Raw genomic sequence first — 72089 nt, forward strand, 5'->3', positions numbered from 1 at the left:
AGACAGCCTCCAGAACATCACACTAATTCACTCTACTGCTGACATCAGCTAATTGGACTTGATGGTCAGTAAGTGGCAAGTATGTTGAAAATCTTGATAAGAAAAATTTCCTACAAAAGATGGAAGATAAACACTGCAATGATTCAGGGCCCGGCCTTGTCAGTGACATTTTTAGGAGTCCAGTGGTCTGGTGCATGCTGAAACAGCTTAATAGTCGTACCAACTTCAAAACAAAGGACAAATTATTGCATCTCACAGCTCCCATCACAAAGAAGGAAGCCTAATACCAAGTAGTCCCGATTGGGTTTGGAGGGCTCATATTTCACATCTGGCAACGCTGCTCCTGTCGGTATATTAGGTGACCCCAAATACCTCCAGCTTTGAGTGGGATCTGCAGTAGGTCCAGGCTGCAGAACAAGTGGCCTTGCCATTTGGACCACATGCTCCAGAAGACCCTGTAATATTGGAGGAAGCTGTGGTGGGAACTGCCCTTGACTGAAGAGAGCCCTTGCCCTGACTGAAGATGCCTGGCTCCCTTGCATGAACTCAAGACAATTCTGAAGAACCATCCTAGTTTCAAAGCTTCCCCGTAGAGTTGGCTGAGGCCTTAGATGACACTGAATGGAAGCCCTACTTTGTCCTCTGCTTAGTCCTGCTTCCTTTTTTCCCTCCACAGATGTTGATCCTGAGAGCACTCCCTAGTAACTCCCTACATGCTAACCTCCATTTCAGAGTCAGCTTCTCGGGGAAACTTGAAGCAGGAGTAGATGCTAGCTGCTGCCTAGAAGAACCAGATCTGCCACTGTCCTTGCCAGAAGATCTGATATCTGTGTGTATGGCTACCACCTCACACTGCTTACTTCTACATCCAAATCTCAGGTTGGGGTGACTGCTTGGAGAAACTGTAGTTAAAGAGAGTCTTGTAAATTTAGTATTTAGCCTTCCATCCTAGGAAAGGGTTTGAATGGGTTTAAGGTGGGTGAGACAATTTACAATATCTGCCATAGTCTATCCCTATATTATTATTATTTTTAAAAGATTTATTGATTGATTGATTGCTATGTTGGGTCTTCGTTTCTGTGCGAGGGCTTTCTCTAGTTGCGGCAAGTGGGGGCCACTCTTCATCGCGGTGCGCGGGCCTCTCACTGTCGCGGCCTCTCTTGTTGCGGAGCACAGGCTCCAGATGCGCCGGCTCAGTAGTTGTGGTGCACGGGCCCAGTTGCTCCGCGGCATGTGGGATCTTCCCAGACCAGGGCTCGAACCCGTGTCCCCTGCATTGGCAGGCAGATTCTCAACCACTGCGCCACCAGGGAAGCCCCGTTGCTGTAGTCTTTGAGGGATATTTCTTTCTTTTTAATTGTGGTAAATTATACATAAAATAAAATTTACCATTTTAACTATTTGTAAGTATATAATTCAGTGGCATTAAATATATTCATAATGTTGTGTAACCATCACCACTGTTTATTTCCAGAACTTTTTTATCATCTCAAACAGAAACTCTGTACCTCTTAAGCAATAACTCCCCATTCCACCCTCCAACAATTGCCCTTAGTGACCGCTGTCTTTTGAATTTGCATATTCTAGATTCTTCACATATGAGTGGAATCATACAATATTTGTTCCTCTCTGTCTGACTTATTTCACTTAGCATAATGTTTTCATGGTTCATCTATGTCGTAACAAGTATCAGAATTTCATTCCTTTTTATGGCTGAATAGTATTCCATTGTATGTGTATATCCATTTTATTTATCCATTCATATGTTGATGGACATGGGCTGTTTTCACCTTTTGGCTATTGTGAATGTTGTTATGAACACGGTGTACCAGTAACTGATTCCCTGCTTTCAGCTCTTTTGGGTATATACCTAAGAGCGGAACTGCTGGATCATATGGTAGTTCTATGTTCAACTTTTCGAGGAGCTATCAAACTGTTTTCCACAGTGGCTGCACCATTTTACATTCCTACCAGCAATGCATGAGTGTTCCAATTTCTCCATATACTTGCCAATACTTGATATTTTCCATTTTAAAAATTATAACCATCCTAATAGATGTAAAGTGGTATATCATTATACTTTTGATTTGCATTTCCCTAATAACTAAGGATGTTGAGCATCTTTTTCACATCTTCCATTAACTTTTATGACATAACTAAAATGAACCTTAGAGGATATCCTGGGTTCAAATGTACCCCTCTCTATGCCCATTGGGTACCAGCTATCTTTTTCCCCCTTTGGATTATGGAACAATCACTCCAACCAACATGACACCCGAATTTTGTCTGTTAATTCAGAGGTTCAGGAACTCCAAATGGCCAGGTAGCAGTCATAACTTCCAGTTTGATTGGAATATTGTTATATCCTCCTAGAAAAGAAAACATTCTATCTTTGGTTAATAAAACCTTTAATCCAACAAAAATAAAGTCAAGGAGACTGGAAATAAAAACATTTTGCAAATGAGTCATTAGCTATAACAGAGGGAGACCACCCCATTTTCCATTCCATTTTTATTGGAGCCATGTGTCCTGGCTACTGAAGGAACAGTACCTTTACTAGTTGAAAGAGTATACCACTTCTTGTAGGGCAGCTCCCCAAGTGCACAAAGTGTCTCCCAGACAGTACTGTGACTGAGTCTTTAATAAGCCATACCACAATTATTATTATTATTATTTTTAAAAGTAAATTTATTTATTTATTTATTTTTGGCTGTATTGGGTCTTCGTTGCTGTGCACGGGCTTTCTCTAGTTGCGGTGAGCGGGGACTACTCTTTGTTGCGGTGTGCGGGCTTCTTATTGCGGTGGCTTATCTTGTTGCAGAGCATGGGCTCTAGGCGTGTGGGCTTCAGTAGTTGTGGCATGTGGGCTCAGTAGTTGTGGCGGACGGGTTTCATTGCTCTGCGGCATGTGGGATCTTCCCGGACCAGGGCTCGTACCAGTGTCCCCTGCATTGGCAGGTGGATTCTTAACCACTGCGCCACCTGGGAAGCCCCACAATTATTTTTATCTGGCCAACTATTTGGGGGTGGAGTAGATAGTGAGAACAGTGAATCCTATTGGCATGTGACCATTGTCTTACTTTTTTTTTGGTTTTCAATAAATTTACCTCCTTGGTCAGAAGCAATGATGTATGTGGGATACCATGCTGGTGAATAAAGCATTCACTTAACAGATGCAAATGATCACACAAAAAAGCAACTGCAGGCAGGGTGGCCAAATCCATATCCAAAATAAACATCTGTGACTACAATAACTATGCACTTCATGATGTAAGGGATTCAGTGTAACTGGCCTTGCCAGGTGGCTGGCTAGTTCCTTATGTTAAGGTGGTCCTATTAGGGGCTCAGCGTTGGTTTCTGTTGGTTGGAGATTGGAAACTTAGTAATAGCAGGAGATAGTTTAGGCTTGGCGGAGGAAAAACCATGTTGTACCCGTACATAACCCCATACATACAATCTCTTATTTCATAAGCCAACTAAGCATGGCTGAGTGAAGAGAGCTGACAAATATCTACAAAATAGGTCATCTTAATGACCTGATTATTGAATGCTTCCTTTGTAGAAGAATCCATTGTGAATATTGACATTGAACACAATTATCTCCATTCTCTTGGTATATATTCCAAATGGCCTATCTATCTGACTCTTTCCCAAGTCCCCTTGTTACCAATCTTCCAAACTTGTTTTTCCCATACATCTGACCAAACTATTAGCTGTGCCCATCATTTGAAGAGATTTCTACCTCCACTTATTTCTCCTAAGAGTCAAAGTGCACAATAGGATGTACTGCCCAAAGTTCTACCCACTTGTAAGCATTTTCCATCCTCTGTATTTTTGAGTCAGTCTTGGGTGAGACTGAAGTAGAACACTTACAGCTTGAGTGAGCATACTTATAGAACCTTCTCTAAACAAGGTTGAATATTTTATCCTCAGTCACCTGGTTATGGGGAGTTGCCAATGAGGTCCTAGATGTATGTTGGTGAAAGGATAAATGGGAGACAGGAGTAATACCTTGGGAGTGTGAAGCATCTGTTTGTCTCAAAAGGAAAATATCTATTTGCTGAAAAGACTTTGCTCCAAAATCCTTGGAGCTTTTTTTTTATATTATAATTATCCTATAGCCACAGTCTCCATATACCGTCCTGATCCACAAGGTCATAAGAGATAATAGGATTTATTGCCATTTAGCCTGGAAGAGCTGCTGAATCTTCTGTTTCTCTGGACTTTCACTACAAGCTGTAGGGGCTATTTTGTTAATGGGCTAGAATGGAGCACCTGAATCCCGAGAGACCTACCAAGCACTGTGGTAGGGAACAAAATGTTTAGCGAATTATTTCTTACTTTGGAATGAAGATACTGACTTTCTTGGACCACTGAAACCCCAGAAACCTCATAAAGAATAGATCTCTGAATGTACTTGGGTTTTAGCTCCCACCCTATGGCACGTCCACATCTTTCCAAGACATCTAGAGTACCTGTCACTTCCAATTCATTAGTCCTATTGGCACATTATCATCAATGTAGAAGTCCAGAGAGATGTCCTGTGGGCTGGTGATGATCAAGGTCTCAGCAGACTAAATTATGTCATGGGACCAGGGAGTTGACATAGCCTTGAAGGAAGTTGGTGAAAGTATAATGCTAAACCTTCCACGTGAAAGCAAACTTTCTGTAGACATAAAGGGTGAGGGGAGCTTTTTCAGGATAAGTAGGTACATTCCAGATGTTGATTTGCTCCCGTGATGAGTTCACACATGAAACATACCTGTTATGGAGTCATCAACTGAGAAAGCTTAGTAGTCTACTGTTATTCTCAAAAACAAATATATTTTCCAGAGATTAAGTCAAACAAATAAGTTAAAGGAGGTTATCATGGGAATAACTATACCTTGTATTTCATTTCTTTAATGATGGTACTATTCTCTATGATCCTCTAAGTGGTAACAGTATTCATTTTGGTTTACATTTTGGAAAGTGAGGGAGAGGTTCCAGAACTTCCACTTATCCTTTCCTTTTCTAGGAGAGCCCTGCTCAGAATTCCAATGTAGGGGATTCATCCAGTTGCCTGGAGTAACTGTTACCACTATTTGGGGGGAAACAGCAAGTGGACAATCTATTGTGATCTTAAAAGCTCAGTGTTCAATTAGCTACCTTCAAAGATTCCTACTGTTCAAACAATTCTGATTCTTACTTTGATTCTGATGCCTGTTTTGGGAACTACATCCACCTCACCGCTGGCAGTTAAATGTTGCTACTTGGTCTCTGCCATCCCAGGATTTAATCATCCTCATTTAAACAAGAAAGCCATTTTCAATAGGGTTTTCTCCCACCTTCATTTCTGACCTGTAGAGAACAACTACCACTGCACTTTAAAAAACTGTTGACAATTGTCCCTTGCCAATGCACTGCTTAATGTCAAGGTTCAGTGAGTATTCTCTGGGCCCTCTTGGTGGGTATAGTTAGGGAGTGGGCAAGCATATTGCACATGAAAATTCATCTCAACCTACCTATTTCCTTAAATCTTTAGGTTCGTCCCTGAACACTGTATCAAGACATTTCTGGCATCTCAACCTCATTTCATGTACACCACCTCTGAGTCCAGGTTTCAGAAAAGCAAGTGAACAAACAAGACCGCCATCTCATTAAGCCAGAATCACTGGTAAGTGCAGTCATGTTGATTAATTCAACCTGACCTATAATTATTTTCCTCCCTCTCTGATCTAGAAACCTTAGATGCCGTTCCCCCATATATTATGTACGTTCTTGACGATCTAAATTAGGAAACTGTTACAATCATGTTTGTCTTTTTTTCTTAAGCTTCATAAACTCAGGAATGCTGGAATATGACTGTAGTTACTTGCCTGGAGGCAATGAATGGTGGAAAGGGAGGAGGTTAAGGAGAATTGGCATCTACTGCAAGTTATTTACCTGTGGTGAGATTATTACAGACTCTTAAAGAAAGATAGTCACAACTTCAACATATAGGAGGGCCCAGCCTGATGCTAGGGGGTAGCTCAGTGGGACCTGGCAATTCAGGTACTCAGTGTAGTTAAATCCTCCCAAATATCCCCTTTCCAGTTATGGGTGGAGGTGGCAGGGTACCAAGCAATCCAAAATTTCACATCAGGGAACTAATATGAATGTAAATTCACTTATGTCATAATTCAGAGACTCATAAGATCAGACTCTACCTCTCATTTCTGGTTATGTTGCACAAAAAAATGTGGCTGTCAAGAGATCAAATGTCTTCAGGGCCATTACAGTAACTTCTTGGTCTCTGACCATGCCTGCAGCCAAGAACTTAAAACCTTGATGTTACCTTTTTCTTTCTTTAAGCACTCCAGTACAATTAGAATTAGTCAATCCACCACATAGACTTTATATTTCTTTTTTTCTTTTTTTTTGGCCACGCAGTGTGGCATGTGGAATCTTAGTTCCCCTAAGGATCGAACCTGTGCCCCCTGCAGTGGAAGCATGGAGTCTTAACCACTGGATCACCAGGGAAGTCCGGGACTTTATATTTCTTATGTCCCTCCATTCTGTTCTCTTTTAGCAGCATTCTAGCGCATCCGGTGACCACATGTAAATGTTTAGGCAACTTTCACTGCTGAGCCCCATCCTCTATCATAATCAGATCCTCAGTGCCTTCAAATCCAACCCAGTCAGACAACCAATCTCAGATTTCTACTCCCCTCACCTGAAAAGCCCCCTCTGTTACCAATTACTTTATCCATCAGAATTCACTCTAATCAGTTTAAGAAGACACTAGGTAGTTTAAAGAATCTTCAGGAGGGCCAGAGAACCAGGCTTGGATGATTGCTACATAGAGAGGAACACAGCAGCTTTGCGTAAGTCCTACATAGACATGTTTTGAAGAAAACACTCCTGGTATTACCTTCTGTCATTTGGAACCTGTAACCATAGGAACTGTACTCCAGAAACTCTACCATAGCTGCCCTGGAAGAATTGGATGTTTCTGCTTTCCAGATCTGATCTCCCCCTTCATGTCCACTGCTCACATTGTTCACTTCCACCCTTGAGTTCTGAGTGGTCATGTCTGCTTGGCAGAAGCTAGATCTCATGAGGACCCCTGAGCTGCAAGGGAGTCTGGGAAACGTGGAGTTCAGCTTCTGGACTCTATAGTACAAGAAGTCAAGCTACAAGGATGTTATATAAACGTTTAGGTGCTCAACTTATTGTTCATACTTGTTAAAGGAGCTGTCAAACCTCTGACCCTTTTCTCCATTTGATTAAACTCAGCAGATAGTATAGGCAGGTCAGGTGAGAGTCAAGGTGGCTGAATTAGCTATGGGTCATTTCTTCTTAAATATTAGAAATCTTAAAGAAAGAGTGGAGCTATCAACAAGGCACTAGAATTAAGATATAAAATAGAAAGCAGATATATCAAACATTACAGCAAGGAAGGAAAAGAAGTCAATATTTACAAAACAAAGAACTAATGGCATTTTTTCCCAGTCTTCTAAGGTATGACAATGGTACAACCAGGAATAAAAAAGAATGGGAACTAGAAAAAAATGAATTGCAGTTTCTTTTAATTTTCATTCATATATAAATCCTCTGTTCTTAGATTTTAAAATAAAAACAGCAACAGGAACTTAGCTTTGGGAAAAAACTGGAAATAATTCACGTGGTTATATTGATACTTCTTTGAAAATAAGATTTAATTTTTTAAGGTTCAAATAAATATAATTCAAAGTAATGTAATGATAATCATGAATGAATGACAAGTGGAAGGGGGACATCTTAAATTGATGATAAGATGGTAATTATTTTGGGGGCAAGTTCCTATTTGCTACATCTAGAAAGTTAGAATCATAAAATCAGGATATGAAAATTAAAAGGAACCTCAAAACCAGTCTAATTTTTCACTGCAAGGCAGAATCCTTTCTATTGTCCCCTGACGCATGATTCATCTTCTATCATCTACCTGAATATTTCTGGGAACAAAGAACAAATTGCTGAATTGGTTATCAAATGAGAAATCCATCTGATTTGGTATAATTTTTTCTTAGTGAAGTCTTACTGTTTGTTATCCAGTGATTATTGTTTTCTAAGTTCTCATAATTTATGTGATCTGCTCTTTTATTTATTAATGTAGTTAACAAACTTATTAAACTTCTCAATAGGGGTGAAAAGATTTTTAAAAATTAATTTCAATGTGTCATATATCTTCTACTTATAATCAAAATTAAATGTGTTAAGAGGATTAATCCCTTGGGTAGTTTCCAACCTTGCCACCTAAACCCCCATTTAGTTCTCTAACTGTCTTAAACAATGGGCACTGCTAAGAGAAAAGTTTTCAAATCCCCAAAGAAAATAAAAATTCATTCATGTATTTTATTTTAATGCATTATATACTGAAGAAGAAAAGACAGGGGGAAGTACAATAGTTGTTGATAAGGTTGATTTATACTGATTTACCTGTTACTGAAAGGATTATGAAACTGCACTGATATCGAAACCCCAGATAAATTCAGTTACATAAATATCATCAATTGTGAGATTTACCTCTTCCCACTGTGCAATCGTTCTGGTTAAGATTCTTTTGGATTGCAAAGGACAGAGAATCGTTAAACTGGCTGATTCGAAAGAAAGAATTTATTGGCTCTTATACATAACTGAAAAGGTGATTGATTCAGACATGGCTGAATCTGGGTGATCCAATGATACAATTAGCAATCACTCTGATTCTATCTCATGCACCTTTGGCTGACTCTTCCTCATTGATGATGGTGATAGTCAAGTGCCACCATTTAATCACTCCACTAGAAAGTAAGAATGCCTCATTTCTAATAATTCCAGCTAAACTTCTCTGGCTAACTTTCACGAGCTCAAGGCGGTTCACATGCCTGTTTCTGAAACTCTTCACTCTGGCCTGAGAAGTTGAATAGGCTGATTTGCCAGTGTGAGTGAGCGTACTGCTGCGGATAGGAAGGACTGAGGATAAACGCGAACTGTACAAAGCCTCCAGCTGGCCAGGCGGTGCAGCCCCGGCTATCTGCTGGGCAAGCCTGGTGTTTTGGTGCTGCACATGGGCTTCATCTGCCTGGGGGGAGGGGTGTATTACTTGAATCTGCACAAAGGCATCCTATGGACTAGCTGTGGCCCTGGAGCCATGGATGTGCATCACTTGGAAAGTGAATGGGAGAGGGTAGTCCTCTGGTTGAAAATCAGGTGCTGTTTCTATACTAAGGAAAAATGGACACTGGGCAAACAGCTATCAGAGGCACACTACAGAAAAAATGCCATCACACGACTGCCATTAGTGTAAGTCTGAATGTCTTGTAGGTCCCACTCAACTCAATTTAAACCTACTCAACTCAGTTTAATCCAATCCAACAATTATTGATCTCTCTTTTTTTAATTTTTATTTTATATTGGAGCATAGGTGATTAACAGTGTTGTGTTAGTTTCAGGTGTACTGTTGATCTCTTATAGGCCAAAAGCGTGTTTGTGTCTGTGTGTATGTGTGTGTGTGTTGGGTAGATGGGTAAGGAGGCACTACCAAAAACAACAACAACAACAAAAAAGCAATGGACAGAAGAAGACTGTTCCTTTAGGAGCATCAAAAATTCTACTTTTGGGCTTCCCTGGTGGTGCAGTGGTTAAGAATCCACCTGTCAATGCAGGGGACACGGGTTCGAGCCCTGGTCCGGGAAGATCCCGCGTGCTGCGGAGCAACTAAGACCACGAGCCACAACAACTGAGCCTGCGCTCTAGACCCCAGGAGCCACAATTACTGAGCCCACGTGCCACAACTACTGAAGTCTGTGCTCTGCAACAAGAGAAGCCACCACAATGAGAAGCCTGAGCACCACGACGAAGAGTAGTCCCCGCTCGCCGCAACTAGAGAAAAGCACGCACGCAGCAACGAAGACCCAATGCAGCCATAAATAAATAAACAAATTTATAAATAAAAAAATAAAACTCCCTTCTTAAAAAAATTTCTAACTTTGTCAACTATGAAATTTTTTTCTTTTTAAAGTCTACTTTAACTAATAATTTAAAAATTCTCGTGCAAAATCAAAGATGGTAGAGTGTAAATATTCCTTTAGTTTCTTTTTAGAAAATTCATGCATGTTTAAGTGAATTACACATTATATGTTCAAATATGATTACACTCTGGTAAACTTACAAAATTGAGGGATTTAAAAATAAATATTTACTCCATTATATTTGTTATCGTTATATCAGTCCTTACTTCCTAACGTTACCAAGTCCAAGCGTGAACTGCTTGCCACACGACAGGCCGATAAATCAAGAAACCAGGTGTCGGGGCAAGGAATAGTGACTTTATCTGGAAAGCCAGCGGACCGAGAAAATGGCCCAAAGAACCATCTTAACCAGTTAGAAGTCAGGCTTCTTTTACACTAAAAGGGGAGGGGGCGTGACTGGTTGTTACCCACGTCTTGGTGCCAACTCCTTTGTTCCTGCAGCCGTCCCTGTAGGTGTGCTCACAATGCTCCTATTAACCCAGCACAATTGTTTTCCGTTCTGCAACTTTGTATCTTTACATGAAGGGTACCTTTATATGAAGGGAAAAGTGTTATATCTTTAAAGGTCAGAGCCTTGAGGGTGGGCTATCGTGTATATTTCAGGCTATAGGCAACACTGTTTCACCAAGACGCATAGCTTGCATGACTAAGCACAGGCAACAGAGCACAATGCTGGAGCTAAAGGAATAGGTCCAATATGGAGTCAGGCTTGTTCTTCTCTCTTACACTAGCGGTCTGAAATAGCAGCCAAATATGTAGCCGGTAGGTCATCTTATGTCTTCACGTGATCTTTAAACACCGTTTAGCTTTATTTTAAGATTATTGCTAGTAACTCAGTTTGCTTTAAACATTGAATTAGCCTTTTATTTCTGTGAAGAAAAAAACTCAACACCCAGAGCGTGCGTTAACTTTCAACCTTGGGGAAAGCACAAAATAAACAGCAAGTTGATAATATTATCTAGTCAAAGTAAAACAAGGGGGAGGGGCGCGTGGGGAGAGAGGGGCGGGCAGTAATCAAATGCCAAATGCGATTTGTTTTTTTTTTTATTTCAGCACTTAGGGAGCATCGGTGAGAACTCCCTCCTTCAAAGTCAAAAAAATATCTAGCACCCGAAAAAATTTACGTCTGGTTCTTTTTAGATAAAAGAGAACAGGATTTAAGTGAGTACATACTTAAGGTTAAGTGAGTAAATCCTTGCGGGGTGGGGGGGAAGGTAACCACCCCTGTGGAACTTTGGAACTTTTGTCTTTTACTTGAAACGCAGCAGCGGCGTGAATTTTTCTGTTCCTTGGTCGGTAATCGGGCGAACCTGCGTGCCAGGCTGCGGACACCTTGTTGGGTCCGGGACGGAGGGCGACGATGCTGTCGAGGACGTGATGACGACGTGCAGAAATGAAAGCGATGACAAAAGCTCGCGAGGCCTGAGCGCTTCGGTGGCCGGGCCGCTCCCGCGGCCGCAGAGGCCCCGGGGCCGCCGGGCCAGCGCGCGGCGGGTACGGCGGGCGCGTCAATGGGCCCATTCAGGCCGGCGCGGCGCGGGGGTTGAGAAGTTAAGGGGCGGGAGGTGGCGCGCCGAGGCCGCGGCCGCGCCATTTGCATTTCAATGAAACCCGCCTGTTGACTCAGTGCCCGGCGCTTCCGCAGCTCCCACCAGAATCTGCCTTTGTTGGTTTTAGCTCCGGTCAAGTCCACTTCTTGCAGCGGGGGAGCCGCGCTCATTGAGTTTGTGTAGTCAGGCAGAACACTCGACAGGAAGGAAGGAGGAAGGGGTGCTCCGCGCGGCCATTGTCTGGGCAACCGGGCTTAAGCAGCCGAGTGACTATTTAATCTAGAAGGTGCACTTGAATCCCTTGCAAATCCTCTCAGTGTGGAGCAGGGGGCACCCAGGCAGGGACAGATGGTGCAGGACCCCTTTGTTTAAAAATATGGAAATACGCTTTTTCATTTACTTAAGGTAGCCCCGCTCTTTTAACTGTTGCTATTCCCCCGTGTTGCATTGTGCAGGAGAGACCCGAAGCGGCTAATGGGTCTGGTCAGCCCTGCCCGAGCGGCCCCAATTTTTTTTTTTTTAATGTAATAGCTGGAAGTGAGTTTGCGATGTTTGGCATAGTTACAGTAAGAACCCCTCTTACCTTTCTGGTGTCTTCTGAGTTGGGCACAGAGCAGCCCAGGGACGTTTGTTTAAAAGTCTTGCAAGATCTCTTTTCAGAGGCCCCCTCCCTTTCTTTTTTCACATTAAGCATCAAATTCAGAGGGCTCAGGGTGCTTCACGTGCAGCGAGGGGCGGAGGGAGAATGTCTTGTTCTGTGTCTCCTGCTGCTTTGCCGTGACCTCTTGGGCCATGAAGCACGGTGAAGGGTGACCCACTTGGGTTTCCAGAGCCGGAAGGACGCTGTGGCTCGGGCCGCACATGTGGTTCTGCTTCCACAGCTGTAATTTAGAGTATGTTCAACATCAGGCTTTGGAAATGTGCACACATGCTTGCAGTATATTAGAAAAGAGGAAGATTCTGCCTACAGAGCCCTTGAGCTTGCTGACATGTCACAAGATGGATTTTCTGATTATCCTGACGACATAGAGGACTACATTTTTATCGGGTCTCGGGGCACATTTGGGAACATTAGAACACACCCCAGGTTAGTCGGAAATGAGGTCAACCAACTGTCCACACATGTGACCTATTTTTCCTGTCCTGGCTTTTGTTTAAAACATGGCAGTCATGGCCCTGCCGGACTCTTCTAGCCACGGTAATACAAATCAATTAAAGGAAGAAATTTGAATAGATAACTGGTAAAAAAAAAAAATCAGATGGTTTTCCATTTCAGCACAGATTATACAGGAAGCAGATTATTGTCTTGTGGTTTTGAAGGTAGGATGAAGCTGACACATTAGAAAATAGATTGTTGAAGTATTTTAACCTTGAGGTGTTTAAATGTTGGGCATCTTAATACATTTATATAAAGAAACAGATGTCTCTTTGGTGTGTAATTCAAATCAAACGTTTGACTCTGTGAAATGCTCATAATCCAACTGTCTCTTACCTGCCATGACTGCAGACTCTCTGCCCTCAAGTTGTTCTGACATGCTTTCTCTAAGAACACAGACAGCGTACATACAACACCTGGATCTGTGAATTAATTACTACCTAGGCCAGCACCAAGAGCCTTTCTAAGTGGCCAAGTGCAAGGATCTTCTGTTTCTTATCCAAGTATCAAAGCCCCAAGTCCATGAATTGACCCTTTACTATGAATTCCTGCTTCATTTCTATTTCGCTCAGCCATTTTAGAGGAGGAAAGAGCCAGAATCAGGTGTCAGCCAGCAGGTGTAGCTTATAGTTTATATTTTTTGAAGAAAAATCTGCCTAAGCTGGTTTCAAGTTATCAAAAGATATAGAAATTAAGAAGTTCTAAAAACGTGTGGGAATTAAAACTGGTGGGGTGGAGGGTGGGAGGGTCAGTGATTTTACATGCTTAAGCGTTGCTCAGTAAACAAATTTGTTTAGAAGTTCAAAAGTCAAAAGAGAGCTTTGCTTGGAGTTTGAAAATTTTATAGGTTTTCCTTCCAAATGGTGAAAAATGGAATATGATATTATTATTATTCCACAGGCAGGTGTGAGCTTGAGCATATTTTCTTGGCTTCCTTTTTTTTTTTTTTTATTTATAAATTTATTTATTTATTTATTTATTTTTGGCTGTGTTGGGTCTTCGTTTCTGTGCGAGGGCTTTCTCTAGTTGTGGCAAGCAGGGGCCACTCTTCATCGCGGTGCACGGGCCTCTCACTATCGCGGCCTCTCCCGTTGCGGAGCACAGGCTCCAGACGCGCAGGCTCAGTAGTTGTGGCTCACGGGCCCAGTTGCTCCGCGGCATGTGGGATCTTCCCAGACCAGGGCTCGAACCCATGTCCCGTGCATTGGCAGGCAGATTCTCAACCACTGCACCACCAGGGAAGCCCTCTTGGCTTCCTTTTGATTTTATATAATGAGCCTTTCGTTGGACTTCATGACAGTGATGGTCTCCCTCTCTGATCCTGATTAAAACCATGAAACCCCACATACTCACTGATATTTGTCATTTTATTTTGGTTGGTAAGTGAATTTTGGTGATAAAAGTGTGAAGCCACAAGTTCCCCAAAGCACTGGAATGCAGTGAAAAGGAAGCTACCCCATCTAGCAAAGGTTTGGATTTAAGTTGAACCTGAGGCTTCATGCTCACTCACAGTTCACAAATGATGCCCACTCACCTAGCCCAGGGGGATGAAACTGGGGGCACCCACATTCAATTGGGTGAAGGATTCTCAGAATGTTCCTAAGGCCAATGTGTTGTATGGGACCAACCTGGGCCTCTGTTGAAGATCAGAGAATGAGACTGTGTATTCCCATAGGGAAAGGCAGCTTCAGCAACTGACCCTATTTATGGGAGAGGATTTGGCCAGCGGGGACATGAATTCAGAGGCTTTCGTTACGAATCAATTCCTATGAGACTACCACAGCTGGGTTGAAGGTGTTCAAATGGAAGTGTTACTTTTAGTTTCTGCATCGCTTGGGTTTGTCCAAGTACTTACGGTGACCTTCCATGCCAGACAGAGGATTGTTTAGAAGTGTGCACCAAAATTTCCATTCGGGTGTGGACTTAGTTTAGGAAAGTTCTCCAAGTCATAAGCTGTCTTCCCCCAAAGCAGGACACATTCCCAGATGCCAGCCATATAAGATACGTGTTGTGTCTTACCTGATCTCTGCAGTGGTTGGCGGTATTGACTGCTTCCTCTTTGAGAAGCACCTTCCTTGGCTTCGATGACAGAACTCTCTCCTGGCTTTTCTCCTACCTCTCTGGCCTCTCCTTCTTAGTCTTCCTTGCAGGCTCTTCGCCCCTTTGCTCATCCCTTATTGTGCTCTCGTGAGGGTTCTGTCTTTGGTTCTCACCTCTTCTGTACATTCTCCTTCGTGAGATTTCTAGGAGACCTTTCTTAAATACACTATGTGTCCTCCTGCCTCAGGGCCTTGAACATGTGGTTTTCTCTGCTTAGAATGTTCTTTCTCCAGATACCTGGCTTATTTCTTTATTTAGTTCTCTACTCAAATGTCACCTTTCAAATGAAGCTTCCCTTGTTATCCATAGAAAATAGCAGGTATCCAGTCAGGGTCAGGACTAGGATAAGGCAAGCAAGGTGCCCAGGGCACACAATTTAAGGAGGCGAGTTCAGGGTCAGCACCTGAGAATGTGTGCCTCCTTACATTTGGTACCCCGGGCATCTTGCTTACCTCACCGGTCCTGACCCTCTACCTGTACTGAGTCACTCTCTAGTCTCTTAGTTTATCTTTCTTCACAGATATTATTATAACTAACATATATATATAATTGATAATTGTATGTCTCTCCACCCTTGTCCCACTCACACCATTAGAATGTGGGCCATGTTGGAGGAGGGCCCTTATCTGTTTTGGTTTTTGCTCTATCTCCTGAGCCTAGAACAGAGCTCAGAATGTAGTAGGTATTCATCATACATTTATGTTTAAATGAATATAGTGTATAAATGCCTACCACTCATATTATTGATGACTCAAATGCACAGGGACTTCCCTGGTGGCGCAGTGGTTGAGAATCCGCCTGCCAATGCAGGGGACACGGGTTCGAGCCCCGGTCTGGGAAGATCCCACATGCCACGGAGCAACTAAGCCCATGCGCCACAGCTACTGAGCCTCTGTTCTAGAGCCTGCGAGCCACAACTGCTGAAGCCTGCGTGCCTAGAGCCCGTGCTCTGCAACAAGAGAAGCCACCGCAATGAGAAACCCACGCACTGCAACGAAGAGTGGCCCCTGCTCGCTGCAACTAGAGAAAGCCCACGCACAGCAACAAAGACCCAATGTGGCCAAAAATATATAAATAAAAAAACAAAACAAAACAAAAAAACACTCAAATGCACAAAAACAAGGTTTGTAAATGGACCTCTCCCCTCGGATGTTCCACAAGCTTTTCAAACTCAGTGTGTCCAAAACTGCATGTATCACCTTTCACTCCCAAACCTACCTCCCGCCTAAATTTTCTTAGTAGCTGCATCTAGCTCAGATTAAAATGCTAGAGATGCGGTGACTCGGGCCTATCAAGTTTGCTCCCTAAATAACTCTTGTCTTCCTCCGCCTCCCTCCCTGTTGCCCTGCTTTAATTCGGGCTCTCCTCCCTTCCTCCTGGAAAAACTGCCGGTCCCCATCCAAGTGATAGCTTCTTGTTCTCTGCTTAAAACGTCTGGCACACTGCTGTGAAGTGAGCTCTCTAAACCACCTATCTGATCATGCCACTTCCTTATCTTCAGATCCTTCCCTGTAGCCCTGTAGGTTTGAAGATACCATTCACATTGCCATCGGTCTGCTGACTCTTGCCTGGGAGTCTCCTGCTGTGCCCTCCCTCTCTTCCTGCTCCTGTGATCTACCCTCCCTCCCCCCACCCCCCCACCGCAAGGCACACACTTGGTGCCCAGTCACAGAGGATTTGGAAGTTTGGAGTACTCTGTCCTCCTAACTGCTGCTCTGCCGTTGCCTGGCTAACCTCTACCTATCCATTCATCCTCAGTGGAATGGGCAATTTGAGCTTCCCTCTGCCTCTCAAGTTGTTTTGTAATTTTCTGTTTACCTATACCCCGCTCCCCATCCCACTGAGAACACCTTAAGGACGGGAACTGGGTCTTTCGTTTTTGCACACCCAGTGTAGAGTGGACCCTCCATGTCGTTTGTTGAATGAATGTATAAATTCATTTCAAGATTATTTTGTTATGTAGGGTAAGGTACAGCTCTAAATGACTTTTTCCTTACTTGGTATCTGTTGATTCCGACATTATTTTAAAAAATCCTTCCTTGCTCCCTTGCGTGAGGAGCTTACTTTGTCATATGTTACATTCTTACAAATAGTTGTATGTAATTCCAGTTTTCCCTTTTGTCCTCTTGATTTACATATCCATTCCTACATCAGTAACACTCCAGTTTAGACTTCCTCAGCCACTATTTTACCAGAATATTCCTGGGTTTCGTCTGTGTTTATTTTTCTAAATACATTTTGGTATCGGATGTTTTATTGATTATTTTACTACAAAAATCCAGTTAGAGTTTTAATTGGAGTAGTTAACTGAAAATTAATTTTGAAAGAACAGGACTCTTCTTCATTTTATCCTCATTGTGAGGTTGGTTAGTTGCTAGTTTAAGAGTAATCAGATAACAGAAAAACCACATCAAAAACTGGTGTCAAGGAGTTCCTGGTGGCCTAGTGGTTAGGATTCCAGGCTTTCACTGCCCTGGCCTGGGTTCACTCCCTGGTCGGGGAACTAGATACTGAGTGCCACAGAGCACGGCAAAACAAAAACCAAAACAAACCCCCCAAAAAACAACCACCAAAACCTGGTGTCAACTGACAGCCACGTTTTTAAGCGAATCGCTCTACTTCCTCATGACAGAATTCATAGCCTCGTGCTTCTCATGTCATTATATGCTCTTGCCTTCCCAGGAGTATATGATCTGTCCAGCAAGCTAACATTAATTGTCTTTTAAAACTCCCTAATAGAGATAGGCAATGTCTTTCATGTACCGTTTCAGTGTTAGATAGAATATTATGGGTGGAATATTCTTGCCTTTGTCCCATCCTAGTATTTGAAAACAAATTCATCCTATTTTCTTAGTGGAGACGTGAAACAGCTGGCCACCATCCCGTTTCTACAAACTCTCCTTATGCTTTCAACTGGTAACAGGGAAATGCCTCTTTAGCTCAGTTTGTCTGAACATTTATTTTGTGGGACCTTCTAAACATCCATAAATTTTACACAAACCGTTTGAACATTTTACATGATTAATCTTCTATTGTTTATCTAATGCAGGACGCCGCACACTACCCGAAACTCCGATTATAAAGAGAGGGCCATAACCTTGGGGGAGTCTGGGCTTAGTGTTCACTGTGTCATCAGCCTTTCTCATCCCCTTGTTTGTATTAAGGGATTAAAATCATAGTCATTTTGTTTTTTGCCTTGCTTATTTTAAGTCTCTAGTTTTGTGTGTGTGTGTTTTTTTTTTTGCTGGGAATAGAGTCTAAACTTTCTAATTTAAGCGAAGGGGTTTATGAGCCCCTGGGGCAAAGATTTCATTCCATAGCCTCGAAGTTGGAAGCAGGGAGATGATTTGGTTCATTGATTTCTCTTCTAAGTCTGTTTCTTTCTAGTTCTCTAGCCCCTGATCCCTATCTGCCAGGGGAGTAGTTAATAATTTTTACTCATATCCTCTGGCTTTCAATTAATAAGTACTCAGGTGATCTGATTTAAGGCATGCTTTAAGTTTGTTTAGCCACTTCCATGAGCCCACAGCTGCAATGTATTTCAGGTAAAGTCATTGATAGTGTATAAGGATGACAAAACTTAGTTTACATTATCATGGAATTATTTAATTTTTGAACCTGGTTAATTTTACAAAAATAGATTTTTTTTAAAAAGTTACCTAGAACCATAGCCATGGAAACCCATTCTCACTTCGACTTCCATGCGGTGTATTTTTTAAACTGCTTGAGACAGCTGAGTTTTAAACCACTGTCAATCAAAAACAAACAACAAACAAACAAACAAACCAAAAACAACCCAACTTACCCAGTTGGACCGCGGGTTACCTGCTTTTCCTCCATTTCTCTGGCAGGAGAAAACAGCGTCCTATGCAGAAACATGAACAGTGCAGGTCAGTTTTTAAACAGAAAACAACTTTATAAACAGTGAGTGCATTCAGGGTGCACGCCCTGGGCTACATAGGTCCGGTCCAGCACATGTGCAGAGTCTGTAGGAGACTAAACAGAACACAATGTGTTTGTTCTACAGTGATGACTTTGGAGAGCTCTATACTTATTTCAGGGATGCTGCCATTACTGAAGATTATTTTTTTGTTTTTTGCTTTTGGAACTCCCCTCTAGGAAATGCTTTTAAACTTTCTAACCCAAAATATTTCCCAAATCTGTCCATTTATTGTCATCCCTACAGCCCATGTCCTAATTTAGATGCTTACCATCTCAATCTTGATTATGGAAACATCTTCTCAATTAGTTTTATGCCCGGTTATTATACTCCTACAATTAATTCTTTGCACAGTTGCTAAAATTATCTTTTTTCTTTTTTCTGACCATATCCCTTAACATGACATTCAAGGCTTTCCACAGTCTGATCTTGTTCTACTTTTCTAGCCTTTTCTTCTCTCTATCCTCTTCATACATCCTATTTCCAGCCAGGTATTAAAATTTAGACTGACCTTGCGTTTCCATTTGCCTGGGACAGTCTGGGTTTGCATCTGCTGTCCTGGGGTCCTGTCTAGTTTAACATTTTTAGCACTTTCAAAGGTGTCCTAGTTTGTTAATAAATTATATGGTCACTCCTTGGTATTTTTTTTTTAAGATTTTTTTATGTGGACCATTTTTAAAGTCTTTTACTGAATTTGTTACAATATTGTTGCTGCTTTTATGTCTTTTGGCTGTGAGGCATGTGGGATCTTAGCTCCCCGACCAGGGATCGAACCCGCTCCCCCTGCATTGGAAAGCAAAGTCTTAACCACTGGACCACCAGGGAAGCCCCACTCCTTGGTATTTTTAAACAGCTTTATTGAGACATAATTACGTACCATTAAGTTTATCCACTTAAAGTGTACAATTCAGTGGTTTTTAGTATATGTACAGAGTTGTGAAACCATTACCTTAATGCAAATTTAGAACATTTTTATCACCCCAAAAAGAAACTTTGTACCCATTAGCAGTGATTTCGCATCTTACCCCCACTCTCCCCATCCTATCTCCCAGCCTCAGGCAACCACTAATCAACTTTTTGTCTCTACAGATTTGCCTATTTTTAATATTCAACGTACCTGGTATTATACAATATGTGTTTTGTGTGTGTGTGTGTGTGTGTGTGTGGCTTCCTTCACTTAGCATAATTTTTTAAAAAAATAAATTTATTTATTTTTCTTTCTTTATTTTTGGCTGCGTTGGGTCTTCAGTGCTGCGTGCGGGCTTTCTCTAGTTGCGACGAGCAAGGGCTACTCTTCGTTGTGGTACACGGGCTTCTCACTGCGGTGGCTTCTCTTGCTGCGGAGCATGGGCTCTAGGCACGCGGGCTTCAGTAGTTGCGGCTCGCGGGCTCTAGAGCGCAGGCTCAGTAGTTGTGGCACATGGGCTTAGTTGCTCCGCGACATGTGGGATCTTCCCAGACCAGGGATCGAACCCGTGTCCCCTGCATTGGCAGGCGGATTCTTAACCACTGCACCACCAGGGAAGTCCCTAGCATAATGTTTCTGATGTAGTATGATGTATCATGTGTCAGTAGTTCATTCCTTTCTATGACCAAATTATGTTCCATTGTATGGCTATATCACATTTTATTTATCCATTTATCAGTTGAAGGACATTTGGATTGTTTCCAGTTTTTGAGTACTATGAATAATGCTGCTGTGAACATTAGTGTACAAGTCTTTGTGTGGATATATGTTTTAATTTCTCTTGAGTATATACCTAGGATTGGAATTGCTTGGTCAGACGCTAACTACGTGTGTAACATTTTGAGGAATTGCCCACCTGTTTCCCAAAGCCGCTGCCGCTCCATTTTATATTCCCACTGGTAATTTATGAGAGTTCCAATTTCTCCACGTCTTCACCAACACTTGTTATTGTCTGTCTTTTTTCTTATAGCCATCTTACATGTGAAGTAATATCTCATTGTGATTTCAATTTACATTTCTCTAATATGTAATGATGTTGAGCATCTTTTCAGATGCTCGTTAGACATTCATTTATCTTCTTTAGAGAAATGTCTATTCAAATCCTTGGCCTATTTTTAAATTAGGTCATTTGCCTTTTAATTATTGAGTTGTAAGAGTTCTTTATATAATCTAAGTCCCTTATCAGATATATGATTTGTAAATAGTTTCTTTCAGTCTGTGGGTTGCCTTTTCACTTTCTTGATGGTGTCCTTTGAAATTCAAATATTTTTCATTTTGGGTTAGTCTGACTTACCAGTCTTCTCTTTGATGGCTTGTGCTTTTGGTGTCATATCTAAGAAATCATTGCCTAACCCAAGGTCACAGAAATTTACTGCTGAGTTTTCTTCTAAGAGTTTTATAATTTTAGAGCTTTCATTTAAGTCTATGATCCTCTTTGAGTTAGTTTTTGTGTATGATGTGAAGTTAGGGGTCCCAATTCATATTTTGCTTGTGGATTTCCAGTTGTCTTAGACCATTTGTTGAAAAGACAATTCTTCTTCCATTAAATTGTCTTGGCCCCCTACCTCTATGCATTTTTATAGTTTAATTATTTATATTATAGCCTTGGGCTAGAATTGTTTTATATTATTCTTCTCTTCCTATTGACATCTTACTAATTAATTCCTTCAAGATTATATGCATATATATATATAGATATATGAATATATCTATATCATATATATAGATATATACATATATCTATATATATATATATGCCACATCTTCTTTATCCATTCATCCATTGTTAGGTTGTTTCCATATCTTGGCTATTGTAAATAATGCTGCAATGAACGTAGGGGTGCATATATCTTTTCAAATTTGTGTTTTTGTATTCTTCAGATAAGAATACCCAGAAGTGGGATAGCTGGATCATATGGTAGTTCTAGTCTTAATTTTTTGAGGACTCTCCATACTGTTTTCCACAGTGGCTGTACCCAATGATAGCATTTTCGAAAGAATTTCTCCAGATTCCCCCACTAAGGAGGACAATATGAGGTGTAAGATCAGGGTAGGAGTTATGACTGAGAGGTATTGCCAACCATTCCTTTACTCACCTGTTGTGGTGCTTTCCTCCCTACTCCTTGGCCCATGAGCCCAGGTTTAGTGCCAGTATTTCATATGAGACACGAGAGGCATCATCTCCAGAAGGTCACGTTTAGAAAACAAAGCCACCACTGGGACAGCACATTCTGTTTAGTCTTTTCCTTGGTTATTAGCAGAACTTAGTTGATCATACTTGGCTGTCATTATTTAGGTTACTTTGGAGGACAGGAGGTGGCAGAAATCTGAGGTGGTTTGTGCTAACAGACTTTGTGCCTTATATGGATGTTATAAAAAAATATACTCCTCTTTTGCAGGCATCTAGGATCTCCTGGTCCACAGCTACAAAGACAAACCTAAAGAGCTAATGGTCAGGAAAATCAGACTCAGCTCTAAGCCTGTGCTTAATCAGGACTTGTAGTGTTAAGGCAACTAGTGCTGAGATAGTAAAATTCTATTGTAACCTACTGTCCAGAGATGAGAAAACACCCATGTTATTGGGTTCCAGTGTCACAGTGAGAGAGCTCACTTTACACTACCACGTACTCTGGGGATGTGGTTTAATCCACAATGTTACTGAATCCCCGGAAAAGTCACTTGTGGTTCTCATATGGATTTTTACTGTATTTATTCCAAATAAAAGCAACAAAAATTAATAAGACTTTTGTAGATTGTCAAAAGAAGAGTTAGTCAAGTTCAACACTGTATAATCACATCCTTCTCAAAGTATGTATGTGCCCTCTGAACATTGGCAAAGCAACATTACAATGGGGGGAGGGGCTGAGGGGGAGTTTGGTGTTTTGGAATGAGCGAGTGGTAGCCAGATAGCATAAATGGCAATGAAAACTTTGGACATTGAAAACAGTATTCTAAGTGAAAGAAGCCAAATGCAAAAGGCCACGTATTGTATGATTCCATTTGTATGAAATCTATAGAGACAGAAATTAGATTATTGCTGAAGACGGATCCTCTGCTGAAATGACTAACAACACTTGTCAGACCAGCAAGTAGTAACCACGAAACACCCATTCCATGGGTTTAAATTCACATTTATTAAGTTAAATAATTGCTAATTTATGTAACAAAAATTTAATTCTTATATTTTTCAGAATTGATACAAGGCTTAATGTAATCAAGAACTGTAGCTGAATAACACATATCTTTATCAGAATTAAAGATCAAATGCTAATCATTATCCATAGGTGGAAAGAATAATTGGAAAGTTATCAAATTGTTTAGAATTCTACTGTTGGTCTAATTTACATAAGTTAGAATACCCAAGTTGATTAAAAGCGTGTAGTAAATAAAAGAAAGCCTAGATGATTTTCACAAATCTTTCTATTTATCCAAGTCTGGCATGCTTAGCAAACCATAATTAGGAAAGAAGTTCTCATGTGAAAACAGATTTGCTACAGGGCAGACAGCAGAAGCAAGAAGAACTACAATCCTGCAGCCTGTGGAACAAAAACCACATTCACAGAAAGATAGACAAGATGAAAAGGCAGAGGACTATGTACCAGATAAAGGAACAAGATAAAACCCCACAAAAACAACTAAATGAAGTGGAGATAGGCAACCTTCCAGAAAAAGAATTCAGAATAATGATAGTGAAGATGATCCAGGACCTCGGAAAATGAATGGAGGCAAAGATGGAGAAGATGCAAGAAATGTTTAACAGAGACCTAGAAGAATTAAAGAACAAACAAACAAAGATGAACAATACAATAACTGAAATGAAAACTACACTAGAAGGAATCAATAGCAGAATAACTGAGGCAGAAGAATGGATAAGTGACCTGGAAGACAGAATGGTGGAATTAACTGCTGCAGAACAGAATAAAGAAAAAAGAATGAAAAGAAATGAAGACAGCCTAAGAGACCTCTGGGAAAACATTAAACGCAACAACATTCACATTATAGGGGTCCCAGAAGGAGAAGAGAGAGAGAAAGGACCGGAGAAAATATTTGAAGAGATTATAGTTGAAAACTTCCCTAACATGGGAAAGGAAATAGCCACCCAAGTCCAGGAAGCGCAGAGAGTCCCGTACAAGGTAAACCCAAGGAGAAACATGCCGAGACAGATAGTAATCAAATTGGCAAAAATTAAAGACAAAGAAAAATTATTGAAAGCAGCAAGGGAAAAATGACAAATAACATACAAGGGAACTTGCATAAGGTTAACAGCTGATTTCTCAGCAGAAACTCTACAAGCCAGAAGAGAGTGGCATGATATACTTAAAGTGATGAAAGGGAAGAACCTACAACCAAGATTACTCTACCCGGCAAGGATCTCATTCAGATTCGATGGAGAAATCAAAAGCCGTACGGACAAGCAAAAGCTAAGAGAATTCAGCACCACAAAACCAGCTCTACAACAAATGCTAAAGGAACTTCTCTAAGTGGGAAACACAAGAGAAGAAAAGGACCTACAAAAACAAACCCCAAATAATTAAGAAAATGGTAATAGGAACACACATATCGATAATTACCTTAAACGTGAATGGATTAAATGCTCCAACCAAAAGACACAGGCTTGCTGAATGGATACAAAAACAAGACCCATCTATATGCTGTCTACAAGAGACCCACTTCAGACCTAGGGACACATACAGACTGAAAGTGAGGGGATGGAAAAAGATATTCCATGCAAATGGAAATCAAAAGAAAGCTGGAGTAGCAATACTCATATCAGATAAAATAGACTTTAAAATAAAGAATGTTACAAGAGACAAGGAAGGACACTACATAGTGATCAAGGGATCAATCCAAGAAGAAGATATAACAATTATAAATATTTATGCACCCAACATAGGAGCACCTCAATACATAAGGCAACTGCTAACAGCTGTAAAAGAGGAAATCGACAGTAACACAATAATAGTGGGGGACTGTAATGCCTCACTTACACCAATGGACAGATCATCCAAACAGAAACTTAATAAGGACACACAGGCTTTAAATGACACAATAGACCAGATATATTTAATTGATATTTATAGGACATTCCATCCAAAAACAGCAGATTACACTTTCTTCTCAAGTGCCCACGGAACACTCTCCAGGATAGATCACATCTTGGGTCACAAATCAAGCCTCCGTAAATTTAAGAAAATTGAAATCATATCAAGCATCTTTTCTGACCACAATGCTATGAGATTAGAAATGAATTACAGGGAAAAAAACGTAAAAAACACAAACACATGGAGGCTAAACAATACGTTATTAAATAACCAAGAGATCACTGAAGATATCAAAGAGGAAATCAGAAAATACCTAGAGACAAATGACAATGAAAACACAATGATCCAAAACCTATGAGATGCAGCAAAAGCAGTTCTAAGAGGGAGGTTTATAGGAATACAATCCTACCTCAAGAAAAAAGAAAAATCTCAAATAAACAATCTAACCTTACACCTAAAGGAACTAGAGAAAGAAGAACAAACAAAACCCAGAGTTAGTAGAAGGAAAGAAATCATAAAGATCAGAGCAGAAATAAATGAAATAGAAACAAAGAAAACAATAGCAAAGATCATTAAAACTAAAAGCTGGTTCTTTGAGAAGATAAACAAAATTGATAAACCATTAGCCAGACTCATCAAGAAAAAGAGGGAGAGGACTCAAATCAATAAAGTTAGGAATGAAAAAGGAGAAGTTACAACAGACACCGCAGAAATACAAAGCATCCTAAGAGACTACTACAAGCAACTCTGCCAATAAAATGGGCCACCTGGAAGAAATGGACAAATTCTTGGAAAGGTATAACTTTCCAAGACTGAACCAGGAAGAAATAGAAAATATGAACAGACAATCACAAGTAATGAAATTGAAACTGTGATTAAAAATCTTCCAACAAACAAAAGTCCAGGAACAGATGGCTTCACAGGTGAATTCTATCAAACATTTAGAGAAGAGCTAACACCCATCCTTCTCAAACTCTTCCAAAAAATTGCAGAGGAAGGAGCACTCCCAAACTCAATCTATGAGGCCACCATCACCCTGATACCAAAACCAGACAAAGATACTACAAAAAAAAGAAAATTACAGACCAATATCACTCATGAATATAGATGCAAAAATCCTCAACAAAATACTAGCAAACAGAATCCAAGAGCACATTAAAAGGATCATACACCACAGTCAAGTGGGATTTATCCCAGGGATGCAAGGATTCTTCAATGTATGCAAATCAATCAATGTGATACACCATATTAACAAATTGAAGAAGAAAAACCATATGATCATCTCAATAGATGCAGAAAAAGCTTTTGACAAAACTCAACACCCATTTATGATAAAAACTCTCCAGAAAGTGGGCATAGAGGGAACCTACCTCAACATAATAAAGGCCATAAATGACAAACCCACAGCAAACATCATTCTCAGTGGTGAAAAACTGAAAGCATTTTCCTCTAAGATCAGGAACGAGACAAGGATGTCCACTCTCACCACTATTATTCAATATAGTTTTGGAGGTCCTAGCCACGGTAATCAGAGAAGAAAAAGAAATAAAAGGAATCCAAATTGGAAAAGAAGAAGTAAAACTGTCACTGTTTGCAGATGACATGATACTATACATAGAGAATCCTAAAGATGCCACTAGAAAACTACTAGAGCTAATCAATGAATTTGGTAAAGTTGCAGGATACAAAATTAATGCACAGAAATCTCTTGCATTCCTATACACTAATGATGAAAAATCTGAAAGAGAAATTAAGGAAACACTCCCATTTACCATTGCAGCAAAAAGAATAAAATACCTAGTAATAAACCTACCTAGGGAGACAAAAGATCTGTATGCAGAAAACTATAAGACACTGATGAAAGAAATTAAGGATGACACAAACATATGGAGAGATATACCATGTTCTTGGATTGGAAGAATCAGTATTGTGAAAATGACTCTACTACCCAAAGCAATCTACAGATTCAATGCAATCCCTATCAAATTACCAATGGCATTTTTTACAGAACTAGAACAAAAAATCTTAAAATTTGTATGGAGACACAAAAGACCCCGAATAGCCAAAGCGGTCTTGAGGGAAAAAAATGGAGCTGGAGGAATCAGACTCCCTGAGTTCATACTATACTACAGAACTACAGTGACCAAGACAATATGGTACTGGCACAAAAAGAGAAATATACCTCCATGGAACAGGATAAAAAGCCCAGAGATAAACCCACGCACAAATAGTCAACTAATCTATGACAAAGGAGGCAAGGATATACAATGGAGAAAAGACAGTCTCTTCAATGAGTGGTGCTGGGAAAACTGGACAGCTACATGTAAAAGAATGAAATTAGAACACTCCCTAACACCATACACAAAAATAAACTCAAAATGGATTAAAGACCTAAATGTGAGACCGGACACTATAAAACTCTTAGAGGAAAACATTGGAAGAACACTCTTTGACATAAATCACAGCAAGATCTTTTTTGATCCACCTCCTAGAGTAATGGAAATAAAAACAAAAATAAACAAATGGGACCTAATGAAACTTAAAAGCTTTTGCACGCAAAGGAAACTACAAAGAAGATGAAAAGACAACCCTCAGAATGGGAGAAAATATTTGCAAACGAATCAACGGACAAAGGATTAATCTCCAAAATATATAAACAGCTAATGCAACTCAATATTAAAAAAACAAAAACCCAATCAAAAAATGGGCAGAAGACCTAAATAGACATTTCTCCAGAGAAGATATTGAGATGGCCAAGAAGCACATGAAAAGCTGCTCAACATCACTAATTATTAGAGAAATGCAAATCAAAACTACAATGAGATATCACCTTACACCAGTTAGAATGGGTATCATCAGAAAATCTACAAACAACAAATGCTGGAGAGGGTGTGGAGAAATGGGAACCCTCTTGCACTGTTGATGGGAATGTAAATTGATACAGCCACTATGGAGAACAGTATGGAGATTCCTTAAAAATCTAAAAATAGAATTACCATATGACCCAGCTATCCCACTACTGGGCATATACCCGGAGAAAACCATAATTCAAAAAAACACATGCACCCCAATGTTCATTGCAGCACTATTTACAATAGCCAGGTCATGGAAGCAACCTAAATGCCCATCGACAGATGAATGGATAAAGAAGATGTGGTACATATATACAATGGAATATTACTCAGCCATAAAAATGAAAGAAATTGGGTCATTTGTAGAGACGTGGATGGACCTAGAGACTGTCATACAGAGTGAAGTAAGTCAGAAAGAGAAAAACAAATATCGTATATTAACACATGTATGTGGAACCTAGAAAAATGGTACAGATGAACCGGTTTGCAGGGCAGAAATAGAGACACAAATGTAGAGAACAAATGTATGGACACCAAGGGGGGAGAGTGGTGGTGGGGGGATGCTGGTGGGATGAACTGGGAGATTGGATTGACATGTATACACTAATATGTATAAAATGGGTAACTAATAAAAACCTGCTCTATAAAACAATAAATTAAAAAAAGAACAGATTTGCTTTGAAAATAAAAGTAAAACCAAAAGCAATTCATACATATTCTAGTCATTTAAATAATTTTCTATTTGTTTAGTCATATCAAGAAGATGTCATTAGGCGTATACATACCTAGCAGGAAAGGCATATCCTGCACACTAGGTTACCACTAGGTTACTTTGTGAACTTCCTTTATTTACCAACCATCCACTATTAATTCACATTTCTTGAAGTTGTCCTCTAGAGCCAGTGAGGGATGGTCTGTCAGTAACTGTATGAAGGCGCCTGCGAGAGATAGGACCTGGGGCTAGATGAGTGAGTCTCAAATGTTGCGGCGGAGCTTGTTCAAAATACAGATGTCCTGGCCCCAGAGCATCTGTCTTTGACCAAGCTCACCTAGGTGATTCTGGCGTGCGTCAGCGTTTGTGAAATACTCATATAGGTAACCTATAAGATCTTTTTCAACTCTAAGGTTATATGAGCTTATATTGCAAAACAGCAAATACAATGATCCCTGGGTATCGCGCCAGGGGGTGGTGCGGGGGGAGTAGGTTCCAGGACCAACCCTCACCCAGCCAATCCCGCCCCGCCCCCTCCCCCAGCAAAATTCCCGGATGCTCAGTCCCTCTTATAAAATGCTCTAGAGCAGTTGGCCCTCGGCATCCTCTGCTCCAGCATCCGAGAGATGACCCACGGTTAGTTGAATCCAAGGATGTGGAATCTGCGAATATCGAAGGCCCAACTGTATGTGTCTTGAAATATCTCAAGATATAGAAGGTCAGTCCAGGAAAATGATTAACACATTTTGAAAGCCTCTTATAAGGGAAACCAACATTTTAGTTATTCTTCTTTCTTTCTGGTTTTCTTCCCACTGACTTTGTGTTACCCTTGACAGTCTATATTTGTCCTACTTACATGTGATTCCCATGCCTTACACAAAGTTTAAGGGCATTTAAGATAAGCTTTATAAAATGGTTCAGAGTTTAGGGCTCAACTCCCTTACTCTCTGTTGCGTCAACCCACCACCTGAAAAGGGGTGAGTCTAACCCACTGACAGCTGATGAGAAGGTTTTTGTGAAACAAAGTGAAAGTGCTCCTTACTTTTGAAAATGTTGGTTACCCCTTGCTTAGACCTAGTTATGGTCATAGCAAACCGCAGGGGATTCAAATCAGGGACCTTAGGAGACTGAGGGCCCAAGCCTGAGCAAATCCAGACTGTCCTGCCAAAGCCCACATGGAAGGAGATATCATTCCTCTATTTGCTCCTTTCCAGAGGGCTAGGACCTGTTTTCTGTGTTAGTGGAAATTAGATCCGTAAGACATGGCAGTGTAAAATAAAACTCCAGGTGGGAGGGTCAACTTAAAAAAATACCCGTTTTCTAGTTTAACCTTCTGTTGCCCGGGCAATAAGGATATAACCCCAATGAAGGTAACAGTGCATCTGGAATGAAATTCTTTCAGGAACCTTGGAGAAGAGAACATTCCATTTTAGAATGTTGAACACGTCTTTGCCACATGGGTACAACTTGCATAGCCTTGCTAGTGAGGAACAACATTGCTGTTAGTTTTTAAATTATTGGCATACAGTAACTTTATGTTAAAGCTCCTCCAGGAGTTTTATTTCCCTTCCTAGGCAGGACTTGCCCGCATAGGAAGGGAAATAGCTGATTCTGAACAGACCACGGCTTTAGCATCAAATTGCTCACGTACTCTAAAATGACTAGTTCACTTGTAGAACCAGAATATTATGCCTACTTCTCCCCTCATCTCCATCACAGCTTATCGTTCACTCTTATTGCATTTCTCTTAAGGCAATGCAATTGCCTTATGGCAGAAGTCTTTATGCGGAAAATCCAGTTCCCAGAAAACAAAATCATGTGTGTGTATATTTGCACATAATTCGGAGAGGAGAGAAACAAGGCTGAAGGTTGTTTGCTAAGAGAGGGTTATGCTAGCTAAGTTTATTATCTTAATTTCTGCACCTGTGTCATCAACAAGTTAGACTGATTCAACTTATAAGAACATTCATTACAGAAAGGAAATAAGTCTAGCCCATGGCTGCTCAGCTAATGAATAACGAAAATAGGATAATTTCAAACTGGTGAAAGAAGACTGTATCTAACAAGTAGGCTAAACTATATAAAACATCTGAAGTCCTCACCCCAGTCAGCCCATGGACCTAAAACATTACCCTATTCTTTATTCTTGTATTGTGGGGCATGAAGTCTTAGAATGAAATGTGCTAGTACATAAAATAGAGTAAAATTTCATAAATTTAAACTAAGAAAGAATAACTTTGGTATGAATAGTAAAACATATTTAAAAACTATTTTAAAATATATTTTTAAAAATAGATAAAACCGACTGTAAAAAACATGCTTTAATTATCCCGAAACAGACATGAGCCAGAACACATTGGACTTAATTTAGGGGCTTTTTTAACCTGGCAGCCCTCCACCCTCCTGCACGTGGTTTAGAATCACTGCCAGGTGGGCTGATTACTGATGGGAATGTGTCAGACCTGCACTTGGGTGGGGCAGGAAACAAGACTGGGAACGACTGACCCAGACTGGAAAGTCTTAAACCTCTTCCAGACGATCTGATTTGTACCATTCAATTTCTTTCTACGTGGTACAAAAGAAAGCTTCAGCTGGCTGCTGAACTAAAATGGTTATAAATGATTGGAATTATAGGTAATAGAGTTTTAGTTGAAAATTTCATTTTTTTTGTTTTTGTTTTCGAAGCACACATAATCCCATAATCCCACCACCTAGACTCACTGTTGTCATTCTGGGTGTACCTCTGTGGCAGCTAGCCTGGGCTAACTGCCCCAGTTTGTCCAGTACTGAGGGCAGTTTCCTGGACGTGGGACTTCCAGTGCTAAAACTGAGAAAGTCCTGGGCAAAGCACGATGAGTTGGTTGCCTATAGTATTCTCCAAAGTGAGACTAACACAAAATCTGCTTATTTTATCCCAGTCACCCCAGGCAACCAATGGAAAAGAAATAGAGAACAAACTAGTTGTTTTAAGCTACTAAGTTTTGGAGTGGTTTGTTTCTATCTGTCTGTCTATCTATCTACTACCTACCTACCTATCTATCTATCTCTCTATCATCTATCTAAAATTGTGCACAGAGCTTTGTAACTGTGCACAGAGGATTTTAAAAATAACGGTATATTATGGACATATTTTCATGTTTTAAAATTGTCCTCTACGACATCAATTTTAATGGTTGCATGGAATTCCATTGAAGGGGGAGCCACAATCTAACAACTCCAATATCATTGGACATTTATGTTGCTTCCCATTTTTTACTCTGGCAAACAATGCTATCCTCATAGTTAAATATTTGCATACAAACTCCATGACTACCTTTTTAAGATTCTTAGACGTGTAATATCAAAAGATATTAATTTGAAGGGTTTTGATGAGTATTTCCAAGTTGCCCTTCTTTTTTTAAAGGTTTATTTATTTGGCTGCGCTGGGTCTTAGTTGCGGCACGTGGGATCTTGGTTGAGGCGTGCGGGATCTTTTAGTTGCGGCATGCGTGTGGGATCTAGTTCCTGACCAGGGATTGAACCCGGGCCGCCTGCAATGGGAGTGCGGAGTCTTAACCACTGGACCACCAGGGAAGTCCCCCAAGTTGCCCTTCTTAAACGTTGTGCTAATCTGCAGACCCACGGACCATATATGAGAATGCTCATTTTGCAAACAGTGGGTTTGCAGCAGCAAAACAAGCTCCCAAACTCTGTCAACTTGACAAGTTAATGGGACTTTCTTATATTCTACAGTTAGTCTGAGACACACCACAGTGAGATCCCTCTGGTCGGTTTATAACTATGCCATGAGAATATGTCCTGTGCAGCAGCTCCTGATGTTTACATAAATCATTACTTAAACCCTCAACATCATCAAATATTTATTCAACGTCCACCGTGGGTAAGAATTGCAACCATGAGCCCTGGTGCAACTTGGACTCTAGGGGAGAGAACAGAGACATAGTTCATAGTATCTTTGCCTTGGGAGTATTTTTAGTAACTTACTTCTTTTTCTTTCCCCTCCATAGCTTTATAGAATCAAACTATGGGAAAACAATCCTGCAGTTTAGAAAATTAAACATTTTACAGTGTGAAATATAAAATACTTTCATGAAAGAGCACGATACATATGTATGTGTTAACAAATGGTTAAAAAGTGAACTTCTGTGTAACCACCATCCAACTCCAGAAGCAGACCATTACCAACACCTGAACACCCCATTCTCACCCCTCCCGTGTATGTGTCCTTATGGAATTGCAATTCTCTTCCTGCCACCAAAAGGTAACCACCATCATAACTCTATGGTAATCATGTCCTTTCTTTTCTTTCTTGCTCTGCCATTGTCTAGTTTTGCCTGCTTTTAACTTTATATCAAGAAAAATCATAATGAATTATGCTTCGGATTTTCTGTTTTTGCTCAACATTATGTAAGATTCGTCTGTTTTATTGTGGGTAGTTGCATAATATTCCACAGTATAAATATGCCATAAATTTTAATGCATTCTACTGTTGATGGATTTGGGTTGTTACCAATCTTGGGCTTTTGAGCCAGTCGAGGATTCAAGATGTAACCATGGAGCAGATGCTTGGTTAGATTAGATGCATAAATAAATCTAATTTTTAAAAGATATTAGTTCCTTTGCGACCAGTTTTTCTCTTCCAGTACTTTCAGCTTTGATGACTTGCTTAATTTATAGTTTTGATTGTGAATCCTATTATTTTGAATCCTCTTTAGTTGTAGCTGTTGCATGAGGCTTTTTTCCCCTTCCTACCTGTGGGATTGTGTATTTACAGGAAACACTCACAGCGGATGGCCACCACCGCAACTGCCCAAGTGCTTTAACTCCTGACACAGTTGCTGTTCTAGGTGAAAAACTTGGAGAATCCTGGAAAATCTGTGGGTTCAGAAGTGGGATCGTGTTAAAGGAACTGACCTGGGAAGAGAAAGTAGATCCACCAAGTTAGAGATTTATTTAGATTAGAAAAGATTATATTTTAAGGAAGCAGCCAGCTCTTGGAAGGTTGGGGAATCATCAGCACGTGGACAAAAAAGGATTTTTTCCTGATTCAACCTTGGTTCAAATCTGTTTCCACCATATAATGGTTATGTGATAATGAGTGATTTTACTCACGTGAGAATCTCTCTTCTTTTGTAAAACCAGGATGATAAAACCTTTTAAAAAAACATTAGAGAATGAATACAGGTGGTTAAGATGTAGTATTTACGATTTGAAGTATATTGAATAGCATGTGAATAAAATTCAGCTATTGGCCTTTAAAAATAACTTTCAAAGCTTAAGGAATTGTAGATATAAAAATGACAATTTAATTTGGGCTTAAATTCTTCTGATTAGGCATTTTAAAGTGCTTTTAAATCTGACACATTGAAAAGACTATTACTCTGTGCCTTTTATTTTTGTCTCTTTAGGTTAGATATTATACTTATCATCATGAACTTTAATAATGGAATTCCCCACCGGAAAATGATTAGAATGTAAGATTAAAATACAGCATTAAATGCAAATGAAAACTTTGTATATAAAAGATAGTATTATCCATTTTGTTTTACTTGTTTCTTTCCCTATCTTAAAAATAAACACATTTGTACAATAGCTTTAAAAATAATGTAAAGTTAGTGTGGTAATGGGAAAATGTGACATATCTCAGATTTAGGCAGTTACATACAAGCAAAATTTTTTTTATTCCTCTTATTTGTGAGATGATTGAAAGTAACTTAATTGTATTTATATCTTACTCCTTGATAACTGAAGACTGATGTACTGTATACTTAGAAATTCATAGCAGTTGGAATGAAAGTACCAGTTCTACAGTTAACTTACAAATCAATGCCTAATGTTAATAAAAAATGAGGGAGATAATTAATTATAGATGAGATGATGTGGTATCTAGGATTTTGTTTTAAATAACTTACTGTGAAGGGGAGTGGGGAGAGTAAGAGATATAGATACACTATTGGACCAAGAGGGGAGAGGAGAGGTATTGGGGAGAGGTATGGTATGATATTGGGTATGGCAGGTTCATTATTTATTATCTCTACTTTTGTTTATGTTTAAAAGTTTCTATTATAAAAAGTAAAAAATAAAAGGATTAAATAAGGTAATGAATTTGAAGTGTTAATCCCATGTCTAGTACAAATCAATTTAGTATGTATAACCACCTCACCTTCCATTATATCTAGGTGAATGGCATATCATCACTGAAGGAATGGTAAGTTTGATTGTGGAATGTAGAAATGGAAATAAATTTTATTGTGTGCTAATGACTGTGGTAGGTTTTAGGGGTGCAAAGGTGGATAAGACTTGGTCTTTATTCTTTTCATTTTCCTCTGTATCTATATCAGATGATGGATGTTAACTAAACTTTTTTTTTTTAATTGAACTATAGTTGACTTACAATATTATATTAGTTTCAGGTGTACAACATAGTGGTTTGATATTTTTATACATTACAAAATGATCACCACAATGAGTCTGGTCATCATCTGTCACCATACAAAGTTATTACAATGTTATTGACTGTATTCCCTGTGTTGTACATTACATTCCCATGACTTAATGATTTTATAACTGGAAGTTTGTACCTCTTAATCCCTTTCACCTATTTCACATAATCCCCCACACTTCTCCCATCTGGCAACCAGCTGTTCTCTGTATCTATGAGTATATTTCTGTTTTATTTTGTTTGTTTTGTTTTTTTAGATTCCACATATAAGTGAACTCATACAGTATTTGTCATTCTCTGTCTGACTTGTTTTGCTTAGCATAATACCCTCCAAGTCCATCCATGTTTTTGCAAATGGGAACATTTCATTCTTTCTTTATGGCCGAGTAATATTCCAGTGTGTGTGTGTGTGTACACATCTTCTTTATCCATTCATTTTTTTTAAACATTTATTTTATTTTTATTTATCTTTGGCTGCTTTGGGTGTTTGTTGCTGCGTGCGGGCTTTCTCTAGTTGCGGCGAGCAGGGGCTACTCCTCATTGCAATGCACAGGCTTCTAATTGCAGTGGCTTCTCTTGTTGCGGAGCACAGGCTCTAGGCGTGTGGGTTTCAGTAGTTGTGGCGCATGAGCTTAGTTGCTCCGCAGCATGTGGGATCTTCCCGGGCCAGGGCTCAAACCCATGTACCCCGCATTGGCAGGCGGATTCTTAACCACTGCGCCACCAGGGAAGCCCTATCCATTCATCTATTGATGGGCATTTAGGTTGCTTCCATATCTTGGCAATTGTAAATAATGCTATAATGAACAGTGGGGTGCATATAGTGAATGAACTTTTGAATTAGTGTTTTTGTTTTCTTTGGGTAAATACCAAGAAGTGAAATTGCTGTGTCACATGGTAGTCAAAAAAATTTTGTTTTGAGAACCTCCATGTTGTTTTCCATAGTGGCTGCACCAATTTACATTCTCACCAACAGTGCACAAGGGTTCCCTTTTCTCCATATCCTCTCCAACACTTATTATTTGTTGTCTTTTTGAAAATAGTCATCCTAACAGGTGTAATATGATATCTCATTGCAGATTGATTTGCATTTCTCTAATAATTAGTGATGTTGAATATCTTTTCATGCGTGTTTGGCCATCTGTATGTTTTCTTTGGAAGAATGTCTATTCAGGTCCTTTGCCCATTTTTTAATTGTTTTTTTTTTTTTTTTTGCTATTGAATTGTATGTTTATAATTGTATTATATATTTTAAATATTAACTCCTAATTGGACATATTATTTGAAAATATCTTCTTCCATTCAGTAGGTTGCCTTTTTGTTTTGTTGATGATTTCCTTTGCTGTGCAAAAGCAACTTGGGGCATGATGTGCATGAGAAGGAAGGGCATGATAAAAGGTGACAGTAAGGAAACCACCTTTCCCTTCCTGCAATCTGGCTTGGTTTTATATACCTCCAAGGAGGTTAAAGTCTATTTCAGGAAGGAAGCCAGCCTGCACCAAGGCAAGGCTGTGCTGACATGAACCCTGAAGGCACCCAGAGCTAAAACAACCTCCAGCATCTGGCTCCAGAGTCTTTAATTCATTTTGAGCTTATTTTTGTGTATGGTGTAAGAAAATGGTCTTGTTTCATTCTTTTACATGTAGCTGTTCAGTTTTCCCAACACGATTTATTGAAGAGACCATCTTTTTCCCATTGTATATTCCTGCCTCCTTTGTCATAAATTAATTGACCATGTGAGTGGGTTTATTTCTGGGCCTGCTATTCTTTTCCATTGATCTATGTGTTTGGTTTTGTGCCAGTACTATACTGTTTTGATTACTATTGCTTTGTAGTATAGTTTGAAATCAAGGCTTTGTTCTTTTTCAAGATTGCTTCATGGTCTTTTGTGGTTCCATACAAATTTTAGGGTTATTTGTTTTAGTTCTATGAAAAATGCCATGTGTATTTTGATAGGGATTACATTGAATCTGTAGATTGCTTTGGGTAGTATGGACATTTTAACAATCTTAATTCTGAACCATGAGCATAGTATAACTTTCCAGTATTTGTGTTGTCTTCAATTTCTTTCATCGATGTCTTATAGTTTTCAGAGTATAGGTTTTTCATCTCCTTGCTTAAATTTATTTCTAGGTATTTTATTCTTTTTGATGCAATTTTAAATGGGTTCATTTCCTTAATTTCTCTTTCTGTTCTTGATTAATGTATAGAAATGCAACAGATTTCTGTATATTAATTTTGTATCCTGCACCTTTACTGTATTCATTTATTCTAATAGTTTTTTTTGGTGGTGTCTTTAGGGTTTTCTTTTATAGTATCATGTCATCTGCAAATAGTGAGTTTTACTTCTTCCCTTCCAATTTACATGACTTTTATTTATTTTTTTCTTGTCTGATTGCTGTGGCTAGGACTTCCAATATTAAGTTGAATAAAAGTGGTGAGGGTGGGCATCCTTGCCTTTTTCCTGATCTTGGCAGAAAAGTTTTCAGTTTTTCACCGTTGAGTGTGATACTAGCTGTGGGTTTGTCATATATGACATATATGTCATATATGTTGAGGTATATTCCCTTTATACCCAGTTTGTTGAGAGTTTTTATTATAAATGGATGTTGAATTTTGTCAGTTGCTTTTCTGCATCTATTGGCATAATCATGTGATTTTTATCCTTCATTTTGTTAATGTGGTGTATCACACTGATTGATTTGTGGATATTGAAACATCCTTGCATCCCTGGAATACATTCCACAAATTCATGGTGTATGATCCTTTTAATGTATTTGGTTTGGTAATATTTTGTTGAGGATTTTTGCATCTATGCTCATCAGGGATATTGGCATGTAATTTTCTTTATTTGTAGTGTGTTTCCTGTTTTTGGCATCAGGGTAATGCTAGCCTCATAGAATGAGTTTGGAAGTGTTCCCTCCTCTTCAATTGTTTGGAATACTTTGAGAAGGATAGGTATTAACTCTTCTTCAAAAATTTGGTATAATTCCCCCGTGAAGCCATCTGGTTCTGTTGGGAGTTTTTTGACTACTAATTCAATTTCATTACTGGTAAGCAGTATGTTCGGATTTCTATTTTTTTGCTGATTTAGTCTTGGAAGATTGTGTGTTTCTAGGAACTTAACTATTTCTTCTAGGGTGTCCAATTTGTTGGCATATAATTGTTCTAAGTAGTCTCTTGTGATTGTATTTCTTTGATGTTGTTGGTTGTAACTTCTCTTTCCTTTCTAACTTTATTTATTTGAGCCCTCTATCTTTTTTAATTGATGGATAAATTTGTCAATTTTGTTTATCTTCTTAAAGAACAAACTCTTAGTTTCATTGATCTTTTCTATTTCATTTATTTATGCTCTGATCTTTATTATTTCCTTCCCTTTACTAATTTTCGGTTTTGTTTTTCTTCTTTCTCTAGTTCCTTTAGGTGTAAAGTGACGTTGTTTATTTGAAATTTTTCTTGTTTCCTGAAGTAAACCTGTATCACTATAAAATTCCCTCTTAGAACTGCTTTGCTGAGTCCCATAGGTTCTGGATCATTATGTTTCTTTCCCAGGTTAGGGAGTTTTTCAACTATTATTTCATCAAATATGTTTTCTGCCCACTTTTCCCTTCTCCTTCTGGGACCCTTATATTGCAAATGTTAGTACATTTGATGTTGTCTCAGCGGTCCCTTGAACTATCCTCATTTAAAAAAAAATTATTTTTCTTTTTGCTCTTCTGATTGGGTGATTTCCACTATTTTGTCTTCCAGATCACTTGTGCATTCTTCTGTATCATCTAATTTGCTGTTGATTCCCTCAATTTGTGTATTTTTATTTCACTTATTTTATTCTTCAGCTCTGATTTTTAAAAATATTTTCTAACTCTTTGTTAAAGTTCTCACTCTGTACCTCCATTCTTCTCCCAAGTTAGGTGAGCATTCTTATGACTGTTGGCTTAAAATTTTTATCAGTTAAATCACTTATCTCTGTTTCGTTAGACTGTTTGTTTGTTTTTTTTTCTGGGGTTTTATCTTGTTCTTTGGTTTGGAACGAATTCCTCTGTCTTCTTATTTTGTTAGACTTTGTGTTTGTTTCTATGAAACAAAGGCAAAACAGTTACCTCTCCTGGTCTTGTGTCGGAGGACCCTATGTAGACTGTGTGTGCTTGGTGGCTTTGGTGTAAGGGCTGGAGCTGGAATGGGCATGGGCTGGGGCTTTTCCCAGGGTGCACCAGGGGCCACTGCCTTAGCAGGAGGGCTGGAGGTGGAGCCAGGTGCGGGTCTAAGGATGTGCTGGGACAGTCTTGGCAGGCCAGCTAGAGGGTGAGGCACTTTTCAGTCTGTTGCCTCTGTACTGGGACTTGGGGCAAGTGAGTTTGTGTACGAGCCCTTTAAAAGCAGTGAATTGCTTTCCTACAGACTTCTGGCTCTTCTGGTTGTAAGCCCTACTGGTTTTTAATGCCAATTATAGAGGCGTATCTTCCCAGTGCTGGTCCTGAGGGCTGGGGTACCCACTGTGTGGCCGTACGCCTCACTCTTTAGGGATGACCTCCAAGTTTGTGATATCCCCTCCCACTTGTGGGTTGCTACAGTGGGGGTGACTAGACTGTGTCTCTGCCTCTCCTACCTGTCGTTGATGGTGTTTTGTATTTTTTTAACATCCTTAATTGTAGAAGAGCTGTTCTGCTAGTCTTCAGGTCATCCTCAGAGAGAGTTATTCTATATGTAGCTGTAGTTTTGGTGTATCCATGGGAGGAGGTGAGCTCAGGATCTTCCTGCTCCACCATCTTGATCCCACCCTCTCACTTGGTCCCTATTCTTAAGGAGCTCTGAGTTACTGGGAGAGAAAACAGAACTTTTGGAGAACATGGCAGCCTCAGAGTGAGGAGGCTTACGCTAGTATTCAGGAAGTGGGTGGGGTTGTAGAAAGGATGATGTGTGTCTGTCAAAGCAAGCTTTGCCCATTTTAGAGTTTTCCTTTGTACTGGCCTCATGTCCAGAAAAGAAGGTGGGGGGAATCTCTTTCCCTTTTAAAATTTGTTTTTTCTTGAGTGGTGTAGCATTAATTCTAAAAGTCAAAAATTCCTGTTATTATTCTTAGTTTTCTTGGACAGCTAAATTATGAATTAACTAGGAATTTGGTAGCTAACTCCCAAATCTCCCATGTCACTGAAGAAACTCTTATCTCTGTATGAATTCCCCATGAACACTGAAGAGCTATCCAGTAGCAGCTGAAAACAGCCAAACACCATAGCAGGTATCATGTTTGGGCAGCACACCACATGCGTGGAGATGCACGAAGACTCACTTAATATGCCAGAGTAAGAAATGGACCACACTTTCACAATGCGGAGTGCTGTTCAGGTGTGTGGCAAACATGCATGTGAATATTGACATATGTCTGTATAGGAGAAACAGCAGAAACTGGGTGGGTCAGTGGGTATTCACTCAGACTCACAAACTATTGGTCTTAGGTCCCCTTAAAGTATGTAAGAAACTCTAGTAGTTTGGTTCTGGTCCTGTGTTTAATTCAGTTTCTTCGGACTTCCATTCACCTTTAATCATCTGCTCATGTCCCCACTGGGGGGGTTAGAGGAGCATGGGCTTATAAATCATGATGCAAATAGCATTTTCACCACATTTTTGTGGTTAAGTATTTTTCTTTTTTTTTAAACTGTCCTTTTCCAAAGATAGGGATGACAAGGAACAATTTCTAAATTTTATCATTCAATTTTCAATACTATTTGGGATTCTTGATGGAAAATCTGTCATGTGGGATCTATGTCCAATGAACTTGGCAGGAAGATTGACATGAATCAGCAACTGTTCCCAGGAGACTCACTAAAGTTACTTCAGATGGTTTCCATTGTGTGGGGTGTGCCACTAAGAGTCCTTGTAAAATGAGGCTAGCAATGTCTGTCTTATTGGTGGCTTAAAGGACATAATATATGTAGAACACTTAGCACAATGCCTCAAACAAAAAACATTTGTTACTAATATATTTGGAACCTAATAATATATCTTCATTGTTGGTAAGGATAGGCTGGACTTCTGAATAACTATCAGATAAACAGCTGATAAAACTAGCTAAAAAGCTAGACAAAAGATGTACAGCTGGACAGTCATGCTGGTGTTTTGCTGGCATTCTCTTTGGTCCAGTCATGACCTGAATGGGCTCAGTCTTGCCTGTAGGTCTCCCAAATGTGCACCAGCAGCTGGGTTTCTGTTCCTTTTTATTCTTCCCTTTCAGGGCTATTGTTGAGTGGTGCTGTAATCCAACAGGAGTACTTGATGATCCCAGTTGTTGATGAATATCCTGTGTGTGTGTGTAGTGTTCATATATGCATGTTGGTGCATGAACTTAATCTTTGTTAGGTCTATATCCCCTCATCCAGAGCAATGTGCTGACTCCAAAAAAAAAAAAAAGTCCAGTGATACCTGAAATGTGCTCCAACAGAGTATATTTATGTGTGCAGTAAGCCCAGGTTCCTGAGTGACATGCTCATGAATGTTCGACAATGTTTACAGCTTGAATTGCAAAAGTTTTATAGATGGACTTTTCTCACATGCCTTAGATTCTTAGGGGGTCACAGACTTTTTCTGTAAAGGACCAGATAATAAATACTTTGGACTTTGCGGGCTACATACAGTTTATGCCACATATTCTTCATCCCTCCCTCCCTCCCTCCCTCCCTCCCTCCCTCTCTTTCTTTCTTTCCTCCCTCCCCCTCTCCCTCCCTTCCTTCCTTTTTAAAGAACAATACTTAAAAAATGTAAAATTCATTCACTGGGGGATAAGGGAGTAGGGAGGTGTCAAGTGAGAGGTTGTGTATAAGATTGAGGCCAGAGGCCCCCAGGCTGTAATTTGCCTACATCCCTGTATGACATCACAGTAGGACATACTGAAAAAATGTGATCTTGCTAGGCAGGCTTTGGGGAATCAGCCTGATTGATGTCCTATTCGTGAGTCATTCTTTTGGTGACGAGGGAGTTGAATCGGTCAAGTCATCTCCACCCCTCCTTTGTAGCCACATCGTTATGAAGTAAACTCGAGGTGATTGTAATTTTCTCTACAGTACATCATCAGTGAGTGTCATGAGTCCTGTGGTAACAATTTGTGAAGTCATTTGATGTGAAAGGCAAAATCATAAATGTTAACTATAGCCATTGTTTTGATGAAAGGAGGATTACAGAGGCACAGAAGCCTCTAAATCTACCTATTAAACCACACTCCAGCTCTTAAGTGCTTGAATGAAGGGGTTAAATTATATTAGGAAAAAAGTCCATGGGATTCTTCTGTGGTCTGAAGTCTCATAAAAGGCTGACTTTTTGTATGATATTATTTTAGAAATGCCTTCCAAAGCTTTCAGAGTCATTTTCATAAGAAAAAATTCAATAAAGAAACATTTTAAGCTATTAGTGCTTTTCATCAGGAATGCAGTAATAGAGTCAAGTTATTGGAGCTAAGCCCCAGACTTCAGTGTTAAAAGGAACCCCATCTACAGGGTGAAATTTTTAAGGAGGTATAAAACACACTTAAGGCCTTTTGAAATAGTTATGAAAGAGGAGAAAAAAACTTGAATAAACATTTTTCATATTTTATATGTGTTACTATGGAGAAAAATAGAAAGTAACTGAGTGATTTCATTTAGATCAAAATGTTTCTTTTGTGCATTGCTGTACTAGCCCAAAAGCCATAAACTATGCTGGTGGACGGTGCTGATTATTTACCGTCCTTATAAATGTCATCTTTTAAAGTCCCAGTGCTTGAAAAAGAAAAGAGATGATGTGTCACCATGTTAAAGGAAACTTATTTAGAAATAAAGGGACATGGTAAAACTCAGAGTGAATCGGTGGGTGATTATGTTTTAATTTGTACACAGACCTGTAAAAAGATGGAACCAAAGGCTTAGTTTCTAGTATAATTTTTCTTATTCTAAAAGTAAAAATTATAAAATAAGGAAAGTGATTTAAAAAAACCATATGACCCAATACTCAGAAAAAAAGCCACCATTAAAATGTTATCTTTATTTATCCATCTGTTTTGAACATAATTTGTTGATAATGTGAATATTATTTTTTAATTGACATGTCATTGTTTACAATGTTTTAGGTGTACAGCAAAGTGATTCAGTTATATATATATATATATATATATTCTTTTCCATTATAGGTTATTAAAAGATATTGAATATATCTGTGCGATACAGTAGGCCCTTGTTGTTTATCTATTTTATGAATATTGTTTTATAACTAGCTTTTTTTCACTTAATATACCACATCATCTTTGCATGCCATCTATTCATTTAATTTTTACTGAGTTACACTTTGGTAAGATAATTTTAATGGCAACACAATTTTGAGTCTGCGGTCTGCTTAACCAATCCTGTTGGACATATAGGTGTATTGGTCAGAATGCATTCAGTTGCAGTGTTGGAAACTGATATCAAAAAGTTTATCCAAAAAGGGGAATTTGGTGTCTCTCTCTTTTTTTTTTTTTAATTTTTATTTATTTATTTATTTATTTATGGCTGTGTTGGGTCTTCGTTTCTGCGCGAGGGCTTTCTCTAGTTGCGGCAAGCGGGGGCCACTCTTCATCGCGGTGCGCGGGCCTCTCACCGTCGCGGCCTCTCCCGTTGCGGAGCACAGGCTCCAGACGCGCAGGCTCAGTAGTTGTGGCTCACGGGCCCAGTTGCTCCGCGGCACGTGGGATCTTCCCAGACCAGGGCTCGAACCCGCGTCCCCTGCATCGGCAGGCAGACTCTCAACCGCTGCGCCACCAGGGAAGCCCCTGGTGTCTCTTGATATAGGGAGGGAAGAGGTAGGGTTGGCCTCAGAGTCCTCTGGATCCAGAACTGGAAGTATCATGACTGTCTTTCCATTTCTCTGCCTTAAGTCTTGGCTTCTTTGGTACAGTCACTCATTCTCTGTCACTTCAGATGGCTCCTTGAATGGAGCTGACCACAGGCAGCTCCAGAGTTACAGGACAGTCCCTGGGGAAGGCTTAACAAGGCCAAAGGAGAGGGAGCTCTTTCTCTCACCTTCAGGTTGGGGAATCTGTGGAACAGAAAGGCTCAGAAAGGTTCACCTTTGGGCAGGTGCTCACTCTTGGACCAATTGCTAGCGCCAGCAGGCATTACTCCAATTGCCTTGGCCTTGGTCATGGACCTCCCTGTGGTCAAGGGGACAAGTGGGATTTATAGACCCATTCAAATGGGGGCAGGCACAGTTTTTCCTTGTAGGGAGTTGGGGGAGGCTCGTCCCAGAAGACTGGAAAATATGGTGCTCTCCAGATAAATATAAGCCTTGTCCATTATGTAGGCTGTTACCAGTTTATGCCATTAAATATCTGTGTGTATAGCTAAACATTGAGCTAAAGTTTAAAAATACAGATTTCTCCAGATCTCTGTTGCATTTTTCTAAACAACTTCAGAGGATTAGAACAAATTATCAGAGTGATAGTACAGTATAAAAACTGAAGAATTTTAGTTCCCACACTATTCTATTTCGGACCTTAAAAACTGAGTGTTCTAGCTTCTAAGTACTTGGCTGTATGTGCTTTTCCTTTTATTTAATAAATTAGTTTCAATTTCACCAACTCCTGTTTCCTGAATTAAGAACTTCCTGCATTAGGAAGTTCATTATCTGAATTACAACTTGCTATAATCGGTCCACAGAGAAGCCAGCAACACTTTAAGTTGTCCTGTCCTCCTTTCATCTGTTCTCTCAAGAGAATCAGGTTGTGTGTTGATGTAACGTACTGTGCATTGCTGCTCTCATTTTAACCACATTATTAAGCGAAATGTCTTTCAAGATAGTGCAAAAGCCTATGAGGAAATTGGTTGAGACCCAGAAGACTAGAAAAGCTACATCTTAGGAGAAAAGCTTCATGTGATGAAGCATGCCTTCTCGACTCCTTCTCACCTTCTCTTACCTCCAAAAAGCAATGGCAACCACAGACTGCCTTCTGCCCCTTGCCACCAAACCTTCAAGCAGTAGCCGTTCCAAAATAGTTATCTTGTTTATTTCGCTGAGTCTTATTTGAACTTTTATGTATCTTTAACACATTACTTCATTGTTTTTTTTTTAAAATTAATTAATTAATTAATTAAATTTTGACTGTGTTGGGTCTTCGTTTCTGTGCGAGGGCTTTCTCTAGTTGCGGCAGGCGGGGGCCACTCTTCATCGTGGCGCGCGGGCCTCTCACTATCACGGCTCTCTTGTTGCGAAGCACGGGCTCCAGACACGCAGGCTCAGTAGTTGTGGCTCACGGGCCTAGTTGCTCCGCGGCATGTGGGATCTTCCCGGACCAGGGCTCGAACCCGTGTCCCCTGCATTAGCAGGCAGAGTCTCAACCACTGCGCCACCAGGGAAGTCCTACTTCATTGTTTATTTAGCTTACAGTTCATGTTTGTGGCAGCACAGAAGGAAAAACATAACTCATATCTGATTCTGTACAATATCAGTGAGTACTGCATACAAATATATCCACTAATGAGTTCATGAAGTGTGAAATAATTAGATAATTGGTGTTTTTAAATGTTTGGTAGCATGCAGGAACCCTTGACGCATTGTTATGTAGGTGTCTAAGAGTGTTTCCGTGATGTTTGGGAAAATCAGTTGGGCTTTTCAGACACACTGGGAACATATTATTTTTCACATTAAAAATAATGGATGTATAGTTCCTATCATCCAAAAACTAGCTAACCCACTTTGGGGAAAGGATTAAACTTACTAGGCAACGTATTTTTCAGGATTGGATAATGAGGCATTCCTGTCTAAACTAATTAAAATTGGATATTATTTTGATTAAACCACAGCAAATGCCTCATAGCTGAAGTATAGTGCATTATGCGTGATGCCCCATACCCCATCATTCTTTCTCCTAGAATATCTAATCCAAAGGAATTCAATGATTTCATTTTTGCATAAATTCTTTGAGGGGAAGGCCAACATGCTATTCATCTTTGCCTATGAAGGGGGTCAGAAAATGCCACTCCAAAGTATGCCATTTTGGCATAAGGACTATTTTGAGCTTAAGGCGGTTAAGAAACAGCAAACACAAGAAGAGCTCTCTGCCCTCCCCCTTTCTGTCTAAAAGCAGGGCATAAATTCCCCCTTTGTAAAGACAATTTCCATTTGTAAAGAAAGTTTCCATTTGTAAAGTTATTCTCCTCTTTTGTAAATCTCTGGAGATAACTCTTATCACCTCACATAACTTGAGTCTGCATAACAAACCTTCCTAAACAATCCTTATTTATCATACATTTCCTAGTCTTCTAAAGCATACCCCCAGGCCAGAAGCCCAGACTGGCCACCCTCTCCTTTTCTCTGTCTAGTCCCTTCATCCCACTTTATCACCCTTTGTTAAAATGGTATATAAGACACTGGGTGTAACTGTTTCTTTGGGGTTTTCTCTTCTTTCCTGTGAAGTTCCCACATGCACATGAAATAAAACTTTTTTTCTCCTACTAATCTGTCTTTTGTCAGTTTAATTCTCAGACTCTAGTCATTGTACCTGAGAGAGTACAGGAAAGGTTTTTTTTCCTCACCTACACACAGCTTGCAGTGTGCTACATGCAGCATATGCCCAATATATTATTATTATTATTTTAATTTTTATTATTTTTAAAGAGAAAGAAGGTTTATTCAGGGAGATACACACTCCATAGACAGAGTATGGGCCATCTCAGAAGGCAAGAAGCCCCAGGGTACAGGGTTGTTAGTTTTTATAGGGGTGGGAAATTTCATAGGCTAATGAGTGGGAGGATTATTCCAACTATTTTGGGGAAAGGGTGGGATTTCCAGGAATTGGGCCACCGCCCACTTTTTGGCCTTTTATGGTCGGCCTTGGAACTGTCATGGCACCTGTGGGTGTGTCATTTAGCTGATGTATTACAGTGAGGCTCAAGGTCTATTGGAAGTCGACTAGTCTGCCATCTTGGACCTAGTTGGTTCTAATCAGTTTATGTCGTGTCCTCAATGGCTATGCCATTCTTTTAAAGGTTGTGCCCTGCCCCCTTCCTGTCTCATTCCCCCCTCAGAGATTTTACTTCCATAACCTTATGGGAAGCAGAGGGGCGACGGTCTGTCTTCTGTAGCTGCTTCAGGGCTGAGTAGGGACGTCAACCCTGCCTCTCAGGGAGTAGAAATCTCTGGATGCTGATCTAGGGGCCCCAGGGGCAGGACAGCTTCTTGTTTCGAGTCAGAGGGTGGTAAGGGTTGGAATCCTGGAATCCTCGAGTAGCCATCGTCTTGATATGGAGCTGTTGTAACTGCTTCTGTAGCCTTCCTATGAATCTTCTTGAAGAGGAAGCACTTTAGTAACAGCATCAGCTACAATAACTGTCTATAAATGACAACATATATTATTTTTAAAGAGATAAAATGTGTTTCATTTAGTCAGTGTTGATACCAGTTATGTCTGCAAGACACTAAGTGGAAATCTGAAACCTCTTATGTTGATTTTAGCAAGCAACCTGCAAGTGAATTAGGTTGTGAAATTTTGTTTTTATATCTGGGATACCACCTGAAACTACCAGTACCCACTGGCAATTCAGGAAAGCAGGATCATGGCTTTGCTTAAAAATCATGAGGAGTTAAGAGAGTCACCCATCCTTGATTAGTAATGAAATGTGATTGGTTTTAGTCATGTTTATGCTAATACTGTCATCAGTTTTAGAAATGTTTATGCTAATATTGGTAATCTCCTTAAAGGAAGTGATTCCCAAAAGTCAGGAAAAAAAAAAGTGAGACTAAACCATTAGATAAGGGGTTAGAGGCACGTAATGGTGGGAAAGTGACTGGAGAGCAGAGCTGGGGGGCAGGGGGTAGGGGGTGGGACTTGGAGCTTGAAAGAACCTGGGCTCAGGGGCAGCGTCGGAAGCCGTGGAGCAGGGGCAGCACTGGTGATAGACCTGAGTTCTGTTCCTGAAAAACGGAAAAATGAGTGGAACCCAGCAAAGCCGCAGAGGTTTTTTGTTTTTTTAAATTTTTTTATTTATTATTTATTTATTATTTTTATTTTTGGCTGTGTTGGGTCTTCGTTTCTGTGTGAGGGCTTTCTCCAGTTGCGGCGAGTGGGGGCCACTCTTCATCGCGGTGCGCGGGCCTCTCACTGTCGCGGCCTCTCTTGTTGCGGAGCAGAGGCTCCAGACGCTCAGGCTCAGTAGTTGTGGCTCACGGGCCCAGTTGCTCCGCGGCATGTGGGATCTTCCCAGACCAGGGCTCGAACCCGTGTCCCCTGCATTAGCAGGCAGATTCTCAACCACTGCGCCACCAGGGAAGCCCCTTTTTTTTCTTTTTTAAAAAATTTTTATTGGAGTATAGTTGCTTTACAATGTTGTGTTAGTTTCTGCTGTACAGCAAAGTGAATCAGTTATACATATACATATATCCACTCTTTTTTAGTTCCTTTTCCCATATAGGTCAATACAGAGTATTGAGTAGAGTTCCCTGTGCTATACAGTAGGTCCTTATTAGTTATCTATTTTATACATAGTAGTGTGTATACGTCAATCCCAGTCTCCCAATTTATCCCTGTCCCCCTCATCTCCTGGGTGTTTTGATTTGGGTGGCTAGAAGAGAGATGGTTTCAATTGGTATCAAGGGCCTAGGCCTGGAATTGAGGTACAGAGAGTTATCCCTCACTCCCAGCCCCCTCCAGAGGCCATGAGGACGAAGAGAATTATCCTCAGTCCTTGGGAAGTAGATTTGAAGGTGAACTAGTGTCATTACAATCCTGTTCTGTGTCCACCTAGGTCAAGTTCAATAAGCCTAGGTATCTGGAAATTACCCAATTTGTATCCTGTGATATCACCTCAGTGTTCAGAATTTTCTCTAAGCAGTGACCATATGTGCTGTATTTCAGAGGACACAGTACAGGGGTAGGTACTCTAGGAATAAGAATATTTCAGGAGCATGGTCTCTGGTGGAGAAACCCCTCAATTCTTGAGGTAATAATGGCATAAAGTTACCTAAAAGTGGACATTCAGAAGATCAGGGCTTCTTCACAGAGGCTTTGAGAACTATAAATGCTGTGGGTTCTATGTTTCAGATAATAAGACTGTCAGTTCTGAGGGGAAGAAGAAGCTGAAATTATCTTGTTGAGCAAGGGAGATAGAATATTGGAACACAATTTACTTGAAGATTGCTTGAGCAGGACTTATATCTACGTTTCTGAGTGAGTACGGAGGGTTTTGATTAGTTCTAGGAGAAGAGAGAAACCTTTTTATTAACTCTAACAGAATCAGGGGGTAATGTTGATTGGCTCTTGGACCAAAGCTGGGCTGATTTAGCCTACTCAGTTGAAAGCTGTTTCATTTTGGTCATATAATCCCTGATAGGATTTCAAAAAGCCAGGTTTCTCAAGGGCCATGATTTTTAAAGAATCACGTTTCTTAGTGCTATGTCCCTGACGTTCACCAGCAGATGCAGTTTTACAGTTTTGAGCATATTCAATCAGTCACACCAAAAAAGAGTTTGAATTATGTGGTCTAACCATGTTAACTGATCAAATTAACTGGAAAATATTTGAATCTCTTATTCATTTTGTGTTACAAAGACTCAGTCTTTAGCAAAACTTAACACTCTTTCATGCATTAAGAATGGGAAGCCTAAAGTGGGCTGTGTGTCCTAGAAGTAAAAGCCATGGGTTATGGCATCTGGACCAGAGGGATTCCAAAGTACGTTCCATTCCGTTCCATTCCATTCCATTTCATGAACATTCATGGAGCACATGATAGTAGTATCATGCCTACTGTGGTTACGTGCCTGGGTGCCTGTTGTTTTACATATGCAATCTCTGATTCTCAACAATTCTGCAAGAAGGTAGGGGTATTACTATTACCATTTTACAAATGAAAATCTGGGGCTTAGATAACCTGTCTAAGGTCATCCAAGTGGTAAACGACGGAACAAGAAATTTAACAAAGGTCTCTCTGACTCCAGATTCCAAGATCAAACCTCTGTACCTTGCCCAAACCTCTCTCCCTCTCCATGTGAATCTATTACAAGTGAGTACCAAGATTGCCATAGGATGGTTCTGAGGAGTGCATTTTTGCAAGGACAAGTAATTCACCAGTAAACTATTGCTATCCATTTCAGGCCTCAGTTAGGATGCTTACTGTATCTTCAGTATCCTAGTGGTAGCTCACGAGACAAACTCATTTCAGCGAATCACCAAGCCACTTCATCACCATCTGTGCTTTGGGTTGGGAAGGCGCTGGAATGGGGGCACTGTTCAGGATCAACCAGCGGACAGAGTGAAATGTTAGTAAAAGGTTTCCCCTTAGAGCTGTGACTCTTCACTCTGACTTTGGTTTCCCTCTTCTCTACCTATATTTTCAAGTCCATCAGCGCTTCCAATCTGGACAAGAATCACCAACTGTAATAGTTCACACCGAGGTTTAACGGCTAAGTGCATCACTAAACGTTTTTTATTTTCAAAAGAAAAAAAAGATAGAAGACAACGGCTAACCCAGAGAAAGCAACCATTAGCAGCACAGATCTTTATGCATTCATTAGCCATTGGTACCTAACTCTTTAATGTATCTGGTACTGAAGGATGGCAGAATGTGCTTCCCCAAAATATGTCACTTGGGCATATGGATTATTTTGAGCTAAAAGCACTAAAAAACAGCAGGGGCAAGAAGGACACTCTGATCTTCTTTTTTCTTCCCCAAAGCAGGAGATAAAACTCTCATGTGAAAGATGCCCTCCCGGTACCAGGAGGAAAGGAACATTCTTATCACCAGAGGTGGGGAGCGGAGGCTGAGAGAACTCTGTACAAACAGACCTTGTTAAAATAACTCTCATCTTCCTTTGCTCTCCCCATATATGTTAGTTATTTTTCCACAATTGCCTCTTTGTTCAACCTAGTATATAAATGCACTTAGATTTTGCCACTTCTTTGGGTCTTCATTTCCTTCTGAAGGCTCCTGTATCCTGTAAAACTTGTATTAAATAAACCTGTATGCTTTTCTCCCGTTAATCTATCTTATGTCAATTTAATTCTCAGGCCCAGCCAGGGACTCAAAGAGGGTAGAAGTAAAATTCCTACCCTCCTCCTCCCCCCTGACAGTACCTATGTTACCGTGCTCAACCCTGCAAAGTGAGACTGAGTAAAATCCACTTCCTGCCCTCAGCGAGCCTGTCTTCCATCACAGAAGACAGATAGGTCAACACGAGCATGGGAGCATGGCAAAGGCACCACTGGAGTCATGCACAGGTGCCCAGAGTGTAGACGGAGGTGGCAGAGTGGAGGGGGGAGGTGGCAGTGTTACAGGGAAGGCATAGCTTCCTTTTGCCTGACCATCACATTTCTATAAGACTGACGTTATTCAGACCATGAGATGTGAGGGTGAATAGCTCTCACAGCTTTCAGCTCCGTTAGGCGACCTCAATTCAAGCTGGCTGGTGAATCAGCATGTCCCTGTGATCTTTTAGGCATGTGTCCTTGCGTGCAGGACTGAGAGGTGCTGTTCTTCTAAACGTCAAGAGAGCCATCAGCACCGCAGTGGAGGTTTCCAGAGGTTCCTACTCATCCCAGAGTATGGATGTAATGGTGGTAGTGATTTCTTTTTAAAGAACTTTCCAATAAATTAGGATTTGAGGTTAAGGTAAAACTGCTTCCGGCTTCAGAACAATCATGTTAATGACCCCTATGGAATTTGGGAGATGTGGAAATGACTTTTGTGTAGTTGTCAATTCCACCCTTTGGGAGGGAACATTTCTTGTGGTTCAAGAGATCCACACATTCTACTGGTGCTTATTTTTAATTGTTTTGATGGTGTTTCTCTTGATTATTTAGTAGATGGCTTTTAATTTCCTTGAACATAGAAAGTCTGAATCATATGTAATTCCTTGCACTGTGCATAGTAAATGCAGAGATTCTAAGGATTTAGGGCTCCATCTAAGTGTAAGACATTGTCATTTTCAGGGCCAGAAGCCCAATCTACTTCAAACATCTTCTCACTATCCAAGAGTCTTTCCTTTGAATTAAGTCCTCTCTTCCCCCCCTCCCCAATTTTTGTAAATATGTTTGTGTAATTTGGCCATTATCACATTAGCCCATTAAGATCCATAGCTAAATAACATAGGATTATTCTTGCTTTTAAAGAAATCAGAGATCCCAAGGTAGAGGTCAGAGGCAGCATGTGGTGAAGGAAAATTTGAGAAAGGGAAATCTGCTGAGGGCTTCCAGAAAGCATTGGCCAACTCTTGATAAGGAACCTCATGAAAAAATAACCAAGGCTGGGGGCAAACTTTGCCCGTTTTATGGTTTTGCATAGGGTGAGCCTTTTGAGGCTCATAGGGCAGATGATTTTATTTGGCTACTGAAGTTACAGTAAATGGCCACAAATGCTGGTATAGTCAGAAAGTAAATTTATCTTTGGTATTATAATCCGTTCTAAAATGTTTTTAATATTAAAAAAATGAAACTTGATGAAACAATGCATTTAGAATGAGTATATTTAATTTTCTTTTAAAAAACGTGTAGATCTATTTCTCTTAGGGAAATAATTGAACTGTATTAAATTCCAAGTGCAAAAAAGTATACACTCTCACATTCTGTCTTTTGTCCAGCCAGAAACTCCTCCTAACATAACTTAGAGCGGTGGTTCTCACACTTGGCCGATGATCTGAATACCGTGGAGAATTTCATATAAATTCTCAGGTACTATCCTAGACCTACTCTCTCAATGTCCAGGCGTGGGACCCCAGAAAGCTGTACTTTTAAAGGCTGTCCAGGTGATATGGGGCCTTTGACGGATCTGAGAACCACTGCCATAAAACAGACAGGGATTTAAAACTTTCAGTCTTATCTCAGCCTCTCACTGAATATGCTCCTGTAATGGTTTAAGGTAATAATGACCTTGTTGGAAGCTCTTTCCTGTTGATTAATGACCAGCTGGAAGAAGTTGTCTCGAGGATCTTTCAATTCAGACTGCCAATAATTACGCAACTAAAGGTACGCCTGCAGTTCAGATGTGTCACGTGTTCCTCTGGGAGGAACATTGCACTCTTAGGTTGGCTTAATTGCATTCCTTTCCTAATTCATCGCTCAAATGCCACAGTTGCTGCAAAACAGAAAAAACAAACAAGAGGATCAAAGTGTATGTCTCTGCTGGAGCAAACAGGGGCAGAGAGGCATGGGAGAAGATTTAGCTCTTGGGTGGATTTTGCTGAATTGTTCTATTTGTGTAGCAGTGATTTGTACCAGGTAATGTGAACTAGGTTGCCCTTGGTCTCTTTACAGATTACACCCCATTTCCTTTACTGTGCTGCTAAGTAATTCTCAGGGAATTATTCCCCCTCAAACTTCTCTCCGCTAACAGAGTGATCTGCCACATATGCTTCCACTTTATGTACCCCTGGACAGCCGGTGGCTTCAGAAACTGCCTGCCTTTCAAACCATTCAGGCTGGAGCTGCAATCTGTCCACCCACCCCTTTCCCATGAGGTAAAGGGAATGTTCATACCTCAGGTCTTGTTACCAAGCAACATAGTTCCATTTGCCAATTGCCACCATTTCCTTCTCATAGTATTACAGGCCTTATTATTAACATTTAGTTCAGAGAAATTGCTGTCATTATGTGAAGTAACTTCCTTTAGAGGTTATTCATTAACCTTAGGTATTTTACTGTGTAATTATAATTGCCAAGTGCCGCAGGCTTGGAAAACCTTTGAACTCCTCAAGGTATTAGGGGATGGCAGAAAGGATATTATCTGCTTTTTCTTCCTTTTCTGGTTGTTTTAATCTCGAAGGTGTCCCATTTCCCCTGTGGAGGTGTCTGCCTTCCTAGAGGGTAAACTTCCAGATTGCTGACTGTAAACTCAGAAGATAACGATGGAGGAACTGGCCTGGCAGAGTCTGATTTCCCCAAATACTGGAGTGGAGGGAAATGGTTCCTCCTTTGTCTTAAGGAAAAATAGCGGGGATATTCATAAGACCCACACGGTTGGCACGTACACTCGTTCGTATGTGGGGCTCCGTGAAGACCTCGCACAATACCTGCGATTGTATATCGTGCACAACCTCGTGGAAGACCGTCATTCTACTGCTCACTTAATGGCTCCGTAAAAGCAATTTTTCACTCCCCGGCTCTGCAGGAGCCAGGTGTGCTTTCCATAATACGCCTATTATACAGCCATCCTCACTCAGTACCCACTGCTTACACAATGACCCTGTGATTTGCCCCATCACGGCGTGGCTGCCAGCGTCTTTGGTGCCCACCCAGGACACCTTCAGGTACGCACGTCACTTGCATTTGCAGGCAGGGCTGCGGGGAAACACCCCTTTTCTGTCTTTGTTTCAAGACGAACAAAGGTAAATGGCATTTTTCTTCCTCCCAGCCACATGCGCCTGCAGCACGGGTGCCCCCAAAAAAGGAAACCTGTTTCCCTCCTCCTAGGGTTCTGGTTTCCCCACCCGGTCTCCCCACAGTCCTCCACCCCCCCCACCCCCACCCAGTCCCTCCGGCCTCCACTCAGACTGGGAGAAGCGGCCCGACCTTCCAGGTAACCAGATTCCCCAGACGGAAGGGGCGAGGGCCGCTGGGAAGACCTCACCTGCCACGCCAGGAAGGCGCCCCTTTTTCCGAAAGCTCGGGGACAGGCGATCCCCGAGTGCTGTTTTGAATCTGAATTTGAAGCAGGCAGAGTTCCTGAAAGGGTGCTTGCCTCCGCCCCCGACGGCCTCCACTTTGATCATTACCAGGGAAGAGGCACGGCCGGCCGTGGGGTTTTCTGGCGTGAACCGGGCTGCCGGGCAAAGGCAGCGCGCTCTGCGGAGGAAAAGGCCGAGCGGGTGTCCCGGGAGCTGCGGCACAAGTCTGGACGCGGAGGCTGCACGCGGGGAGGGCCGGGCCGCCCTGGCAGGAGACCGAGCTGCAGGCCTCGGCCAGGAACCGCGTCCCTCCGTCACTTCCCCGGCTCTGCCGTCCCTAGCGTGCCCTTGACAGCTCTCTTCTTTGATCTGGAAAATAGGAGAAGTTAGGGGACACTTTGATATTCTTTAAAAGGCGCGGGGATTTGCTGCTTTCTCCCCAAATAAAGGGCTGATAGGGAGTTTCTGGAAGGAACGTGCTGTCACATGTAATCTAATGAGCTTGGCCTCCTCTTCCAGTGCCCATTAATCTATCAGCCAACACCGAAAGCATCTAAGTGTGGATTCTGTGTGCAGTGAAGTAAGAGCACGGTCTCTGCTTTTAAGGGATTTATGGTTTAGCTGGGGAGATGGAATATATATGAGTGTACAACGCGGTAATAGCTAACATTGATTGAGTACTTCCCGTGTGCCACGTTCTGTGTGGCACTTTCCTTTATTCCTCATAACAGCCCATCAAATAGGTACTGTGTGATCATCTCCATGTTACAGATGTTTTAGCGAGATCACGTGCCCCAGGCCACACCGGGTGCGCAGTTAGGCTGTGCATCAGATCTGGCGACTCCAGAGGAGAGAGCTGCGTTTGCAAACCCAAGTCTGTTGAACATGAAGTGACGGTGAGCGGTCCGTTGCCCTTGGCCTCATCCTCTCCACCCCGGTTCCGAGACTGTTCGCCTTGCCCTCTCTCTGGAGAGCAGGCAAACTGCCCAGAGGAACGTTTTTAGCCCCCAGTACCCTTTGGGACCCTACACAAGTTCTGTTTCTTCCCCTTCCTCTGTCTTTTCCTGCTCAACAATCACAGCCCAGTTCTTTTTTCCTTAGGCGACATTAACCTTATACATGCATCTTGTTTGTCCTCTGTGATTTTATTATCCAAGTAGAGAGAAGGGACCTAATTCAAAACAAGTAAGTGTACAAAGCATACAAAGCAGAATCACCTCAATGAGGTAGAACTTGATGGTCTCTTAGGTTCCTTCCCTTGACTTTCAGTGATTCCTTCCCTCTCTGTTTTACACGGAGCAGTGACCTTCCTTAAACACAGTCAGGTAGAGTCAGGGTTTTACCAGTACCCCAAAGGCAAAGGCGGGTCTCACAAGTTAGCATCTTCAACTCAGTTTGCCGCTCATGGTGACTAAAGGACGAAACAGAATGTGGTTTTCTGGGAAGCCAGAATCTTGATAATTTTTAACAGTGTAAAACACTGGTCCATGGGATTTTATGAGTATCCTGGGGAGACACATCTTTTGACCTGGTATATAGTCCCACATCTCTGGGCGCTGGGCTAATTTCAGCAGCTCCTTTGGCCATGGGTGTGAATGGGAAACATGGTGTTCAGAAAATTCCAGATTGACTGGAATTAACCCAGGGTCCCCTGTTCTTTACGTTGTATCCCTAGTCAACCTAGTCGATGGGGATTGAGAAGGCCCAGAAATCCTTGTTTAGTATAATTTCGTCTTCCTTTAACCAGAAATAATATTTACCCGAAAACTTGCTACACTTTGTTTTGCTTTTATTGAGCGCCTCTCTTTGCATCACCTATTGGTAAAAAATAATGAAAAGAACAGAGTAGGTGCTGGGAAACCTGCGTTCTGTTTTCAGACCTGCTGCTAGCCAGCCTGGGACCCGTGATACCAACTCCCATCCATATGGGCCTCAGTTTCCTCACTTTTAAAAAAATAAAAACTTGGACCAGGCCAGTGGTTTTCAAATCACAGCGGCTCTGCTTTTATCTTTTAGGTATTGCAGTTTTGTGAAAGATATTTGTTTACTAAATGGAAAGGGAGACTCACCGACAACAACTGTTATAAACCCACTGCTCTAGAGGCTCGCTGAGGTCTTCAGCTCTAAAGTTCTACAGTTCTCTTGAAGGCCGTAGGTAATGGCCATGCTCCTTGGGAATCACAGCTGTTTCGTTTGGCTGGATTATAAATTGCCTGAAGGACAGAAGTTGGAAGACAAGGCTGGAAAAGAAGTTTCAGTCCAGATTTGGGATTGCCACGGGAGCTTGGCCAATCTGGACATTGTTTCGTTGGAATTCAGGGGCCACCAATGATCTTTGAGGGCAAAATTTGGTCAGTTATGTTGTGCATGCAGCTGTGAGTAACAGAGACCTGAAAAATAGTAGCTTAAGCAGAGAAGAGTTACTTCCTTATATAAGATCCTCCAAGATGGGCGAATTTGGGGCAGGCATGCAAGCTCCATGCAGCCATCAGGGACCCAGACCCCTCCTAGTGTTTTGCTTTTCTGTTGAGCGAAGCAGGCTTTCCTTCTCACAGTTACCTCATGGTCCATGATGGCTGCTGGACTCCACCCACCATGCTTGCGTTGCAGGCTGGAAGGAGGAGTGAAAAGGAAAAGGGGCACGCATCCCAGCCGAGTCAGCTCACTTTAATCAACCTTCTCAGCGGTCCCTCACGACCCATTTTTTTACATCTCATCAGCCAGAACTGAGTCTTATTGCCACACTTAGTTTCAGGGAACCTAAGAAATGTACACTTTATTCCGGGCAAGGATGTGACTAGCTGAAAGTCGGGGTTTTGCTACTAAGAGAGAAGGGAAAATGGATATTGGAAGGCAGCTTGGTGTGGTCTCTGCTACAGAAAATGATCAGAGTTCTGCCCTGGATTCATTTATTTAGTGGCAGTAGCTGGGAAGCTATGGACTAGGTGGAGGGAATGAGAACCTGAAACTGGAGTGACCCTGGGAAGGTGGGACGGGGAATGAGGGGGAGCTCATGCGGAGGAGGGCCAACAGGACTCTCCGGGTTTGACGGGATTTCATCAGCTGTGCGTGAGCATGTGGAAGGATGCAAAGAACACACTCAATTTTAGAACCATGTGAAAGGGATGCTGGTGATGCCAGTAACTAAAATAAGGAAGTCGGAGGAGGAGTTTTCGGGAAGGAGGTCATGAATTAGGTTTTGGACAGGTTGAGCGTGGTGCTGGTGGTACACCAGGACCGGAGCTTTGGGGGAATTTGTATTGTACATTTCCAAGTAGAAAGGAAGTTCACCTAAGTTTTAAAATCCTGATATCTAGGATGTCCTAAAGTCTCAGATGCTTTTGGGGGCGCGTGTTGTTATTTAGGGACATTCTGTTCATCATGATGGAGTAAGGCAACGGGGTTACCTCTTCTCTGCTGAACCCAAGCTCCACAGAGATTCTTTTCCACCGTTAGGCTTAAGGATCCTGAGAGTTATGACAAGGATGGTGTTCTGGGAAAATGACTGTTTCTTAAAAGAGCTTCTTCCCGGAATCCCTGTGTGTTCTTCCACACTGGAGAGCTCAAATACGGACAAAACACAACACTCTTCCATTGTTGTCCCGGGGCATGTCTTAGTAGCAGGTGCCCTTATTTCCCTTTTGCTCTGAGCCTCCATCGGGCCCCAGTTGACCTTTCCTGTTTTAGGCCCACTGTTAGGGTGGCACAGGCTAAGTGGGGCTGCCCTTGCATTGAGGAGGAGTGTACGTAAAGAACCGTGTGCAGCACCTCTGGGTCCTGGAGAAAAGCTTACCTTGAAACTGTGGAGGGAATCTCCTGGCAGTCCAGTGGTTAGGACTCTGTGCTCTCACTGCTGAGGGCCCAGGTTCAATCCCTGGCCAGGGAACTAAGATCCCACAAGCCACATGGTGTGGCCAAAAAAAGAAGAAAAAAAAAGTGGAGGTGAGGGCCCAAATTGCCCTCAATTGGGGACAGATAACAAGGTTACTAGTAAAGGCGGTCAGGAAACTAAAGATTAAGGCAAGGGGTTGTGAGGTCAGGCAGCAGAGTTTAAATCCACTGAACATGGGGTATGATGGGGAGAGCTCTTAGTGCATCTTGCCTGGGTAAAAGCAGCTCCTTAAGAGAGAAAACCTGGGCCAGATAATCCCTAGCGGGGGCCTTAAAAAAGCCATGCTCAGTGAGACAAGAGAGAGAAGTCCACCCAGCCTCCATGTCATATAGAGTGTTAGTTACTAGTATGCTTGGTTATATAAACCTAGATTTTGGATATCCCTTCCCTTCAGAATTTTGAAGGCATTGTTCTCTTGTCTTCTGGGTGAAGGTATTGCTGCTGAGGAGTGTGACAGCAATTCTGACCACCGGTCCTTTATTTGTGACCTTTTTTTTCTTTATGGAAGCTTTTAGGATCTTCTCCACTTGACACTGACGTGCTCTGCTGTAAATCTTCTATTATTCAGTGTGATGCTCTCTTAATGGGCCCTCACTTGTGTCCTTCAGGTATGGGACATTTTCTCATATTATTTCTTTGATAATTTCTTCATGCTACATTCTCTGTTCTCTCTTTCTGGAATTCCTATTAGTCACACGGTGGATCTCCTGGACATCTTTTCTCTCCTGTTTTTCATCCCTTTGCTTTATATTCTGTGGCTCTTTGTATTGCCTTCTTTATAGGGTAATTAACAATTATTTTTTCTATTGTCATCAAAAGGCGGTTGTGGTCCAATGAATGGAGATTGAGCGGGGGAGGGTGGGAAGGCTTTTTGGCCCCGGGACATTGTCTGGTGGGGAAGCGCGCTGAATTTTCCCCTCACTAAGTCATCAGCCACGTGGCTCTAGTCTTCCGTGTGATTTGACACAACTGAAATTCATTGGTTCCTTGGATTTCTGAATGGAGATGGAGGCCTTCTTTGCAACCTCAGTTCTTCCAGCTTTCTGTGTCTCCTTGGCTTAGAACATGTGTTTGGGTCCTTAATGTAACTAATGAATTGAAGAAGTGGATGGTTACAAATGCATCACCTGTTGTTATTAGTATACCTAGAGTGGTTTTCGTTCTGTGCAGATCCTGATGATTTAGTTGTATACCTCCAGGCAGCCAACTATCCACGTTGCTTGAATAAAGCTGCTTTTCTGAAAAAGTTAATTTGAGTTTTAGAGTATTTTCACTTGAACATCATATTGGCATAATACGAATTTAAGAATGCTTGTTTGTTTATTGTATTTTTGAGCATTTAACAGAATAAACCAAAATAATCTACTTCCTATTTTTGTCTTATGGAGACTTGGTCTTATAGAGACTCAGGCCTTGCTGGAGATCTAAATGTCCTTGGCCTCCCCGTTATCCCTCCCACCCCCACCCCCGCCCCTGCCCCAGCTTCTTGGCAAACTCTCTTCTTTTTAGATTCTGAACTACTGCTACACCATCTTGGTTCTTCCATTTTCTAGACTGTCTCTTGCTGCCTTCCACGCCTCTCTGTTTTCACCCTTCCTGGTTCTCTTCTTCCTTTCATTCTCTAAGTTAGTGTTTTTCAGACTGTGGTTTATGAACGTCCAGCATCAGAATCCCCTGGGGCCTGACAAGACCAAGCGGATCAGAACCCCTGAGAGTAAGCTGGGGGCGGCTCAGGAGTGTGCCCGTTGATCAAGCATTCCTGGGGCTTCTCGTGACACCTGAGTTCAAGACACGCTGCTCTAACGCCTGATACCCACCAGACTCACTCCCTGACACTGCTGTTTGTTCTTACCCTTTTCGCACGGGGGGTGATTCATACACTGGCCGGCTTCACTTTCCTGGGAGGCACCAGAGGCTCCCTTCCCGGTGGGTGTGACCTCTTATCCCACATCAAATCTTCTATTTCCAGCTATTCACTGGGACTCTCCCCTATGCTGCATGTGACCACTCACACTGGCCATCTACTGGGACAACCTCCCGGAGTGTTAGGTACTTTTCTCCCAGGTCATTTTGTAGATTGAGGACACAGCGCCTGAGAGCGATCTACGTGGTAAGATTGGCTTTGTTAGGGTGAATCATTATAAATGCGTATTGAATGCATGGATGAGAGGACAATTCACCTGAACGAACCACCTTGGTAGACTTTATGTGGGGTCTGGGTGTATTGTTCTTCTTGAATTACTTCTCCTAGAACCACTGGGAGATAGGAGAGGGGGGAGCAAGTGGTAGCGTTCAGCTTTAACAATCACAGTGCAAAAGCTCTGGGAAGCACCCTGGCATATGCCATGGCCAGCCAGGAGTGCCCTATAAAGGAGACTTTACCGATAGCATTTTGGGGGGGAATTGTGTGGTGTTCATTGACTGTTGGTTATTGTAGAACTGGGTCAGTCAGAGGTCAGGGAGGCAGGGAAGGGGGAAGCTGTGGGCTTAGAGATGGAACAAGCAGTTCTACCAATCCCTGCGAGATCTGTAGAGAGAACACAGGGCTTTCAAAAACACATTTTGGGGAATTTTCTTTATAAAGTTATCAGAAGAGTAGATCACTGCACTCTTCATCCTCTGCATGTGAAACAATACAAGTATCATAGGGAAAAGCCCCATTATGAGAAAGCAGTTAGAATAACTGCACATTAGGAGAGTTAGGTCACTGCTGGCCGGTCTGGCGGTGATTTGCATCCGTTTCAGTACGGGGGAAAGGAATGTTTGATCTGACAGAAAGTGGACAAGGAACGCAGCCTCTCCACTTCGCAGGTTGCTGATGGCTCCCCCGGGGATTTACTGCTTCCTCCACGGAGCTCCCACTGCAGCTGGAATAGAGGCTTGTTTCTCCAGCTGTCTAACCTTCAGTGTTATCTGTCTCTCGTTGACCTCTTAGTTTTATAATGAGTCAGTTTATTTGTGTGTGCAAATTGAGTTTTCTTAGAAATAGAACAGAGCTAGAAAGAGACCAATGTTTTAGTCGTTTCCTCTGAAGAAGGAGAAGCCGCCAGGGGACCTGGCACCGCGGAAGGTGCTTACACTCTGACAGCCCCTGTTGTTGGTGTCTTTTAACACCGTGGAGTGAAGTCTAGTGGTCAGAGGAAGATTGTCTCCCTGTGGGAGGTGGAAATATCCGCAGGGTTTACCAGCTAATTACTTCTGGAGGCCCTAGGAGCTCAGAGAATTTGCTTAGCAACTGGCCTGACCGGTCCCCCGACCCCTGCTGTCCCCTGACATTACCCGACTTACCAGCGGGGCTGGTGGAGCAGTTTGGGAACCAAACACGATCAAGCATTTTTGTGAAAATGGTGCCAGTCTTTTCCTCGATGGGACCTGAGCCTGTAACCCAGTCCAACAAAATGAGGGAGAACAAGCCAAAAAAAACTTTTTTGAGAAACAACACAGGCAGTAGGAAATCATACTGGTCAGGGCTTGTTTTCCTGACTCAGGGCCTCATTCCAACCTGTTGCAATCAGCTCTCCGAGTGTCTATAGGGACACCCTGGTGCAGGGGCCCCTCGCAGGAGAGGAACTTTTTACATTTGTGTTTGACTGGGCTCCTTGCCAGGGGCTAAGTTCAAAGTGCAGTTTCCAGTAATTTGCTGGGACCTCTTTGTGGGTTTGATAGGCCAGGACAGAAGGCTGCAAGCCGAAGTAATATTTCCTGATTTCTGTCATTTCTTAAGAAGAGAAGGAAGGTTTGCGGAGGGCCTGGGGGTTGGTGGGCTTTTGTTGGTTCGGAGAGCAGATGGGGCTCCTCTCTTCCTTGGCCCTTTCTCCTCCCGTCTGGGGCCCTGGGCAGCCTGGCACTGGGCTGGCATCACCGGGGCTCCCTCCCCGAGCAAACGTGAGGTGCCGATTCGGTGCAGCCCGTGCAAGGCTGCCTTGATTTACTGCGTGCTGGCGTTATTCGGAGCCATAAAGTTGTCGAGTAATGGCAATATGTTCTTATTTTCTCATATCTGTAGGATGAAAGTGAACATTTTTATAATCCTTCCCTCCTCACCACATTCAGTTCCCCTGCGTTAAACACGTGTGCTTGATTAAAGGGGAAAAAGAGCTACAAAGAGAAGTTAGAGTTTATACTCCTTCCCTCCACCACCCCCTTCCCAGCACGTTGAGGGCAGGGCTCATCTTTTTGTCATTTCATCTTTGTGTCTCCCCCCTGTGTCTGGCAGAGGACCTGACACGTAATAATTCTGAATGAATCTTTATTCAATGAAGGGGTGTGGGGAGCAGTGGAATCTCATTTCAAAGGAGTGTTCGGTAGAACAATGTAATTTCTATGTCAGGTAGAGGCTCATAGGAATGATGCTTTATTGATTTGATTACGACTCATTTTCTACAACAAGGAATTATCTTCCAGAAATGTTTGCTCTGGTCCCTGCTTCAGCCGCTCTTTACTTGGAAAGGACCCAGCTGAGCATGGAGGGCGTTAGGAGCAGAGGAGAGAGACGGAGTGGGCAGTAGTGGGAGCCCGAGTTGAACTCTTCAAGATTCTTTAGCCCCAGCACCAAGTGGCCATCACCTTTCAGTCGTCCTTCCACTACTTCAAACACGCTTAAATCCACAACAACAAAACCCCAGGAAGACACAGAGGGATGGGGGGTGAGAGGTGGGTAAAAGGGCCTGGAAACAGCCTGTGGGAGTCCCTTTTTTCTTTCCTCCACAGAGTTCCTTCCCCAGCTCCCTGAGTTCTCCTCCAACACACTTCTTTTTATTTGCTAATTCGCCTCAGAAAGACTATCTCTATGGCTGCTTTTCCTCTAGTCTGGAAACTTGAATTATAGCAATTTAACATTATAACATAATTCCACTGCAATAAAGCAATTTGGGGCTGGCAGTGGTGATGGAGTGGATGTTGGTGGAAATGGGGAGCCGAGAATTGACTAGAATGGATTTTTTTCTGTATTCGTTTAAGAAATGTTAGGATAAAGCCATGTTAGTATGAAATCTTACTTAAATATTTTAATAAGAGGATTGGTGCTATGTAAAACCATCTGAATATGATGCCAAAAGAACTAGTTAAAAGTTTAAAAGAAGATGGGAGACAGTCTAGTTGTGTGGACTTGTGTTACGCAAATCACAAGTTTGTATAATTTTCCCCCTCTTCACTGAATTGATTTTTTAACTTACATGAATGATTATTTGTTTTTACAATGTGGAATAAAAAGAGTCTCAAATATTTCAGTAGTCTTTAGCTACAATTAAAACAAACAAGCAAACAAAAAAACAACTTGTGGCAAATTGTCTAGAAAACCAGGCTCTGTAGGTAGATCTCAGGGGCATGGAGAACAAAGAAAGAAATGAACTTAAAAATTCTCCTTGCCAAATGACTTCTCACACCATGTAAGGAGATTGGGTAATTTAGATTCTTGAATGAAGTCAAGACAGCTTTATCATCACACGGCTCTCTTTAAGGCAGGGCATGGATTGCCCACAGGTATCTGACTATTACCCATCTGCGTTCAAAAGAGAGATGCCTGCAAAAGACACTAGCTTTAAAGTTGATTTAAAACGTGTCTTACTTGCTCTCAGTTCCTGTCTGTGCTAGATGTGATTAACTGCATCCTGATTCCTCTATCTGTAGTGCTGGCCTTTGGCATTTAGGGAGATAATATTGGCAGTTTCACCTACTCACGAGGTATCCTAAAAGCCCATGATGGTGTATAATCTCCGTCAGGCCCAAAGCTCTGAAATTTCATCCCGTGTGTGGGAACAAGTGGCTTCTGCAGCGAATAAAGTGCCCAGCACCTCAGGGTGATTCTGTGGTTCTTCATGCGTCCCGACTGACGCAGCCCTCAACTCTTGGCAAGTGAGCAACATTTGGTTCCTTGTGAAACATGGACCTTCACCCAAAGTCAACGGAGAGACGGATGGAAATGGCAAGTGAGGGTCTACAAAAATGAAAGTTCTTAGCCAGAAAATACTTCTGTACAATTTTTAATCCTGTATTTTTAACGTCATTAACCTCTTAAGAAGCCTCAAGAGTCACTTAGACTTCTCAAATGTACTTTTCTACATGTTATGGAGAATGCTATATGCTGTAGTGATATTTAAGCATTTAGAATTTGTATGTTAAATAACCGCTTGCGAACATAGATTTGGCTTTTCATTTTTGCTATGCTTATGATATTTTGGAAAATGTTTTTAGGCTATCATGCTGTTAGAATTAATAAATATTTTAATACTTGTTTTGGGACAAGCACTGTCCTAGGCCCGTAGCATTTAAATGAACAGTATTGAAGTGGGTGACATAAATTATGTATTTATAATATCGCAGCTATATAAATGACTAAGTATTCCTTGATTAGAAAGACTTAGAAATTAAAAGCATTAGGAGGCAATTATTCATATAGAAAAAGCATTCTGTGCTGCAAGAGAGGGTTGTCTACAGGTTATGCTTCAGATACGGGTGGTGTTTCTTTGGTTCTTTAACTGAGATTGTTTTTCCAAGTGAAGTACAGGCCACTCCCAGGCAGCTCTTCCTTTTCACCCCTACATCCACCTCTTTTTTTTCCTTTGGGAGTCCTTTCTTCCAACTCAGTTATCGCAGAGTCAACATAAAAACTCGGTGGGAAGGAAGAAGGAACTGAAATGTAATTAATGTCTTCTCTGTTTTACGTACATTAGTACATTATCTCATTTAATTCTCACAACGTCCTCTGAAGTTGATGTACTGCTAACACCCTATTTTGTAGCTGAGGCTCAGGGGTATTAAGGAACTTGCTCTAAGTCACACAGCAAGAAGGTAGAGACATTTACATGCAGATTTGTGCAGCTCTGAGGACAGAGCTCCTAGACACCCCCAGCAGCCTCCAGCCAGGAGGGATTTAGCCTGTTTGTGTTGGGCAAAGGGCATTTCGTGGCCTTGCCCCTCTTCCCCTAAAGGTCTGACCACATCGTTTCATTTCTAGTGAGTTTCCCTGATACACTGAAAAATATGGTTGAATTAAGGAGCATATCTATTGCATAAAGCAAAGAACATCTGATTTCTTTTTTCCTGTGTCTATGAAAGTTAGAATTCATGTCACGCTTGTAGTAAATGCACTTCCCGAAAAGCTACTCTTTTAATGCATGTTGCCTTATTCTTTATTTTCAAAATAATTCCAGACATTTTAGCCCAAAAGCTATACATCTAGGCTATAATTTTAAATTTATCACTATGCTATCCTTCTGAAAACTTTCAACTCAATTTTTCCCCCCCTTGAATATGTCTAATACCACCATTACCTACTAACTGTGGATTGAAATAGCAAGTCATTATGATGTCTGAATTAACATCCAAAACATACTGGTTTTCTTCCAGGGTTCCCATATCTATTATTGTTAAAACATGTAACTTTAAAAACTCAAATGGTTTTCCCAAGCCAATTCTCTAATCACAGACATAAATTTCACTCCATTAAGGAAAGGAAACCAGGCAGTATGACTAAAGTTAGGAATATGATCAAATTTCAAGGGAGGAAAAAAAAAACACAACCATTAGGCGTAGAATTCTTTCCACTTCTTTCGCTTGTGGAACACGGTTAAATTAAAACCCTGCTTTCCTGCACAAATAAGAGCGTGTAGCCCTTTAAAATGGAGGGGCCGGGTTTAGGTATGGAAGCTGCCGTGCCCACACTCTGATGTGGCAGGGCATTTTGCAGAAAGGAGGTATCCGGGTGCTGCTGACTTTTCCCTGGCATGGCTGAAGGGTCATGGAACTGGTGAGAGTCAGTATGACAGGCTCTCCTCCTTCCTGCATCTCAGGGTGATTGGAAGTTATTCAGTTGCATTTTCTCCCATGAAATACCTGTTGCATATTTATAAGTCCTTTAAATAATGACGGTCCCTGAGAACTTGTGATAACCAGACAGGCCTATAAATAAGGAAAGGGATGTGGTGGGAAAGTCTAGCTCCCTAGGCTATGGATGGCAGATTCAGTGGTATTCTTTTGATTGCTACTCCTGAAATACCTCAGCCCCTCAAGGTTGCTTTTTAATGTTTATCAAGATTTTTGTTTATAGGAGTCTCTTTTCAATCTACAAGACTTGCTTCCTTGCTATTTTGTAAAGCTCAGTTGTGTTCAACTAGCTTTTAAAAATGTTTGCTTTCACTATCTGAATTAAGAATAGGAGCAAGACGGTTTTCCACCCCCAGCTCACTAACAAATCCACGTGTTTCCTTCGAGAGTGTTCTTTGAGACCCATATTCTTGATTTCATAGGAATAGCCATACACACGTACACAAAGTATACAAAAAGTGATATAAAAGTACACAGCTTTGTGATGACCTAGAGGGATGGGATAAGGAGGGTAGGAGGGAGGCTCAAGAGGGAGGAGATATGGGGTTATATGTATACATATGACTGATTCACTTTGTCGTACAGCAGAAACTGATATGACATTGTGAAGCAATTGTACTCCAATAAAGATGTGAAAAAAAGTACACAAGTTTTAAAAAGTACATAAAGTAATATAAAGTTAACTTTTGATGATTACCTTGTAGCTGATGTACATTTATATATGTTGAATTTGAAATAGGTCAGCATAGTTAGCAGAGAAAGAAAAATCTTTAAAAACTTTCCTTAGTGAGTCAAAAAGGAAGACAAGAAAAGTTTATTTTTTAAATCTGTATTTCTGTTATTAGGAATGAGATTTATTGGAAATAAGTCGTTTAGGAAGCAAAGTAGCAATAATTATTAAAGTTAAAAAAAACATATCTTTCAACCCAGCAATCTCCCATTTGGGGATCTATGTCATATAAGAAATATCTGTAGTTATCACCAAGTGGCTCTCTATCACATTACCCTATTTTAACTCTCTACATATGACTCAATGGCATTATCTCCTATTTTTCTTGTTCATTTGTTCACTCGTTTGTTCATTTATTCATTTATTGTCTTCTCCTACAAGAATGTGAGCTCTATGAAAACTAGGACTGCATCTGTTTCCCTTACCACTGGAACTCTAGCATCTGGAATAGTTTCTGGCACAGAGTAGGTCCTCAATAAATATTTGTTGGATAAAAGAAATAAAACACCTATAGATCAGGATATTTATTGAAGTATTATTGTAGTGGCAGAAAACTGGAATCAAGAGAATGCCCATTAGAGATGGGCTGGTTGGGAGACCCACCATGCCTGGCTCAGCCATATGGTGTAGGGGTAAACGGCATGGCTCTCGTGTCAGGCTGCCTGGGCTTTAATCCCTATATTCCTCTTACATGTATGATGAATGGCCTCAGGAATGGTGCTAAGCTTCTATGTCTCTGTTTTCTCAGCCATAAAATGAGGACAACAGTGATACCAATCTCAGAAGGTTTTTGTGAGAATTAAGTAAAATTGGCAACATAATATGGAAACAGTCCCTGGCACATAGTAAGTACTCAATAAATATTATTATCTCATGACATATTAAAAAGAATGATTTAAATATCACTTAACAGAGGAATTTTCATAATGCACTGTTTAGTGGGCAAAATATGTGCAGAGAAATGTATTTGATGGCTGCTACTTTTATAAATTTAACAATGAAATGTAAAAATCCTATATATGTATATGTAGTATGTTTATAAGAGCATAAAATTATGAAAGATACATACTAAGTATATAAAGCTGGATATAGGAAGGGCAGGACTGAGGGGTGGGAAAGAGAAGAAGGGAAAGTTGAAAGGCAACAAAATGACTAAATAGTAAGATATTTACATTACCAGCACATTACTGAAAACCATGATTAAATTACAAAATATGTGGGTTTAGGTATTTGTACACGTTGAGGTGCTTAAAAAGTGAGTCTCTTAATATTAATGATGGTTGTCTCAGAAGGATTGGGACTCCAGGTGATTTCTTCCTTATTCTTTGATGTATTTTCATTTTTGACAGTAAGCATGTATTATTTATATAATCAGGAAAAACAAAAAAATATTTTTACTATCAGGAAAAAAGAAAAAAGCAATGCTTCTCTATTTCCATAGCAATGTACTAAGGGAAGAGAGACGGCATTTGAATGCATGTGTCTCTCCTCTAACAGTTTCAGAGCCTGAGGAGGTGTCAGTACCCAATTTAGAAGGATCACGTGGCCATGCAGTCTGAGTACGAGATGGATTTAGTTTTTGGCAAATCACATGCTTGCTACCTCAGTCTTGTCCTGTTTTGGAAAGGGGAACTCAACTCTGAGGGATTATATGACTCGACAGTGTTGTAAACACAGGCAAATGGGCCACAGAATTCTTGAATATGGGAGAGAAAGGAATCACAAATGCCCATATCTGCAAATAATTCAGCCGTAGGAGGCTCTTTGGACCCCAAATCTAGAAATTTTCTTAAAATACTACTTTACTCATGTCAAAGCTTTGTTCAAAACCCTTATTACCTTTGTATCACTCATGAGATAAAGTTGAAATTCTTTTTTTAGTTTTTTTAACATCTTTATTGGAGTATAATTGCTTTACAGTACTGTGTTAGTTTCTGCTGTATAACAAAGTGAATCAGCTATACGTATACATATATCCCCATATCTCCTCCCTCTTGTGTCTCCCTCCCACCCTCCCTATCCCACCCCTCTAGGTGGTCACAAAGCACCGAGCTGATCTCCCTGTGCTATGCGGCTGCTTCCCACTAGCTATCTATTTTACATTTGGTGGTGTATATATGTCCATGCCACTCTTTCACTTTGTCCCAGCTTACCCTTCCCCCTCCCCATGTCCTCAAGTCCATTCTCTAAGTCTGTGTCTTTATTCCTGTCCTGCCCCTAGGTTCTTCAGAACCTTTTTTTTTTTTTTTTTTTTTAGATTCCATATATATGTATTAGCATACGGTATTTGTTTTTCTCTTTCTGACTTACAAAGTTGAAATTCTTTAGGCTGTTGTCAAAGAGTCTGGATACCTGTGCTAACTCTCTCTGCCACGATTTCTTTACCCCAGCTCCCTGCTTGAGTCTGTGCGGTCGTCCCAGTGTCCACTCAGAATCTCTCCTTCCCTTTGTTCATACCCTTCCCCCTCCTTTTCCCTTTTCTGAATCTTACTCATCGCTAAAGCCTCGTCTCAGGTCCATCTTCTCCGAAAGGATTTTGAACTATCCTGGTCGCTAGAGCCTTCTCTGCCTTTTCCCCGCCCCTGTTCTTCCACTGCAGGTGGAAGAACATCATTACCTTTGCCCCAGTCACTTAGCACTCACAGGTGACCTGTAACCATAACTGGCGCATCCAGATTCATATGCAAATGTTTCTCCTTCTTCAACTGGGATACTCTCCTCCCCAGGAAGAGGCTTGTGCCTTTTTCTTCCTTGTATTTCCATACTTCCTACCATGTTAACTTGGGTAGAGTTGGCATGCAGTAAATATTTGCTGATTGATAGGTATGTATAGGTATTTTCTGAAAACCAGAAGTATGTAGTCATCCCATAATCAGTGTCTGTGTTGGAGCCCTTATGTAGAAACCCATGTATTTGCATATAAGCTTATCTATCAAGATAAGAATGCCTGCCTAAATATAGGAAAAAATTTTAAGAGCCTTTCAAATCCTCAGAAACGTGTGTGCACTCAGATATGAATCTATCAATACATTTACCATAAACAGGATGAATGAAAAATGAAACTGAATCAGAGACATTTCATTTTTGAGAACTGGAAACAGTGAAATATTAATAAGGATAATAGTAACTAACACGTATATGGCTTTTATTATAAGCTAGTTTGTCTAAATACTTTTCATATATTTACTCATTTAATCCTTAAAACAACCCTATGAGGTAGGCATATTACTTTGAGCCCCATTTTACAGAGGATGAAACACAATCAATCAAGCTCCCACTGGTACCGAATTTCTTTAAGCTGTTAAATTGAAATATGAATAATTTTATGATTTTTTGACTTGTAAATTTACCTATGTGAATACATCTATACAAAGGACAAAGCCCACACACTCAAGTACTTTGTAGGTGGCATGACTATGATTCTTTTTAAGGTGAGATTTAAAAGTAATAAAGTTGGCTTAAAGAAAAATTAGCAAACATAGCGCAAGGAAAGTTTTGTAAGGCAGACATCTTCTGAAGAAGCTATTTATGTTTAATCTGGGAATTTGGTCACTGCTCTTCTTCAGGACTGTTTTTAAAAGTCAGTACATGCTTCCTAAAAGGAAATTTGATCTCCCTTATTAATAGTTACATCAGGTTTTAAACCAAAGACAGCTTTATTATGTACTTCATTCACATCATCTTGGCTGTGTATGATTATGATTTTACCCTCAGAGGCTGAAGGTTTGCTGTCATCGAAGGGGGCTCACAAGAATTTTCTAAGAGTCTCCAAAGGGAGTTTCAAGACAAGAGTTCCAAAAATGTTGGCAACGTCTTGTTACCCAGATTCTGGGAAGATCAAGCCATTATCCAAGGTTGCACAACTATTCAGGGACAGAGACAAGATGAAGACCCAGGGCTTTTGACTCCCGTCTACTGGTTTTCCTCTAAACAGCACCACCACTAGAGGTCTCAGCGAGGGACTGTGGGCTGGCCATGGACATGGTGCTGGGAGAGAAAGAGCAGTCCCTTGGGGAGTGGAGAGAAGCACGTGGCGGCATTGACCTGAAGCCTCTCCTTCTTTGGGAGCAGCAGGTAGTGCATCAGAATGGTGAAAACTGAAAGGTTGGTCAATCTTTGTAGTCTGTTTAGCTGTTGTGCGGAGGAAAGGGGATTGTTGGATGCCTGTTATGCTCCTCAGTAAGAAGAAGGAATAACAATTTCTCATGAGCCAATCTTAACCATTTAACAGCCCAGAAACTCTAAGCCAAGACTTCATCCAATTTTGTGGATCCTAAAAATGACAATAGCTAACATTTAAGTGTTTACTGTATATCAGGAATTATTCTAGATACTTTATATGTATTATATCATTTGATCCTCATAACAGGCCATTTGTATCATCCCTTTTTACAGATGGGGAAGGTGAGTTACAGAGAAGTTGCACAACTTGCTGTAATTTTCCCAAGATTACATCTCTATTAAGTAGCTGAATTGGGATTCAAACCCAGGCAGTTTGGCTTCAAAGCCTCATCCGTTTAAAAAAATTGATTATGGAAAATTTCAAACATATGCAAAAGTAGAGAGAACAGTGCAATGAACTTCCATTTACCATCTCCCAGCTGTGACAACCATTGGCCAATTTTGTTCTATCTGTATCTCAACCTCCTTAGTGGTCTCCCAGCCCCCTTTCTGGATTATTTTCAAGAAAACACAGACATCCTAACATATCATCCGTAAATATTTTAGTAAGTACTGCTAAAAAAATAATGGCTTAAAAAAACCACACTCTTTCATAAGATGCACATTGTCTCTATTTTTGTGACATTAACAGCTTGGAAGATGATTGTCTAGATCTGTGATATTCTTTCATTTCTTCTTCATTTATTTACTGTAATACGTTCCCAATACCAACAGTTTGATTATCCTGATGTATAGTATGCACAGGAAAGCCCAGATAGATGCTAGATTCACAAACACCTCCCTCTCTATTTCTCTCTCTCTCTCTCTCTTTACTAGTTTCAGTGAGTTGGTTTTTTAACATCAGCCAAAGTTGATCACTTAATGTGTTTGAAGTATCATATTGAACTTATGGATGTTTAAACATATTAATGGCTTTAGTAAACATATTTGGTACTTCTTTGATGGGTTTTTCTTATCAATGCTCAAATTGTCCTGTTTGGGTCAGTGGGAGCCTCTTCAAGTTTGGTTTATGAGTCCTTCAGTCATATTCAGCAGCCCCCTTATTTTCTGGTATGACAAGATGTTCTAGGCTTATCTTGTGTATTTCTTGCCCTAACCGT

At 41.0% G+C, this 72089-nt stretch overlaps 2 long non-coding RNA genes across 2 annotated transcripts; one reads left to right on the top strand and one right to left on the bottom strand.

Annotated features, from left to right (window-relative positions):
• The first annotated feature begins 9913 nt into the window (after window positions 1–9913).
• Window positions 9914–44834, top strand: LOC309661377. Its single transcript, XR_014263996.1, has 2 exons — window positions 9914–11174; window positions 33741–44834. It is a non-coding gene; the product is annotated as an uncharacterized lncRNA (long non-coding RNA).
• LOC309661382 lies at window positions 11040–26193 on the bottom strand. The gene is made up of 2 exons (XR_014264002.1): window positions 18625–26193; window positions 11040–12444 (listed from the first exon to the last, which is right to left on the bottom strand). It is a non-coding gene; the product is annotated as an uncharacterized lncRNA (long non-coding RNA).
• Window positions 44835–72089: the final 27255 nt, after the last annotated feature.

This window comes from Balaenoptera physalus (genome assembly GCF_965194825.1).
Source record: "Balaenoptera physalus genome assembly, chromosome: 5".
Taxonomy (NCBI): domain Eukaryota; kingdom Metazoa; phylum Chordata; class Mammalia; order Artiodactyla; family Balaenopteridae; genus Balaenoptera; species Balaenoptera physalus.